This window comes from Neoarius graeffei, chromosome 9 (assembly GCF_027579695.1).
Source record: "Neoarius graeffei isolate fNeoGra1 chromosome 9, fNeoGra1.pri, whole genome shotgun sequence".
In the NCBI taxonomy this organism is placed as follows: Eukaryota; Metazoa; Chordata; class Actinopteri; order Siluriformes; family Ariidae; genus Neoarius; species Neoarius graeffei.
This window is the reverse complement of record NC_083577.1, coordinates 46,236,884-46,306,063: the sequence shown is the minus strand read 5'-3', so window position 1 is coordinate 46,306,063 and position 69,180 is coordinate 46,236,884. Positions and strand designations below refer to the sequence as shown.

The 69,180-nt window shown below is 42.2% G+C and overlaps 1 protein-coding gene across 3 annotated transcripts; it reads right to left on the bottom strand.

Moving 5' to 3' along the window:
- Positions 1–11,479: 11,479 nt before the first annotated feature.
- On the bottom strand, positions 11,480–42,296 carry rev1 (REV1 DNA directed polymerase). Of its 3 annotated transcripts, none has more exons than XM_060929631.1 (23): positions 42,036–42,296; positions 40,363–40,628; positions 36,697–36,763; positions 35,505–35,637; positions 22,344–22,512; positions 21,849–22,100; positions 19,352–20,052; positions 18,169–18,276; positions 17,918–18,034; positions 17,418–17,544; positions 17,185–17,313; positions 16,943–17,097; positions 16,711–16,830; positions 15,179–15,399; positions 14,826–14,998; positions 14,473–14,705; positions 14,183–14,358; positions 13,878–14,084; positions 13,662–13,752; positions 13,379–13,587; positions 13,027–13,177; positions 12,790–12,892; positions 11,480–12,678 (listed from the first exon to the last, which is right to left on the bottom strand). In XM_060929631.1, exons 2-23 carry the CDS (start codon positions 40,404–40,406, stop codon positions 12,567–12,569), a joined length of 3,798 nt encoding a protein of 1,265 aa, XP_060785614.1. In that variant the 5' UTR covers positions 40,407–40,628; positions 42,036–42,296; the 3' UTR covers positions 11,480–12,566. The 3 variants fall into 3 exon arrangements, with proteins under 3 accessions (XP_060785614.1, XP_060785615.1, XP_060785616.1); XM_060929632.1 differs by having other exon boundaries at positions 13,379–13,584; XM_060929633.1 differs by lacking the exon at positions 40,363–40,628.
- Positions 42,297–69,180: the final 26,884 nt, after the last annotated feature.

Here is a 69,180-nt window from a genome sequence, read left to right as displayed (position 1 = left end):
CAGTGCTCACACTAATATCTCACATCTCATTTTCTTTAATACACATTGGCTTTTTTATATTGAATTGTTATATTGATCTTGTTTTTGTTTGATATCGTTATAAATAGATATTGCCTGATGTTATTTGGGTTTTCTTGAAATTTATGTCAAATTTTTATTAATGTTTTGGAAATATTAATTTGTATGGAAATATTTTCAAATAAATGGCATGTTAGAATAATTTGTTTTCTTATGATTAAGCAGTACATTGTAATTAATTTAGGACTTGTTTAATTTTTTTATTATTATTATTAGATGATTGATTATATATAATTTGTAACTATAGCTACAGATTGGTATCAATTGATTTCTAAATAGTTAATCTGTGCAATATTTGTTTACTTTTTATTGCTTATCTGGCTGTGACGTCACAGCCGATCCAGATTGTGACAGACGCCATCTTGTCGGTCAAACGCCATATTTCCGCCTTCTACTTCTACCTTTTCTTCTGGAAAACCCTACTATATACAATTCTACTACAACGGCTGCGGCTACAAGCTCTCCTAACTGTGCACGTTTATGTTTTTTGTGTGTATTTTTGCGTGTTGTTCGTCAGTATCGGACTTCAATATCCACTACAACCGCATGGACTTACTGGACATTGGTTTCCAGCAGAAAATGACGGTTTGTAACGATTTCCATCGCATGCACAACATTCCGGACGAGATAGCGAGACCAGCGGGGTCTCCGTGGATTGTTATCGGAGGCAAAGCGAAGGAGGCGGTGCCGGGAGCGGAAGCAAAAGCGAGGCTGCAGAGCCGGCCTGTTGACTAAGCTCAGAAAACAGCCACTCAAACCTCCACTGCCAAGCCTCTACCTCTCCAACGCCAGATCCATGTAAACAAGACGGACGATTTGGAATTACAGCTGGAATTACCTTATTCTATTCTATAATCGGCTGGTCAGTGCTATACTCAATACTTAAGTGACTTACCCGTCCAATGAGGATTCTTGTTTACAAGATGCCACATCTGAGTCGTTGACAAATCCTGAATTTCTGTAACGATAACTGTCCAGAGATTTATAAGCACGCAGTGCTTCACCACTGAACAGCGAGGGAAAGTTAATGAGGTAATTATACACGCCGGGTATTCCGCTGGCAGTTCAAAATCCGGTCGTGAAAACTCCGTCCGGTAAGCCATAAGCAGGAGTCGGCAACCCAAAATGTTCAAAGAGCCATATTGGCCCAAGAAAACAAAAACCATACCTGTCTGGAGCCGCAAAAAATTAAAAGCCTTAAGCCTAATATGAAGGCAACATAGGCTGTCAGTATATTAGCTATATAAGCCTACTATTAAAATGACTAAGTAGGCTACAAATACAAAATGAGCATTCATGATTAAATGTTTATTTTCCCTGCAGCGCATCCTGGAGAGAATGACGCACCACGTGACTACGCTGCTGTAGCCTACGATATTTGGTGCTTCAAGTTTAACTTCCATTACAATATTAATGTTTTATGTTTTGTTGCATTGATTAAATTATAGAAATACAAGAAATAGAAATACAGATTTTCGGTGTCTTTTTTATTTTATTTTGAGGATTCGAGAAAAAAACACAATGGGATGTGCATAATAGGCCTCCTGTAATTTCAGACCTTAGTATGGAAATGAAATGCAGTCCTCTTCAAACCTCAATACAACTCCTCTCTTTCCCCCTTATCTGGGCAACAGAGTGCAATAACACGCAGCCTGCTGTTAAAACGCAGCCTGCAATTATAAAAATAAAACAGCAGCCTTTTGAAAAGGGAAGTAGACTATATAAAATGAAAATAAGCCAGTTTAATTTCAATTTCTGTGCATTATCCTATTTTCTTTAGTTTTCCGAAAATGCCAAGTTAAGTAGCCTAAGTCAGTGCAAATGAGTATATAAAACAATCCTTTTTAATTCTCCCGCTTACGTGGCGTCAGACACAAATACATAGGCTACAATCACAAACAAGTAATAAAACAGCCTGCAATTAAAAGGCAGCGTGCTTAAAAAATACAACACAGTAGAACAGCGAAATTAATAAAATTAAAATAAGACAGTTAAAGTTCGATTTCTGTGCATTATCCTCTTCTCTTTCGTTTACTGCAAATGCCAAGTAGCCTAAGTCAGTGCAAGGAATTTAGCATGTTTTAGCTGGAACTGTTGCTCCAAATTGCTCTTCTTGTTATTTGACAACTTCTCATTGCAAATCAAACATGCAGGCAATCCTTCAGCATTGGCAATGAAAGCAAACGTTTCTGTCCATTCTTCCTTAAATCCTCTGTTCTCATCAGCAGTCTCTCTTTTTGCCTTTTGGATCCATTGCCCATCACACACAACCGTTTGTTTACAACAGCCACTCGCCTGTCACTGTGTGTCGCAGGGCTATGACGCAATTCTGCTATTTGACGGAATTCTGAAATTCGGTATTTTAAATATACTACATACATTTTTACAGCATAAGAATGTTTGCGTCAGGTTTTCCCCCTAAGAAACCATATTAAAAAAAATTCAATCATTCTTTTTCCATTTTCACACATTTTTGAAAAAGCTCCAGGGAGCCACTAGGGGAGTGCTAAAGAGCCGCATGCGGCTCTGGAGCCGCGGGTTGCCGACCCCCGGCCATAAGGGTCACAAATCTGTAGATTGTTTATTTTAGACATATATCTAGTTATCTGTTCATTAGAAAAATGAGCCGTGTAGTCCGTCGGTTGAAATTGATCCATTCTGTACACAAGTGCAGCAGTATTCAGCAGTGTTTTTTTACTGACAAGATGGCGGCTGTGTACTTTCCAGTCACGTGACTGCAAGATCTCTGAGGGTTTTGGGTTTTTTTTTCCTTTTTTGGATAGGACAGTGTAGAGAGACAGGAAATGAGCGGGAGAGAGAGACGGGGAGGGGTCGGGAAATGACCTCGGGTCGGAATCGAACCCGAGTCCCCGGATTTATGGTACGGCGCCTTAGCCATCTGAGCCACGACACCCCCGATCTCTGAGGGTTCACATCCCTCTGGGTAACAGGAAATGACGTTACTTTTGTGGACTCTGACCCACATGCTGTCTCCATCTCTGTGGAAACCAGAATTGTTCTGTCATGTTGTAATGTACACTTTGTTTTCTTCTCTTTTATGCATGTACTGTCTATATATTTTCTATTTGGTCGAATAAATAATAATAATATCTGCAGTAATCTTGCTGAATGTATCCATGATAAAAATGTATTGAATACTGTACATTATGATTAAAACACAAACACCCCCACAAAAATCAACCATTCACACAGTGACTGACACACACACACACACACACACACACAAATAACATGTCCAGTTTGATGAATAACATGTCTAGTTTGTGTTTTCCCTTAGATGAATAACATGTCCAGTTTTGTATCGGTACCCATCCGATGTGCGTGGTAATATGGCGGCCAAACAGCTTCACTCTGACAAGGCAATGAGCTATCCAGATATTTTACGTAGAGATCAGTGGTTCTCACATATAAGGGTGGTTGGTGCTTGAACAGTTAAGATAAAATAATAAAATAAAAAAACAAAAGTAGGTATATAAATAGAATAAAAATAAGAAGGATCTAAAATATACAAATTTGAAAAGTGGACATATTTAGAGGGTATGTGCATGGGTTGTTTTGAAGTCGAAGCTGTATAGTATGTCCCGGAATGTGCAAAACTAGGACACAGGATGAAGTTGAAGAAGAGTCATGACATGAATATGTGAGAATAGGAGAATATGTGCAATGGGTTAAATAAATAGCCAAGCTGTACAGTGTGTGCTGGAACATGCAATAAAAGTTCACAGAATGACTATGAAATGTGCAAAATCGCAGTTCAGAGAGGAACTGCATTAGTGTCACAGATCGTCAGTGTGACAGAGTTAGCGGGGTCTCCAACCTTATTGATGTGGCCAGCTGTAGTGGGGAAAAAGCTGGCCTTATGGTGTGAGGTTTTGGTTCTAATGGACCGCAACTTCCTATTAGAGGGGAGTGATTCAAAAAGTTTGTGTCTGGGGTGAGAGGGGTCAGCCACAATCCTTTCTGCTCTCCTCAGGGTCCTGGACTCATACAGGTCCTGAAGAGATGGAAGGTTGCAGTCAGTCATCCTCTTGGCAGAGAGAATGATGCACTGCAGTCTGCCCTTGTTCCTGGCAGTGGTGACAGCATAAAAGGCGGTGATGGAGGAGGTGAGGATGGACTCGATGATGGCCGTGTAAAAGTGCACCATCATTGTCTTTGGCAGATTGAATTTCTTCAGCTGCTGCAGGAAGAACATTCTCTGCTGTGCTTTCTTGGTAAGAAAGCAGATATTCGTTTCCCACTTGAGGTCCTGAGTGACTGTAGTGCCCAGTGTCCGGAAGCGGAAATACTCCACAGAGGTTACTGGGGAGTCAAACAGGGTGATGGGGAAGGGTGTGGCAGGGCTCCTCCTGAAGTCTACAATCATCTCCACTGTCTTTAGAGCATTAAGCTCCAAGTTGTTCTGCCTGCACCAGGACACCAGATGGCCAGTCTCCCACCTGTAGGCAGACTCATCATCAGAGATGAGTCCAATGAGGGTGATGTTGTCTGCAAACTTTAGGAGCTTGACAGACTGATGAGTGGAGGTGCAGCTGTTGGTGTATGGGGAGAAGAGTAGAGGAGAAAGGACACAGCCCTGGGGGGGGGATCTGGTGATGATGGTTTGGGAGTTAGAAACATGTTTCCCCAGCTTCACATACTGCTTCCTCTCAGACAGAAAGTCACTGATCCACCTGCAGGTGAAGTCAGGCACATTCAGCTGGGAGAGCTTGTCCTGCAGAAGAGCCGGAATGATGGTGTTGAAGGCAGAACTGAAATCCACAAACAGGATCCTAGCATAGGTTCCTGGGGAGTCCAGGTGCTGGAGGATGAAATGAAGAGCCATGTTGACAGCATCATCTGCAGATCTGTTGGGCCTGTAGGCGAACTGCACGGGGTCCAGGGGTGGGTCAGTGATGGCTTTAAGATGGTAAAGCACAAGGCGCTCAAAGGATTTCATACAGGTAACAGCAGAAGTCAGGGTGATGGGTCTGTAGTCATTTAATCCTGTGATCCTTGGCTTTTTGGGGATGGGGATAATGGTGGAGGCTTTGAAGCAGACTGGCACATGGCATGTCTTCAGTGAGGTGTTGAAGATGATCGTGAACACTGGAGACAGTAGATCAGCACAGTGCTTCAGGGTAAATGGTGAGACAGAATCGGGACCTGCTGCTTTGTGGGGTTTTAGCTTCTTAAAGAGCTTGTTGACGTCCCTCTCCAGAATGGAAGGAGTTGAGGCTGTGGTGGTGGGGGGTGGACCTCCAGGGTGAGCGGTTGTAGAGAGGCCCCGACAGCAGTAGAGGTGGGGGTGGTGGGCAAGAGCTGGAGAGTGGAGTCACTGGGGATGATATAAGAACAGTCCCATTGTCTTTCAAAGCGACAGTAGAACTCATTCAATTGGTTGGCCAGGTGCAAGTCATGAACCGAGTGGGCTGAAGGTTTGTAGTTAGTGATCTGTCTGAGCCCTATCCAGACAGACATACAGTGGTGCTTGAAAGTTTGTGAACCCTTTAGAATGTTCTATATTTCTGCATAAATATGACCTAAAACATCATCAGATTTTCACACAAGTCCTAAAAGTAGATAAAGAGAACCTAGTTAAACAAATGAGACACAAATATTATACTTGGTCATTTATTTATTGAGGAAAATGATCCAATATTACATATCTGTGAGTGGCAAAAGTATGTGAACCTCTAGGATTAGCAGTTAATTTGATGGTGAAATTAGAGTCAGGTGTTTTCAATCAATGGGATGACAATCAGGTGTGAGTGGGCACTCTTTTTTTTTAAGAACAGGGATCTATCAAAGTCTGATCTTCACAACATATGTTTGTGGGTGTATCATGGCACGAACAAAGGAGATTTCTGAGGACCTCAGAAAAAGCATTGTTGATGCTCATCAGGCTGGAAAAGGCTACAAAACCATCTGTAAAGAGTTTGGACTCCACCAATCCACAGTCAGACAAATTGTTTACAAATGGAGGAAATTCAAGACCACTGTTAGCCTCCCCAGGAGTGGTCGACCAACAAAGATCACTCCAAGAGCAAGGCGTGTAATAGTCGATGAGGTCACAAAGGACCCCAGGGTAACTTCTAAGCAACTGAAGGCCTCGCTCACATTGGCTAATGTTAATGTTCATGAGTCCACCATCAGGAGAACACTGAACAACAATGGTGTGCATGGCAGGGTTGCAAGGAGAAAGCCACTGCTCTCCAAAAAGAACATTGCTGCTCGTCTGCAGTTTGCTAAAGATCACGTGGACAAGCCAGAAGGCTATTGGAAAAATGTTTTGTGGATGGAAGAGACCAAATAGAACTTTTTTGGCTTAAATGAGCAGCGTTATGTTTGGAGAAAGGACAACACTGCATTCCAGCATAAGAACCTTATCCCATCTGTGAAACATGGTAGTGGTAGTACCATGGTTTGGGCCTGTTTTGCTGCATCTGGGTAAGGACGACTTGCGGGAACAATTAATTCTGAATTATACCAGCGAATTCTAAAGGAAAATGTCAGGACATCTGTCCACGAACTGAATCTCAAGAGAAGGTGGGTCATGCAGCAAGACAACAACCCTAAGCACACTAGTCGTTCTACCAAAGAATGGCTAAAGAAGAATAAAGTTAATGTTTTAGAATGACCAAGTCAATGTCCTGACCTTAATCCAATCAAAATGTTGTGGAAGGACCTGAAGCAAGCAGTTCATGTGAGGAAACCCACCAACATCCCAGAGTTGAAGCTGTACTGTACGGAGGAATGGGCTAAAATTCCTCCAAGCCGTTGTGCAGGACTGACCAACAGTTACCGGAAACGTTTAGTTGCCGTTATTGCTGCACAAGGGGGTCACACCAGATACTGAAAGCAAAGGTTCACATACTTTTGACATTCACAGATATGCAATATTGGATCATTTGCTTCAATAAATAAATGAGCAAGTATAATATTTTTGTCTCATTTGTTTAACTGGGTTCTCTTTGTCTACTTTTAGGACTTGTGTGAAAATCTGATGATGTTTTAGGTCATATTTATGCAGAAACATAGAAAATTCTAAAGGGTTCACAAACTTTCAAGCACCACTGTAGAGTTGTTGGCTGAGAACTGGCATTGGAGTTTCTCAGAGTAGTCATTTAGCTTATCTCACCGCCTTGCTAAACCCGTCCCTGTCCCCACTTCTGACCACTTCCTTTTGCAACCTTAGTTGTCTGAGCCTATTTGTGAACTAGGGTTTGTCATTATTGTAACTCACCCTGGTTCATGATGGAACACAGCAGAAAGGGAGCTACGGGTGCGCATCATCAGATGGCGCATGATGTGGATGTTTTGCCAGGTTAGAATTAAAAATAGACAAGCCAACTACATCTAAAATAGCACTAGCTTGGTAACAAACGCTGACAGTGGAAATATCTTTTCAGTGCTCAGTTACATCTGGCAATAAATATCAGCATTACCAGTGTTTTATGGTGTCTTCTTCTACTGAATCCTCTTTAGCCTGCAGCCACAGCATCTTCCTGTTACAGTATTTGGAAAAAGTTGCAGGCTAGATAGAATTCTATAAAAGAGAGGCTCTGAAAGTGTTGATGGAAACGATACCCCACCATTATCAAAAAGCTATGTGCCTGCTATGCATTGCAAAGCAAGGCATATTATAATTGCTTGGGCTTATTATTCTTTTCCTTATTCCTCTTCTGCCAAAATTCCAGTGTGTAACTTGTCCTGCAGCTTTGAGAAAAAAAAAACCATCACAATTATACAACCCCTATTCCAAAAAAGTTGGGACAAAGTACAAATTGTAAATAAAAACGGAATGCAATAATTTACAAATCTCAAAAACTGATATTGTATTCACAATAGAACATAGACAACATATCAAATGTCGAAAGTGAGACATTTTGAAATTTCATGCCAAATATTGGCTCATTTGAAATTTCATGACAGCAACACATCTCAAAAAAGTTGGGACAGGGGCAATAAGAGGCTGGACAAGTTAAAGGTACAAAAAAGGAACAGCTGGAGGACCAAATTGCAACTCATTAGGTCAATTGGCAATAGGTCATTAACATGACTGGGTATAAAAAGAGCATCTTGGAGTGGCAGCGGCTCTCAGAAGTAAAGACGAGAAGAGGATCACCAATCCCCCTAATTCTGCGCCGACAAATAGTGGAGCAATATCAAAAAGGAGTTTGACAGTGTAAAATTGCAAAGAGTTTGAACATATCATCATCTACAGTGCATAATATCATCAAAAGATTCAGAGAATCTGAAAGAATCTCTGTGCGTAAGGGTCAAGGCCGGAAAACCATACCGGGTGCCCGTGGTCTTCGGGCCCTTAGACGGCACTGCATCACATACAGGCATGCTTCTGTATTGGAAATCACAAAATGGGCTCAGGAATATTTCCAGAGAACATTATCTGTGAACACAATTCACCATGCCATCCGCCGTTGCCAGCTAAAACTCTATAGTTCAAAGAAGAAGCCATATCTAAACATGATCCAGAAGCGCAGACGTCTTCTCTGGGCCAAGGCTCATTTAAAATGGACTGTGGCAAAGTGGAAAACTGTTCTGTGGTCAGACGAATCAAAATTTGAAGTTCTTTATGGAAATCAGGGATGCCGTGTCATTCAGACTAAAGAGGAGAAGGATGACCCAAGTTATTATCAGCGCTCAGTTCAGAAGCCTGCATCTCTGATGGTATGGGGTTGCATTAGTGTGTGTGGCATGGGCAGCTTACACATCTGGAAAGACACCATCAATGCTGAAAGGTATATCCAGGTTCGAGAGCAACATATGCTCCCATCCAGACGACGTCTCTTTCAGGGAAGACCTTGCATTTTCCAACATGACAAGGCCAAACCACATACTGCATCAATTACAGCATCATGGCTGCGTAGAAGAAGGGTCCGGGTACTGAACTGGCCAGCCTGCAGTCCAGATCTTTCACCCATAGAAAACATTTGGCGCGTCATAAAACGGAAGATACAACAGAAAAGACCTAAGACAGTTGAGCAACTAGAATCCTACATTAGACAAGAATGGGTTAACATTCCTATCCCTAAACTTGAGCAACTTGTCTCCTCAGTCCCCAGACGTTTACAGACTGTTGTAAAGAGAAAAGGGGATGTCTCACAGTGGTAAACATGACCTTGTCCCAACTTTTTTGAGATGTGTTGTTGTCATGAAATTTAAAATCACCTAATTTTTCTCTTTAAATGATACATTTTCTCAGTTTAAACATTTGATATGTCATCTATGTTCTATTCTGAATAAAATATGGAATTTTGTAACTTCCGCATCATTGCATTCCGTTTTTATTTACAATTTGTACTTTGTCCCAACTTTTTTGGAATCGGGGTTGTACATCAAAACGTGCAGTTCGATCAGGAATGGTGTGCTATTTCTTTTCCCAGTGTTTCAAGTAACCATGGCAACGAAAATGGCAAAAAAAAAAAAACTACAAAGAAAATTTTCCCCATAGGAATGAAGGGGGAGTCATCATCAAAATTTATCAAACCCACCCGTTTGGAGCCATACCTCAACATAGAGGCATGGAAGAAACTTTTAAACGGGTCACAAGACTTGAGACTTTTTTGGGTTAACTCAATGTTTTCATAGCTATGACTTTTTTTTTGGACCATTTAAACAATGTGACTCATCTCATCTCATTATCTGTAGCCGCTTTATCCTTCTACAGGGTCGTAGGCAAGCTGGAGCCTATCCCAGCTGACTACGGGCGAAAGGCGGGGTACACCCTGGACAAGTCACCAGGTCATCACAGGGCTGACACATAGACACACCATTCACACTCACATTCACACCTACGGTCAATTTAGAGTCACCAGTTAACCTAACCTGCATGTCTTTGGACTGTGGGGGAAACCAGAGCACCCGGAGGAAACCCACGCGGACACGGGGAGAACATGCAAACTCCACACAGAAAGGCCCTCGCCGGCCACGGGGCTCGAACCCGGACTTTCTTGCTGTGAGGCGACAGCGCTAACCACTACACCACCGTGCCGCCCAACAATGTGACTATGGAGTGGAATGTTCAGAGTTAGAGTGAGTGACAATCACTCTCACTAACTGCAGTTCCTGAAAATTGTGGAAAAAACGTGTCATACAACCTCTCGCAATTCCCACAGTTTCCAACCTACATGGACAATCTCATCTCATTATCTCTAGCCGCTTTATCCTGTTCCACAGGGTCGCAGGCAAGCTGGAGCCTATCCCAGCTGACTACGGGCGAAAGGCGGGGTACACCCTGGACAAGTCGCCAGGTCATCACAGGGCTGACACATAGACACAGACAACCATTCACACTCACATTCACACCTACAGTCAATTTAGAGTCACCAGTTAACCTAACCTGCATGTCTTTGGACTGTGGGGGAAACCGGAGCACCCGGAGGAAACCCACGCGGACACGGGGAGAACATGCAAACTCCGCACAGAAAGGCCCTCGCCGGCCACGGGGCTCGAACCCGGACCTTCTTGCTGTGAGGCGACAGCGCTAACCACTACACCACCGTGCCGCCTACATGGACAATTTCCATATCAAACTGTAGACAAATTTGTTGTCTACCCCTGGCGTTGCTCTCATTGTCAGCTGACTCACAGTTTTTCTTCAAATCACCCGGAAGGGCAGAGAATGGTGAATAAAACACCCATTAATTGTCGTGCTAAACTCAGCTCTGAAGTTTTTGTCAAAAACAGAGATGACGGCAGTTTCAGAACCGTGACAGCTCCCACAATGTAAACTGTAGGTACACAAAAAGACATCACTGTCCTCACAGAAGCCTTGCAACGCTTCTCATAATGAAATTTTTTTTAATATGACGTACTTTCCGCGTGACACCACCATATTCAGTGGTAAGTTTTGCCTTGTAAACTTATCTACCCGGGGATTAGAGAGCTTTGTGTTTGTATTTCCCTGCTCCCACTGTGAACCCCAGTCACCATAGCAACAAATTTCTCAGCAAGTCTAACTGATTCTGGTTGCTAGGCAGAAATGGACAAAAGCTGTGACTAAGAAGCAGGCCCATCTCAAATTCCTGTAGAAATTTTGAATTATATTTACTGTTGAGGCCTTATAGTTGTTATCCGGTTTGACTGGTGACTTGAATGGAGTTAATTTAATCCAAACCCCAGCAACTCAAAAACAAGTAGTCCTGTAAATCATGTCAAGGTGGACCTAACGTGTTCAGTCGTCAAAAAGCTCAGGAACAGAAAAAAAACTATCATTCTAATAAATCAAATATTATGCTACACATTTAAATAATGAGCTTAATATGAGAGTTGCATGTTCATAAAATAAAATCAGCTAAATACGACACACACACCCTTTCACTTACAGTCCAAAAGTTATTTAAGAATCAATCATCAACTGTCAAACAACTTGCATGAATTAATAAGAGCAGATATTCAAGTTTATTAACAAATTTAAAAAAAAAACAAAACCCATACAAATGGTGTCACAGCTTCAGGTCTTCAGGCACAGGTCAGTCATTTGAGACAGATTTTGCTGACCAAATAGATTTCCAGGCCTTCCCTTATGTATACTCGTGGCAGAATAAAATACAACAGGTGCACTATGAGCACATTATTAACTCTCATCATATTACTGGGTCATAATTCTTTTTAAAACATCCAAATTTGCTTGGTTACAAAGTTTTCTGGAGATGATAAAAGTTTGTATAAGCTACCCAAAACTGTATGGTCTATGGGCTTATCATACAGATAGATGATGAAATGGTCTGAAAATCTGAAAAGGACTTTGGCAAATGATTTGTGACAATTATATTACTCTTCATTTCTCTCTTACACAAGACAAAATGTTGTAAACATTATATACACACACACACACACAAATAAAAGAATATTTAAGAAATTGTCATCTACATACATGTAGTTATGTACATAATATACTTACAAATTCTGGCACTTGAGAGTTACAAAATGCTAGCTTTATCAAACCTTAGGCTTGACCTATTTTAGAGGAAAAATCTTGTCACCCCTTACATTGCTACCATGTTTGCCATATATTCTGCTTTTAGTATAGCACTCATTGAGAAATAGATTATAGCAGCCAGGGCAAAACATTCAGACAGTTCCTCTGAAGTGGCATATTGACATCAAGATAGTTTTTGAAGATCATTATGACCAGGCTAAAATGTGGTGCCTTGTGGTACTCAGACATACGTTTCAAACTGCTGCTGATACAATATCCTTGTCATACAACTGCGTGTCTTGTTGCTACAAAAATAATCTGTTGCTGTAACAATACAAATTTCTGTTGAAAATGTAGTTGTTTAAGCCCAACTACACACTTTCTTCGTGTCCTTGGAGAAAGGCTTGAAGAGTGCAGTCATACAAACAGGGAGATACAAGGAAGCAGCCACCAGTGTTGAATCTTGCCACTATAATCTCCTGGCGAGAGGGCAGGTTCAAGCTGTCACAGTGTCAAGAAGCGGGAACACAGCTCATAAATGCTTCTATGTGATTTTCAGGGTGCTACCATAAGTCTGTTGCACAACCACCTGCACGTTATCCAGTATGAAGTCAAAAGCCATGCTCCACACAGACTCCACTGACTGCTGCATCAACCTGACAAAACAGCAAGCAAGGGGGGGGTCCATATATTTAGCGAAAAGGTTAAGCGAAATTCCATTTCTCAAAAACAGTGGTTTATCAGAAGCCAAAGAAAATGAGTTTTACCTCTTCATGTATTTGATGACCAGGTCAAGTTTCTCCAGGTCTTTATCCTCTACTAGCTCTGTGCAATACTTCACCACCTGCAGAATGTCCTCTTCCATAGGCTCTACAGAGTTAAACCATCCATGTTATCAGCAATATCCCAATACAGATGATTAAACATTGGTCTGATTATCAGCAGGAAACTTGAACCATGTATGCTACAGCCAGGAAATTGAGAGACATAATCCATTACTTTACCTGAAATGGTAGTAACCCACTCCTGCAGCAGGGCTCTGATGTCACAGAGTTCAAAAGCTCCAGCTAGGGTGGGGACAGGGCGAGGAGTGCATTTGGACAGTACTTCAGGGGCTTGATGGCTCAGAGGAGATGAAGCTGGTCCTTTTTCAATCTAATTTCAGACAGACATTCAGATTAATGAGATGAAAACAGCTGGAACTCATACATTGTATACTTGCATGAATGCATAATCACACTGGGCGTAGGTGGGTGTTTAAGTCCAGTCAAAAATGTGTTTACTACAAATTACTTTGGTTGGATTACAACATTACAGTGAGAAAGTGTAAAATTGATGCATCAAGCGTAGATCTACCTTGAAGCCAGAGAGGGCTTCTCCGCCTTTTAGTAAGACTGGGATGGTTTTGGAGGGGCTGGATTTTGCAGGACTGTTTCCTGGGATGAGTCTCTTTAATGGACTAGCACCTTTCTTGGCAGGACTGGCATTTTTCCTCTTGTAGCGCCGCTTTGTCCTGCCGACTGCAGTCCGTTTCAGGTGAAGAAGCGGGTTCCTCTGTTCCACTACTAATAAAATTTGAGTAATGAGTCGGAGGTCACCTAAACTTGTATCATACATTCTCTTTGCTAACTCACAATACCTTGAGCCTGAGTATTTTCTTTGCGTCTGTAAGCAGAGCGTAGCTCCTCCTGTAATTCCCTGGGTAATGCTGCAAAAACATCTGGATCAACCTGTTGATGCAAAAGGTCAAAAATAAAAACTACTGCATACAAAACCAGTCAGTCATGCAATATTATTCCACCATGTGCTTCTGATTTAAACATGAAATCCTAACAAGTCTAAGCTAAAAAGGTACCTGGGAGAAGTCAGGAAGTTCCAGTATGATGCCTGTGCTGCCTGTTTGCCCAGGCTGGTCAGGGAGGTGGAGCAGCACAGAGGGTGCTACAGTCAAGGTTTGTGTAGCTGGGTGAAATGAGGTATCTGGTACCTGCTTGTGGTTCCATGCTTGCTCTACTTGTTCTCGCAACTCTGCTGGTAAAGCATCCAACACAGAGCGATCCACCTGAAGAAAGCAAGAGAGACTAAATGAGAGTTCCTGTGGAAGTGGGCGAATTGCGGCCAACGACGTAAGGAGCCACAACGAGAATATGATGTTCTAACCTGAGAGGGAGATGGCACTTCTATGCTGAGGTTGAGGTCTGCTCGAGAATGGCTGGGTGAGTGTGTGGTAGAAGGTCCTGCTTTACTTGTCCCAGGCATCGAATCTGAAAAAGTACATGAGGTTGTGGCAGGAGAAGAAATCTCCTTTTGATTGGAAGACATTCTAGACAAACCATCTGAAAAGAAGGAAAAAAAAAAGAAGAAGAGGCCGCTGATCATCTAAGGTCAGGCTTTAAAGACTTTAAATAAATTAAAGACATACATCCAAGGCATGCACATAGCACCCAGACCTGCTTTTTGAATATCTCTGCTATGGTTGACCGTGGGCCGTCTACTTGTGAACAAGTCTCGGATACTGCGAGAGCGACATATGGCAGCATCCGAGTGCGAGCTCTCTAGCAGGTGCACCTGTAGTCCCACTCCTCTCATGTCAATAACAGCAAGCTTCATGGCACGGAAGAGCTTAATGACCTCAGCTGCTATGAGCTGCCCGCAGTCTGTAGGATGAGGTAGCAACACAGACCTGCAGAGGCAAAGCAATAATACTCACAGACAACACCCTAAAACAAATGAACAACAGAGAGAAAAAAACCCACAATGTATAACATATATTCATAAAATTAGAAAGTTTATTTTAGGCCACCTTGCCAGGTTGTCACAGATGCCATGGCCTCCATACTTGGCAGGCTCCACAGGAGCACCTGCTTTACGCATCATAATTTTCAGGGTAACACGGCGACCTCTAAGTCCTGCTCCCTGCAATCTCTTCTGTACCTCCATAGACAGATTAGTCAGAAAAGTTTCTGCCTCCTCGACCTACAACGAATCAATATAAAGCAGAGAATTACTACATGTTCTGAGTTGTCTACACAATGAGCATTGAGATATCCAAAAGAAAGTCTAGGGATAGAATTAAACATCTAGGCTATATGATGTACAGTCAGTGAAAATTATGAGAGAATTTTAAATGTGGATTGACTGCATGTCTGAGCTCACGTTTGTAAAGCGGATGTTGTAGTTCATCTCAGCAGACACAGACTTCCTTTCCTTCTCGCTGCATACAGGCCGGTCATCCAGCCCTCTGCAGAAGCGGAAGAGAGTCTGTCCTGTCCGTGGGCCAAACTCCTTTTGCAAACGCACTATGGACAGCTGCTGCAGATCCCCACAAGATATCACACCAAGAGAGGCTAGCTTACTGCTCATAGAGCGTCCCACTCCTACACACACACACACACACACACACACACACACACACACTTCCATGACGATACTATATAATAGAGATAATGGCTGCATTCGAAATGGGGAAAATGTATCAGAAGAGTGTCTAACATGACAGTGAGGCATCAAGGACCGTTTGAAACTGATCAAACTCATTTCCTGTACAAGATTAGCCTGGCTAACGCGACTTCAAAGCTCTCCGAGCATTTGGTCTGGCCAAGCTATTAAGCCAAACCGTTTCCCAGAGCCCGTGGTTGACCCGCCTCCCCGAAATGCCTCAGTTTGCTACTGGTCGAAGCCAGAAAAGGCTGTGACGAAGCTTAAACCAATCACATCACTCTTTCCTCTGACGTATGTGACGCGACGGGGCTAACTGGTAGATTAAACTCTTACCGAAGCCGGTCGGGAGCAAGGCGAAAGCGTCCTTCCTTTCAATAAATACCTCCAGGGCTGCTCTTTGCTCCGTTTTCAATGAGAACTTCCCGTTGAATGCTTTCAATACAGCATCTACCGCTGTGTTAAAGGCTTGCCGCTGCTCCATGTTCGTGATGTGAATGAAGCGCTTCCGGCATAGATTCTGTAAACAATCTATGGCTTCCGGTCGCAGTTCTACTACGTCACTGCCTTGAACACGCCTCTACCCAGGGCCGTTGGAGATGCTCAAAGTTGATTGGTTCCCGATTTTTCGGGAGCTTGGAAATGCTGTAGGTAGCCTGCCTGGCCAGACTAAGCTCGGAACAGGCCCTCGTGTTGCGTCACGCTTAGGATGGGCGGGCCCAGGCTAGTACAAGATGCCTTCAAACTGTCCCCAACTGACGGCATCATTGATATATCCATAATGTCTATTACCCATAAATCTGTGCCGCAGCTCCCTCAAGCAACAGGAGAAAAGGCTTCACAGAAAAGCAAATTTCATATACAAATGTAATTTTGGGGGCTTCCCCCCACTTGGATTTTTTTTTGAAAAGTTGCCAAGAAATAAACCTTGTACCATTTTATAATCCTGTGACTTTAACCAAAAAAATTTGTTTGATATGACTTGTGAGGTACATGCTAGCCAACTAGCTAATGTTTGCTAGCTTGCTTGAAATGAAGTTTAATTCTGGCGTGCTGATGTCACACATTACCATAAATGCGATCATAAACGGTCGTTCAAAACGAACGAACGTTCTTAGAAGATGCTTTCAGTTGAAAATCATTTCTAATGGACATCTGTCCATTATAGCAGTGTGATAAGACAGCAACCTCTGATTTCAAATGCACCTAATACGTGTTTAAAGAGACTTCATATGCCACAGTACAGTTACCAGGCAGGCTAGTGACAGGCTGGTCTCTGATAAAGTCGTCCACTTCCTCTGGTCTGAGAAAATACTGGCCATTTGGTTTTGCTTTCCGGGTTGCCATCCTAGCCAAGAGGATGTTGGAGCCTGATGACAGACATGAAGCATCATTTGAATTATGATGATTAATAAGGCATTAAAAATAAAGCAAACACTGACTAATGTCTTAATTCTCATTAGTTAAACACAACTTGCTTACCCATGCCAATGGAGGCACAACAGCCAGTCCTCTCCCTCACATCAGCACGGATGGCAGTGGCCAGCTCATCAGGGGTGATCCCCAGCTCTGCCAGGAGGGATGTGGCATCCAGTAAGGCCTCGTCACAACTTAGAGCCTCAATGTTATATGTATAACTACAAAAACAGAGTGAGCATTTATTACAGAGAACTGTAGAACTGCAGGTTGATACTGTCAGCATGTGAGAGATTAGTGCTGTATACCTGGCCAGAGTTTTATACATTGCCAGTGCCACCTCTTTGTATGCATGGAAATCATAGGGAACCGACTGCAGCTCAGGACACAGCTGCTTCGCCTGACCGAAAAACATGCCATTCCTCACACCAGCCTGCCTGTAAAGACACATATCCATCTTTATGTACATGCAGTAAGAAAGAGTTTTGCAGTTGTATTCCTTATGGAGCCTGGTGACTGACAAATGAATATTTTAGAGCACCTGGCCTCATAGCTACAGGAAGCAATCTCTGCCATAGAGAGAACAGCATGGTCATGCTCCACTCCATTACTGCCAGTCTCCTCCGTCTCTGGAGAAGGGGTCAGCTCGATGTCATCACCTGTCCTTCCTAAGAGATCAGACAGCAAAACAAATCATGAACACATGCTACAAAAGGGGGGAGGGGGACCACCCATATCAAGTCTTCATTTCAACATTAAGTCCCATCTCCTCTTTAGTACCAAGTACCAGCCTCTCCCCTTTATTTCTGAGCCCATAATAACAATTAGCTGGTTTTTATCTAAATCAGACATACTTCCAAAAGCAACAAAAGGATCCATGCAAGCTGAATCAGCTAACCAAAGTGCTCCTTATATTAAGATGTTAAAGCTGTAATCTACTGTACCTAGCTCTGAAGGGAAAACAAACATTCACAGACAGACACAAAGTAGATGCCCAAATTTCCCCCTTTGGATGGTCCATGTTGAACTTGCACAAATCACCTGTTCTGTGCTGAGTTTGCTTCCTCCGATAGTACTGGAACTCTATTTGAGGGTTCGCACCAGGACGCTGAGCAACAAGCCCCCGCCCACGATTACTTGTCACAGCCACTGGCTTCCCTGGATTGAGAAGAGTACATATGAAACATGCACTGAATGCAAAAAGGAATGGTTTGATCAGCAGTTCCACCACAATTTACTACATGCGCAGGATAATGTACTCTTCCGTATCTGCTGCTCTGCATGATAGTCACCTCTAAGTTCAGGTCGATGTCTAATCCCCACTGATGCAAAGAAGCAGTCCATGTCCACATGCAGAATACAAGACTGACATACCTGAGGAGCAGGCATAAATGAGGTACCTAGGAAGAAAATAAAATAAATTTACTCAGACAGGCCAAATATACACAGCCAGATAAGTGCCTGCTCCTTACAGTCCCATCACAAACAGCAAACAAGAGTCTATAAGAGTACAGCAAAGAATCACAATCACACATGCAAGACCATCAAGGCATGAGAATTTGGGGTGTAAATCTCTAGCTTCTACACAACAAAATTTTGATTCCGAAGCCAATATTTCACAAAACCACCGAACCTGCCTTGATGTGTTTTAGTAGCTTCTGATCAAGAGGTGACCAATTTTGTTCAGAATCTGGGGTAGGCCAGCAATGCCATGTTCTTCTGCGCATGATAGTTACGTATAATAACGTTCCGAATATGCTAGATGTGCCAGCAGAGGTAGCAATGTAAAAGTATTGTCTGTGCAGCATGTGAGACATTGAGATCGTGTTGCATGACTCGGGGTAGTCCAGAGAGAAGGAGCTGTGAAATCCAACCTAGATTTTGAGCTGTAGCCAGACACAAAACTGAGGAGAACCACTGGATTAAGAACAGGTAGACAGAAATGCATGTTAATCGGTATTCGGGAACAGTTTAATCACAGACTGTGAAACTGGAACACCATAACAAACGTAGTCTGAGTAGTTGTTAAAGTGAGAAGGATAAGAGAAACAAGACGAGCACCACAAACATCCACAAGCTCATGAAAAAATAAAATGTATAAGGCAGCTGGGCCATAGAAGGTTCACGCTGCATGCTGCACGTTCACGTGAAGAACCGGACCCTGGGCCATTAAACTTCAACTTTTCTCGGTAGTCGTCCATTTTATCTCCCTAGACCCGTTCTGATTGGCTGGCGCGGCGGTGACCTTGGGGTCGTGCATGCATTGACTGGAATTTCCATCTTCACGCCTAGAAAAAAGTGTGCATGTTCATTTCTCGCTTCACGCGTGAAGTGTGCAGCGTGCAACGTGAACGCCGTTCTATGGCCCAGAGCAAGTCATGCTACGTTTGTCCACTTTTCTTTACACGTGTGTAGCGTGTAGCGTGCAGCATGCAGCGTGAACCTTCTATGGCCCAGCTGCCTAAGGAACATTACCTGCACAGTGGTCCGTTCTAAGCTTCTTCAGCCTCTCTTTTCCAGAGAACACGGCACCCCCAGCAGACCGTTGCCTGCTCTGCAGGGTGTTTACATACTCTGAGAACTCGTTCCGCCATGTAGATATATGATGGAGCCGTGAGCGAGAAAAGAACTCCGAGATAATCCCAGGCTCTGGGCCTTGTGCTGACTGTTTGCCTGTTAGCGCGACAGTAGATGCAACATGGTGGCTCCCGTTCAGTCTGACTCTGCTCATCCGATCCAGGCCAAGTGACCTTTCTGAATCTACTTGCTTTTCCTGAATAGCTGCAATTGCTGCTGAGGGTGGCTCTGAAAGCATGGAAGAATCAGAGATTTGCTCATGATGAGTGGCCCTTGATGGGCTGGGTGGTAGTGAGGTGCTGCCTATGGGTGCTACATCTGATGCAAGACCACCAGAAATAGTGCTGCTAGACATCCCCATTTCTTCAGTTTTTGGTTGAGGGCACCTGAACTCTGTTCCTTGGCATGTAGATTTTGAACAAGATACATTGTCTTGATGTTTTAAGGCACCATTCATAGGATATACATAACCATTTTTTTGCAGACGGTCTTTTGATCCTTTTAGAAAAGTAACCGCAGAACTGTTACAAGTGTGACCCTCATGGACCCCATTAAGTTTGGGACCTTCCTCCTTAGAGAAATTAATATGGGAGCCATTCCTGTAGCAAAACAAAAAGAGGTCAGGCAAGGATGAAATATTGCACAACCAAGGCCCAATCCCAATCCCCTCCTCCCTTAGCTCTACCACTTGGCCCTACCCCTCTGTTTTGTACGCTCCCACATAGGGTCGAGTGTCCTGTTTCTTTTGGCTATTGAGGGGTAGTGGTCATTTAGCCCTCTAAATGGAGCATTTTCAGATGGAGACTTAAAACGTAAAAATGGTAGAAGGAAATTCCCAGAATGCTTTGCAAATTGAGGCAGTGTAATTTGGAATATGGCTACCGGTGCAGGAAAAGAAGCCCATAAATGGAGCATATCTTTGCAAATAATCATGCAAAAAAAATTAAATCTGTTGGAATATATTAAGTTTAAAGGCTGAGAGAAATGCATTTTTTTGGCGCTAAAACAGAATAGCAGTTAAATTTGGCGAGGTTTATTGAGTCCCTGGACAGAGGCAACTATTCTCTAAACCGCACGGTAGCGGATATATTCGCAGACAAAAGCAGAGTAAATTTAGCCCTTTTAGAACTGCCCACCAAGCAACCGGAAGTAGCAGGCGGGAGCCGCGTGATGTCATGGGTGTGTCTCAGCCATGAACAACACGAGCGACTAAAGCGAGCAGAAATTTAGTGAGGGAGAAACTTCAAGTTTTAGTAGTTTTTGTCAGTTCAAGTTGATGACAATGTACTGACAGAAGAAGTGGCCAGTGATAGGGAAGAAGAGAGAGGTATCAAACCATACCGATTCGAGCCAGAATTGTCCGATGAGAGCGGGGTCAGTGACAGTGATGAACCCGAGGACGATCATGAAGACCAACTTGCAAATATAAAATGGTAAGCTTTCTAAAACGCTCTTAGAATTAGAATAGACTTTTAAAAAAAAGACTAAGATTATATGCTATCCTAGTACAGCTACAGCTGACAGTCTTCAGGTAAACTTTTCCGTGGCCGTGCATAGTCTATCGCCGGCAGTCAACCACCCAGTAAAGGGGGGGGGGGGGGGGGGGGGGCTGGGGCTGGAAGTTGAAGATGCATTCCTCAAGTTAGCAGTATTACAGTATGTTGGAAACAAAATGCTTTGCATTTCATTGTAACAAAAAAAAGTCTTGATTAATTAGTGATTACCTTTATCTTTCAGGAAAAGGAACAGGGCCACTCCCTCGATGGCATTTGTGTTGCTGCACCCAACAGCAATACATCGCTTTCCGGGTGCTTTCCCTTTTTTTCCCCCCCTCCCCCTTCTTCTCCATAACAGTCGTAGATTGTAGTTTAACAATTTGTCTCCCTTTCTACATTGTGTTGTCGCAAGTTTCCGTCAAAATTAACGTAATCTAGCAGAAAGTCGGACAGAAGCGACACTGTGTGGACATAAGTGGAAAAGCCGCAGGTAAAACCACTCACACTCCTGACATCATGTGAAAGCCAGCTAATAATGGCGACGCTGGTACCAGGATTCCCTTGGCGGGAAATTTAAACAAGACAAATTTTGAAATGTTCCCGACATTTACAACGTGGGTTTCAATGATGAGTTTTCATTGTCGGGACTTGTACTATTATTATCCAAGGGGGAAAAGGGTACATTTCTCTAGGCCTTTAATGTAGATCCAAAGGAATATTCAATTGGACTGTTATGGGGGTGGGGGGTGTTTACTGGGTTTGGGCCCAAGACATGACAGCCTCTCAAAACATGCACAATACAGTACCAGTCAACAGTTTCGACATGCTGACTCAAAGTAATGAGTGTGTTCAGACTTTTGACTGGTTCTGTACATAATACATACAAAGCTTCTACTTACAGTTTGTTTACCATCTGCCGAGTCATTTTCTCAGTAGGCGTGGATGGTGCCGACTGTGTGACTGTGAGAGCTGGGTTTGTGAAATTATGATGGTTGCGCGGTTGTGGAAGGTTCAGATTGAACTGGGATGGCCCTTGACCGGACCCGGCTTGCTCCTGTACTTGCCGAGGTTGCACACTGGTAAAGTTTAGACCCTTCTGCTTTGCATATAGCTGATATTGCAGATATGAGAGCTGCTGCCCTGCCTTTATGCTAAAAGTGAAACAGTATGACAAACAAAAGGCTTTAGTGTGTATACACACACACACTAAACAGCAGGGCTCAAACACAAATATTGTCAGTGTACTACAACAACAGCATTTAAACACACACACACAAAAAGCACATCACTTACTAAATCGACACAGACAAATAAAATGCCTGTGCCCCCCCACATGCGCGCACACTTGCCTAGTTAAGAAGTTTAAAAAAAAAAACAAACTCAGACACACACACCTGTCAGTGATCCACTCTGGCCGCACTACTTTCTCCCCCCTCAGTTCCTGTATTTTAACATTAGGCAGGTTGGTGGCAATGATGTGAGTAGTTTTGGTACGTGAGTAATACACATGATACTGTCCTCCATGTAGCATCATTAGTCTGCGCAATTCATCTGCACTGGGCTCTGCACAAAAGAGAAATCCCAACGTTTCACATGGAAGTATGCAAAGTCTTATATGTCAAGTGTCAAAATAATTACCATATTAACCAAAAAATTCCCAGATCTTTCATGAAAATATTAAAATCAAATCATGTTTTGCCTTTGCAATTACAACTGCATAAATTCTCTGGCCTACTGTTCTGCAGGTTTTTAATGAAACTGACTGTCACCTGTTCCAGATTTCTTCTAGAACTTGCTAGTGTTTCTACAGGTAAAGTTCCAGACAGCCTTGATGATGTTTTAAGAGGAAACATTGGTTATTTAATATGGTTCACTGATTAAAAAAAAAAAACAAAACCAAACATTTTTCCCCTAAATATTATGCTGCAGAGAGATTGTGTTTTTGTTAATCAGATTTTGTTCCTTATCTACTTGTCCATGAATGCAGAATGCACAAAATTGGGGGTGGGGGGGGTGGGGGGGGGGGGGTGTATATATATCAATCACACACTATTATTTTATATATATATATATATATATATATATATATATATATATATATATATATATCTCAATCAGGTGGTTTCAATCAATGGGATGACAATCAGGTGTGAGTGGGCACCCTGTTTCATTTAAAGAACAGGGATCTATCAAAGTCTGATCTTCACAACACATGTTTGTGGAAGTGTATCATGGCACGAACAAAGGAGATTTCTGAGGACATCAGAAAAAGTGTTGTTGATGCTCATCAGGCTGGAAAAGGTTACAAAACCATCTCTAAAGAGTTTGGACTCCACCAATCCACAGTCAGACAGATTGTGTACAAATGGAGGAAATTCAAGACCATTGTTATCCTCCCCAGGAGTGGTCGACCAACAAAGATCACTCCAAGAGCAAGGTGTGTAATAGTTGGCGAGGTCACAAAGGACCCCAGGGTATCTTCTAAGCAATTGAAGGCCTCTCTCACACTGGCTAATGTTAATGTTCATGAGTCCACCATCAAGAGAACACTGAACAAAAATGGTGTGCATGGCAGGGTTGCAAGGAGAAAGCCACTGCTCTCCAAAAAGAACATTGCTGCTCGTCTGCAGTTTGCTAAAGACCACGTGGACAAGCCAGAAGGCTATTGGAAAAATGTTTTGTGGACAGATGAGTCCAAAATCGAATTTTTGGTTTAAATGAGAAGCATATATTTGGAGAAAGGAAAACACTGCATTCCAGCATAAGAACCTTATCCCATCTGTGAAACATGGTGGTGGTAGTATCATGGTTTGGGCCTGTTTTGCTGCATCTGGGCCAGGACGGCTTGCTATCACTGATGGAACAATGAATTCTGAATTATACCAGCAAATTCTAAAGGAAAATATCAGGACATCTGTCCATGAACTGAATCTCAAGAGAAAGTGGGTCATGCAGCAAGACAACGACCCTAAGCACACAAGTCGTTCTACCAAAGAATGGTTAAAGAAGAATAATGTTTTGGAATGCCCAAGTCAAAGTCCTGACCTTAATCCAATCGAAATGTTGTGGAAGGACCTGAAGCGAGCAGTTCATGTGAGGAAACCCACCAACATCCCAGAGTTGAAGCTGTTCTGTATGGAGGAATGGGCTAAAATTCCTCCATACCGGTGTTCAGAACTGATCAACAGTTACTGGAAGCATTTAGTTGCATTTATTGCTGCACAAGGGGGTCACACCAGATACTGAAAGCAAAGGTTCACATACTTTTGCCACTCACAGATATGGATTATTGGATCATTTTCCTTAATAAATAAATGACCAAGTATAATATTTTTGTCTCATTTGTTTAACTGGGTTCTCTTTATGTACTTTTAGGACTTGTGTGAAAATCTGATGATGTTTTAGGTCATATTTATGCAGAAATATAGAAAATTCTAGAGGGTTCACAAACTTTCAAGCACCACTGTGTGTGTGTGTGTGTGTGTGTGTGTGTGTGTGTGTGTATATATATATATATATATATATATAAATAAATTATATAAAATATATACTTATTTTACACACACAATATATACACACACACACAGTGTGTGTGTGTGTGTGTGTGTGTATATATATATATATTTTTTGTGTGTGTGTATTTTATACACACACACACACACACTAATATATTAGTGTGTGTGTGTGTGTATATATAAAATACACACAAAAAAAAAAAAAAAAAAAAAAAAAGATATATATATATATACACACACACACACACTGTGTGTGTGTAAAATAAGTATATATTTTATATAATTTATATATATATATATATATATAATTTATATAAAATATATACTTATTTTACACACACACACACACAGTGTGTGTGTGTGTGTGTGTGTGTATATATATATATATATATATATATATATATATATATATATATATATATATATATATAATTATATAAATTATATAAAATATATACTTATTTTACACACACACACACACACACACAGTGTGTGTGTGTGTGTATATATATATATATATATATTTTTTTTTTTTTGTGTGTGTGTGTATTTTATATATACACACACACTAATATATATATATATATTTTGTGTGTGTGTGTGTGTGTGTGTGTGTGTGTTAGTTATACAGTGGGGCAAAAAAGTATTTAGTCAGCCACCAATTGTGCAAGTTCTCCCACTTAAAAAGATGAGAGAGGCCTATAATTTTCATCATAGGTACACTTCAACTATGAGAGACAGAATGGGGGGAAAGAATCCAGGAAATCACATTGTAGGATTTTTAATGAATTAATTGGTAAATTCCTCGGTAAAATAAGTATTTGGTCACCTACAAACAAGCAAGATTTCTGGCTCTCACAGACCTGTAACAACTTCTTTAAGAGGCTCCTCTGTCCTCCACTCGTTACCTGTATTAATGGCACCTGTTTGAACTCGTTATCAGTATAAAAGACACCTGTCCACAACCTCAAACAGTCACACTCCAAACTCCACTATGGCCAAGACCAAAGAGCTGTCAAAGGACACCAGAAACAAAATTGTAGACCTGCACCAGGCTGGGAAGACTGAATCTGCAATAGGTAAGCAGCTTGGTGTGAAGAAATCAACTGTGGGAGCAATTATTAGAAAATGGAAGACATACAAGTCCATGCAAGATCTCACCCCGTGGGGTCAAAATGATCACAAGAACGGTGAGCAAAAATCCCAGAACCGCACGGGGGGACCTAGTGAATGACCTGCAGAGAGCTGGGACCAAAGTAACAAAGGCTACCATCAGTAACACACTACGCTGCCAGGGACTCAAATCCTGCAGTGCCAGACGTGTCCCCCTGCTTAAGCCAGTACATGTCCAGGCCTGTCTGAAGTTTGCTAGAGAGCATTTGGATGATCCAGAAGAGGATTGGGAGAATGTCATATGAAACCAAAATAGAACTTTTTGGTAAAAACTCAACTTGTCGTGTTTGGAGGAGAAAGAATGCTGAGTTGCATCCAAAGAACACCATACCTACTGTGAAGCATGGGGGTGGAAACATCATGCTTTGGGGCTGTTTTTCTGCAAAGGCACCAGGACGACTGATCCATGTGAAGGAAAGAATGAATGGGGCCATGTATCGTGAGATTTTGAGTGAAAACCTCCTTCCATCAGCAAGGGCACTGAAGATGAAACGTGGCTGGGTCTTTCAGCATGACAATGATCCCAAACACACCGCCGGGGCAACAAAGGAGTGGCTTCGTAAGAAGCATTTCAAGGTCCTGGAGTGGCCTAGCCAGTTTCCAGATCTCAACCCCATAGAAAATCTTTGGAAGGAGTTGAAGTCCGTGTTGCCCAGCGACAGCCCCAAAACATCACTGCTCTAGAGGAGATCTGCATGGAGGAATGGGCCAAAATACCAGCAACAGTGTGTGAAAAACTTGTGAAGACTTACAGAAAACGTTTGACCTCTGTCATTGCCAACAAAGGGTATATAACAAAGTATCGAGATGAACTTTTGTTATTGACCAAATACTTATTTTCCACCATAATTTGCAAATAAATTCTTTAAAAATCAGACAATGTGATTTTCTGGATTTTTTTTTCTCATTTTGTCGCTCATAGTTGAGGTATACCTATGATGAAAATTACAGGCCTCTCTCATCTTAAGTGGGAGAACTTGCACAGTTGGTGACTGACTAAATACTTTTTTGCCCCACTGTATATACACACACACACACACACGTGTGTGTGTGTGTGTGTGTGTGTGGTATATATATCACGGGCGATTGCTCTAAGACAACGAGGGAGGCTCAGCCTCCTCTAAAAATGACAAACATCATCGTGTAGGATGATTTGCGCTAGGCTTATGTTATAGCCGACCTTATAACATTGCTATTTCAGATCCAGAATCATAGAAATATATGTGCTCAACCCAACTACAGTGCAAAATCATTCCGTTATAACTTTCCCCAGTTCGCCTAATGTGCGCGTGAGTTTTCCCCCTCGTGACAACGTGATGCAGCCCAGCCTCAGTGGACTTCAATGGCATTTGGGAGCTATGCACTTTTCAATCTCAAAATGCAAGACGGTTATTGGACAAATACTGCGAAAATGCCCACCTACGGACTCCCAGCCTCAGTGGGAGGGACATGGCAGTTTCCGCCAGGAGAATGGCGATTGGTGAAAGCGGCCGGATATTTTCTTTGATTGACAGCTCGTTTCAAATATAGACAGGCAGCAGTGAATTTCAGTTCAGTCCCATGCGGATTCGCAAGTGCTGTGGTGTATTGTAAAAGATCAGCTTACATTTCGATTTCATTCATTACATACGGTTTCTACCAGCTTTTTTAGTTTGTATATATTTTCATTGTAAATAAAGTGTAAATATAGTGTTGTCAAGTTTGCTATCTTAGTTCCAGAAATTTCATTTGAGTGACTGAACTTGAACTTGAGGGGGCTAGTCAGCTAGCAAGAAAGCTGCGCACGGATGCCAAGCATTGTTGATTTAATTTTGGCGAAGCCATTTGCCAGTCATCCTTTCAAGGGAAAAATCAAAATTAAAGAGCAGGGTAGACCAACGCCTCAAACTGACTTGGTGAAAAAGGTAGGGAATAATACTCGTTCCTTTCAGCTCTCCTGGTACGAGAAAGTGAATTGGCTAACAGCAAGTGACCCACATCAACAACAGTAAATAGGCTACTTTAGTAATATGTCATGGATGGACCAAAAATATAGAATCTATTTAAAATGTTTATGCTGAGTATATTATATTGGAATATATATTTCTCTGGATATGAATTAAACACAGCTACAATTTGGAAAACATTTTTAAACAAAAACACAGCCGAGAACATTTCACACTACAGACCTGGATTAAAAGTGAAGGGTTATCAAAATTGTCAATAAAACATCTCAGTCAAAATAAGTAAAATATAGGGAAAGTGTCATTGAATGAAATGTGTGGCACCCAGCTCTATGTTTGGCTCCCCAAGGTCAGTGCTTGTGCCTATTCCAGAACACTCTGCTGTTACTGCTGAGGTTCCTGACAAAGAGCTGCTTTCAATAATGATCAATTTTTAAACAACATGCCACAATTTTAAAATATAAAATGTTAAAATATACCCCCCCCCCAACATGTATATTGGACAGTAGGCTAATGGGCCAAAAGAACCTGTTATTTCACAGTTTGTGACCCTGCCAACAATCAGCCAGATCAGAGGCAAGAGTATGGGCAAAATTGATGTGTTATTTCTTTTAAAATTTGGAAATATCGTAACCGACCAGCCTGCCCTGTTTGAAAGACTACCAGCCGCCACTGATACACACACACACACACACACACACACACACACACAAATATTTGGACAGAGACAACATTTTTCTAATTTTGGTTCTGTACATTACCACAATGAATTTTGAACAAAACAATTCAGATGCAGTTGAAGTTCTTGGTAATAATACTTGGTTGGAAACCCTTTGTTAGCAATGACTGCCTGAAGTCTTAAACTCATGGACATCACCAGACGCTGCGTTTCCTCCTTTTTAATGCTCTGCCAGGCCTTTACTGCAGCGGTTTTCAGTTGCTGTTTGTTTGTGGGCCTTTCTGTCTGAAGTTTAGTCTTTAACAAGTGAAATGCATGATCAATTGGGTTGAGATCAGGTGACTGACTTGGCCATTCAGGAATATTCCACTTCTTTGCTTTTATAACCTCCTGGGTTGCTTTGGCTTTATGTTTTGGGTCATTGTCCATCTGTATTATGAAACACCGACCAATCAGTTTGGCTGCATTTGAGCACACAGTATGTCTCTGAATACCTCAGAATTCATCCAGCTGCTTCTGTCCTGTGTCACATCAATATACACTAGTGACCCAGTGCCACTGGCAGCCATGCATGCCCAAGCCATCACAATGCCTCTGCCATGTTTTACAGATGATGTGGTATGCTTTGGATCACGAGCTGTACCACGCCTTCACCATACTTTTTTTCTTTCCATCATTCTGGTAGAGGTTGATCTTGGTTTTATCTGTCCAAAGAATGTTCTTGCAGAACTGTGCTGGGTTTTTTTTAGATGTTTTTTAGCAAAGTCCAATCTAGCCTTTTTGTTCTTGAGGCTTATAAGTGGCTTGCACCGTGCAGTGAACCCTCTGTATTTACTTTCATGCAGTCTTCTCTTTATGGTAGATTTGGATACGCCTACCTCCTGGAAAGTGTTGTTCACTTGATTGGCTGTTGTGAAGGGGTTTCTCTTCACCATGGAAATTATTCTGCGATCATCCACCACTGTTGTCTTCTGTGGGTGTCCAGGTCTTTTTGCATTGATGAGTTCACCAGTGCTTTCTTTCTTTCTCAGGATGTACCAAACTGTAGATTTTGCCACTCCTAATATTGTAGCAATTTCTCGGATGGGTTTTTTCTGTTTTCGCAGCTTAAGGATGGCTTGTTTCACCTGCATGGAGAGCTCCTTTGACCGCATGTTTTCTTCACAGCAAAATCTTCCAAATGCAAGCACCACACCTCAAATCAACTCCAGGCCTTTTATCTGCTTAATTGAGAATTACATAACGAAGGAATTTCCCACACCTGCCCATGAAATAGCCTTTGAGTCAACTGCCTTTGAGTCCCTTTAAAAACAGGGTGGCACATGTTAAGGAGCTGAAACTCCTAAACCCTTCATCCAATTTTAATGTGGATACCCTCAAATGAAAGCTGAAAGTCTGGTCTTTATGTCCATTATATAACTATAACTTGAATATGTTTCAGTAAACAGGTTAAAAAAAAAAAAAGAAGTGTGTCAGTGTCCAAATATATATGGACCTAACCGTATATACATAAATACTACACACACACACAATAATATATGTGTGCGCGCGCGTATTTATTTTATATATATATATATATATATATATATCCTTCTCACCCCCGGTGGGGAGGTGGTATCCATGTCATCCTCAAGCTCGGGTCCTCTACCAGAGGCCTGGGAGTTTGAGGGTTCTGCGCAGTATCTTCGATGTTCCTAGGACTCTGCGCTCTTCTGGACTGAGGCTTCAGATGTTGTTCCTGGGATTTGCTGGAGCCACTCTCCCAGTTTGGGGGTTACTGCCCCAAGTGCCCCCACTACCACGGGGACCACGCAACCCTTGACCTTCCACATCCGTTCCAGCTGCTCTTTCAACCCTTGATACTTCTCAAGTTTCTCATGTTCCTTCTTCCTGATGTTGGCGTCAGCTGGGATCGCGACATCTATCACCACCACCCTCTTCTGCTCTTTGTCCACCACCACTATGTCCGGTTGGTTAGCCAGGATCTGTTTGTCAGTCTGGAAGCTGAAGTCCCACAGAACCTTGGCCCTGTTGTTCTCAGCCACCTTCTGTGGTATGGCCCATTGGGACTTGGGTACTTCTATTCCATACTGGTTGCAGATGTTCCTGTATACTATCCCAGCCACTTGGTTGTGCCTCTCCATGTACGCTGATCCAGCTAGCATCTTACACCCTGCTACTATGTGCTGGACTGTTTCAGGGGCTTCTTTGCACAGTCTGCATCTTGGGTCTGATCTACTCTGGTAGATCCTGGCCTCTATGGCTCTTGTGCTTATGGCCTGTTCTTGTGCTGCCATGATAAGTGCCTCTGTGCTGTCTGTCAGTCCTGCATTATCCAGCCACTGGTAGGATTTCTTGATATCAGCCACTTCATCAGGGTTCTGCTGCCTGAGACATTCACTTAGCAGTTCATCCTTTAGGGCCATCTTTCTGATGTATTCTCGGATTTTCGATGTTTCATCCTGGACCGTGGTCTTGACGCTCACTAGCCCTCGGCCTCCCTCTTTCCGCTTAGCGTATAGTCTCAGGGTGCTGGACTTGGGGTATCTGATGACTGGTAGTGCGTACATGTTGATGGCTTGGACCTTGTTCTTACCATTCAGCTGACTTTTCAGGACCTGCCTTACTCTCTGGAGGTATTTAGCTGTGGTTGACTTCCTTGTGGCCTCTTCATGGTTTCCATTAGCCTGTGGGATGCCAAGGTACTTGTAGCTGTCTTGGATATCACCTATGTTGCCCTCTGGTAGGTCAATCCCCTCAGTCCGGATCATCTTGCCTCTCTTTGAGACCATCCGGCCACACTTGTCCAATCCGAATGTCCAATCTTGTCCAATCAGGCTGATATTGGACCCTTACTGGATGATGTTTTTGCCCCGACCGGGATTCGAACCCCGATCTCCTGCGTCGTAGTCAGTGAGCATTACCACTGTACTATCCAGCTGATCTATATATAGCGCATATACCAAGGAGATGCGCTATCACCACTGCTGTTCTGCATAGGCCTGAACCCCCGCAGTCGGATCATCACGAAGAGCGGCTACGGGTACCGATTCCGTAGTGGGGCAACAATCAGCCACCTGCTCTACATGGATGACATCAAGCTGTATGCCAGGAACGAGCGAGAAATAGACTCGCTGATCCACACCACCCGGATCTACAGCGAGGACATAGGGATGTCATTCGGATTGGACAAGTGTGGCCGGATGGTCTCAAAGAGAGGCAAGATGATCCGGACTGAGGGGATTGACCTACCAGAGGGCAACATAGGTGATATCCAAGACAGCTACATGTACCTTGGCATCAACACAGGCTAATGGAAACCATGAAGAGGCCACAAGGAAGTCAACCACAGCCAAATACCTCCAGAGAGTAAGGCAGGTCCTGAAAAGTCAGCTGAATGGTAAGAACAAGGTCCGAGCCATCAACATGTACGCACTACCAGTCATCAGATACCCCGCTGGTATCATAAACTGGCCAAAGGAGGAGATAGAAGCCACAGATATCAAGACTAGAAAGCTCCTCACCATGCATGGAGGGTTCCACCCCAAGTCCAGCACCCTGAGACTATACACTAAGCGGAAAGAGGGAGGCCGAGGGCTAGTGAGCATCAAGACCACGGTCCAGGATGAAACATCGAAAATCCGAGAATACATCAGAAAGATGGCCCCAAAGGATGAACTGCTAAGTGAATGTCTCAGGCAGCAGAACCCTGATGAGAGTGCAGAGGAGGAGGAGGAACAGACAACCTGGAGAGACAAACCCCTACATGGCATGTACCACCGTCAGATAGAGGAAGTGGCTGATATCAAGAAATCCTACCAGTGGCTGGATAATGCAGGACTGACAGACAGCACAGAGGCACTAATCATGGCAGCACAAGAACAGGCCATAAGCACAAGAGCCATAGAGGCCAGGATCTACCAGAGCAGATCAGACCCAAGATGCAGACTGTGCAAAGAAGCCCTTGAAACAGTCCAGCACATAGTAGCAGGGTGTAAGATGCTAGCTGGATCAGCATACATGGAGAGGCACAACCAAGTGGCTGGGATAATATACAGGAACATCTGCAACCAGTATGGAATAGAAGTACCCAAGTCCCAATGGGCCATACCACAGAAGGTGGCTGAGAACAACAGGGCCAAGGTTCTGTGGGACTTCAGCTTCCAGACTGACAAACAGATCCTGGCTAACCAACCGGACATAGTGGTGGTGGACAAAGAGCAGAAGAGGGTGGTGGTGATAGATGTGGCGATCCCAGCTGACGCCAACATCAGGAAGAAGGAACATGAGAAACTTGAGAAGTATCAAGGGTTGAAAGAGCAGCTGGAACGGATGTGGAAGGTCAAGGGTTGCGTGGTTCCTGTGGTAGTGGGGGCACTTGGGGCAGTAACCCCCAAACTGGGAGAGTGGCTCCAGCAAATCCCAGGAACAACATCTGAAGCCTCAGTCCAGAAGAGCGCAGTCCTAGGAACATCGAAGATACTGCGCAGAACCCTCAAACTCCCAGGCCTCTGGTAGAGGACCCGAGCTTGAGGATGACATGGATACCACCCCCCCGCCGGGGGTGAGAAGATGATTTTTTATATATATATATATATATATATATATATATATATATATATATATATATATATATATATAAAAATCACATACATACACACCTATATTATGCGGCTCTCGTAGTTCCACTCTGCGACAACACTAGTGAAGGACGCAAGCACGGAAGTGGGCAGCCTGCTTGCTCGTGAGCAAAGGCCAGCAACCTCAGCTCATGAAACCTGAAACCCGCTACGAACTCTACACAAAGACAATGACAACTTCCACGTTGCATGCTTGGGCAGCCATCCGGCATTTATGATGAGCCTCGGGCAAATCTACCTGGAACCCCTGTCTCTGACACACCTAGATGTGCACGTACGTAACATCATATCTCAGGTCAAACTTGCATCTTGGAATGTGCGCACACTATCAGACGCTTCTACGTCATGCCGTCAGGCCCCAGAGCGAAGATCAGCTCTTGTTGCAACTGAGCTAGAGCGACTAAACATCGACATTGCCTGCCTGAGCGAGTGCCGCATCCCGGGAGAAGGAGAGTTTACCGATGGCAACTACTCATTTTACCACTCTGATTGTAGTTGTGAACAGCCAAAAATGGAAGGAGTTGCTATTGTTATGAAGACAAAGTTGTGTCCCTCTATTATCAGCTGGTCTGGTGTCAACTCGAGGATGATGACCATGCGAGTTAAACTTGGAAGACACTGCAACGCCACCATTATAAGTGTCTATGCCCCCACCTTCAAGAGGCCCATGGAAGAGAAGATCCTCTTTTACGATTAACTGTCAACCCTGCTGTCAAAAGTCCCCAAAGGTGATAGATTATTTCTGCTGGGTGATTTCAATGCCACAGTAGGATCTGACACAGCGACATGGCCAAACACCATCGGCCCGCACGGTCTTGGAGATGCTAACTCACAGGGCCACATGCTTCTCGAGATGTGTACCAGGTTTGGACTTACCATCACTAACCCCTTGTTTGCCCATCCCAACATCCACAAGGGCACCTGGAAGCACCCCCGATCCAACAGTTGGCATATGATCAACTTCATCATTGTCAGCCAACACTTCAAGAGCGATGTTATTGACTCTCGTGTGCGGCGCAGTGCTGATTGTTGGACGGACCACAGGTTGGTCTGTGCACGTCTCAAACTCAAATTCCACATCTCAAGACAAGCTAGAAGAAATGCAGGTCCGAAGAGACTGAACACCAATGCTCTAAAATGACCTGGACACCAGACAAAAGCTCCAAGAGAAGTTTGCCAATGATCTTACCAACATCAATCACTCAGACCTTGATGAGCACTGGGATATACTAAAGAACACCATTTACAACACATCCAAGGAAACTTTAGGCATCCAGAAAAGGAGGCATCGCGACTGGTTCGATGAAAATGACCACACCACCAAGACACTACTTGAGGAGAACCGCCAAGCTTTCAAAGCATACCTCAGTGAAAACAGCCCACAGTCTAAACACAGATACCAACTAGCTAGGAACAAGTGCCAGAAAGATCTGCGCAACATGAAAAACAAATGGTGGCTTGACCAAGCCAAAGTTATTGAATCCTGTACTGAGCGTCATGACTCCAAAGGGTTTTTCAAGGCAATCAAATTAGTCACGCAGAGAATAACATCTGGCCTTAGCCCCATCAATGACAACTTGGGCAACCGCCTCACGGAGAAGAGTGACATTCTCAGCCGATGGCAGGAGCACTTCAGCAATCTTCTGAACCAGCAAAGCACTGCTGACCCTGCTGCTCTTGACAACATTCCACAAGAGAAAGTGATCATCAGTCTGGAAGAAGTCCCCATGATAGAAGAACTCAAAGGCCCTCAAGCAGCTGGCCCCAGCCAAAGCCCCAGGACCTGATTCCATCCCCAGTGATGTCCTCAAGGCTGGTGGAGAACCCCTACTCCGAGAGCTGCACTCACTCCTAACTACCATCTGGGAAGAGGAAAGGGTCCCTCAGAACTTTAAAAGATGGAGACATTGTTACCCTCTACAAAAAGGAGTGTCGCTTCACATGTAATAACTATCGAGGTATCACCTTACTGGCTATGGTAGGCAAGCTTTACGCTAGAGTCATACTAAACAGAATCCGGCCCTTGGTCAAACGACATCTACCTGAAGCTCAGTGTAGCTTTAGAGGCGACAGATCCACGAATGACATGATATTTGCCTTACGCCAACTCATGGAGAAGAGCAGGGAACAACACCGTGAGCTCCATATAATATTCCTGGACCTGGTGAAAGCCTTCGACACCGTCAACAGACCGCTCACGTGGAGCCTGCTGTTAAAAATTGGGATCCCAGCCGAGGTAGTTAACATCATCCGCTGCTTCCATGATTGGACCGAGGACCCTGGAGGATCTGGAAAGACTGTGTATTGAGGGTCGTTCTCAGATTCCTTCCTCTGTATCCTCCAATCTCATCATGTATTATAGGAGAAGACTCTGTGCTGTGTATGTTGCCAAAGTGGGGTTGCACAATGTACCCAATGCAGGAGTGACATTACTGGTAATAAACAAAATTTTGCCCCCCCCCAAAAAAAAAAAAATTCCTCCAATTCAAGCTTATATTCCTCTCACTTTTTTCAGTTTCAGATGTGACATTTTTTAATAATTCTTTACCCATCTTTACAAAATGTGCCAACTAGACTCCAGAAAGCAAGCAGTGTTTTGTCTGACCTGTGTATCCATTAACATAGATAGCCACTCCACTGAAGATGCTGGAACAGATCCCCTGTTTTTCCTTCTCCCTGGGAGCATCCCTCATAAACTGCTCCTCCAGCTTAGTGACTTTCACAGCCATGTAGCCCCCCTGAATACACACACACACACACAAAATGAACATTATCAACCAATACAAAAGCACTTGCTAATTCACATTAACCAAGACGCCTTCACATTTAAAGAGAGAAACCTTTGAGTTCCAGCTCCTGAAATGATCTGGCTGAATCAGACAGAAATGCACACAATGAGCAAACTGGGCAGTGTCTGGCTGACGAACGTCTGATTATGCCTCACACATTCAACGTGCTTGTAAGCGCAAGCCCGCTGGCACGGCGGCTCCATGTTGCCATGGTAACGGCAAGAACTCAGGGATTCGGGAGTCGAGTCTGAACCGATAAACAGACAAAAGAGGGAAAGCCCAATACAGACAGGCAACCTCTGCCTGTAGCACCATGCCAAAGCCTGTCAATTCATGTGAACATTTTCAATCAAGTCATCATTTATGGACATCGAACATCAAAGGACATCCGCAGTCTCAAAATGAACCTCGAACATATTTGCGAAATACATGGTTAAAATACATGAAACCCACCTCCTACTTGCAGCCCATTTTTTTCTTGATTTTTAAAAGTATTCTGTAATATTTGCTACATTTTAAATGCAGATCATTTGGTTTTGCACCAACATGGAGATTTCATCCTGCATTATGTTTCAAATAGGTAATGATTCTGAATGTATTTGGCACAGACAATGGCAATGAAACCTGAAGAGATGACAGCAAAGAAAGAAATCTTGTTATTGCTCCAGGCACTGGTACCCAACCTGCCTTCATGCTGGTTTTAAGCCATGAAATCAAATTTATACACGTACAAAAGTTGAAATGGAACTGAAAACACATACCGAAGTGAACTGAATCAAATCAAACTAAGTGGGACAGGAAAATTCAGCGTGCATTTTTGCTGTGCAGTCTGCAGAATGTTTTTCTACTTTAATTGATGTGCCAAAAAATGGATTTTAGGAGCCTAAGTCATTTTTCTAAGAAATATGTTTAGTGCTGCAGTCTAGTTTAAACATGGCAATCAATGTGCAATATATCCACAATGAGCAACATGTCCTTTCAGACAGACAATCTGAAGTGTAGTCTTACCCTTCCTCCCCAACCATCTTCTTCACTGGCTTTCTTCCTCCATCCATCACGACTCATACTGAGGAATCTGACAGGGAAAGGAGGGGGAAGAAAAAAAAACAAAAAAATAACAGTGGGTGTTAGGAAGTGGTCTTGAAGCAACATTAACTCTAAGAACCCAAAGAACATGACTTGTGTGTGTACCTGTGCAGTCACACACACACACACACACACACACACAATTCTTCATTTGCACATGACGTCATAGCCAACTATGCATGATGCTTTGAACCGGAAGTAGGCCATGTCGGAGGATATACACAAACTCATGCAGCGCACGTTTAATGTAGAAGATATCCTTGAGAGGTTGTTATGCTCCTTTCGTTTCTTCACTATGCCAACTCTTTGTGCTGTAATTGGATGCGGGGACAACTTTATTTGAGACAAGGGGACTTATAAGTTCTTTAGAATTCCAGCAATTATAAATAATCAAGGAGAAATAAACAAGAGTTGTCTACAGAGCATAGACATCAATGGCTGTCCAACATAAACTGAGCTAATCTAAGCGATGAGAAAGCAAAAACCACACAAGTCTGCAGTGAACATTTTATCAACAGTAAGTGCTACAACCTAGTTATTAATGAAAGATCGCAATATATAAGAAATATTGGATCGTTTAATAGCCTGGTAGTGCAGAAACTCGCCGCTGTCAAACGTGACAAAGCCATCATCAGAGTGCGTGATCCGACAATCAAAGGCTTCTACGATTATTTCATTTTAAAAAGAGCTGTATATAAATTTTGATGCTGCTGCTTTTATTTTGCTTTTGCTTTCTATTAGGGAAACCAGCTGAGCTCTACAATTTTACAGATCCAGACTGGGGTCCAACAAAATCAAAGATGGTATTAAAGTGGTAGCTTGAAATGCTAGGCTTACAGAGCACAGAAAGAAATGCAAAGTTATTGAAGAATCTTCCCAAATGATCACAGAGTCAAACAAGATTCACGTCAATCCCCCATCTCAAATACTGCAGCCTCCTCGCCCAGTGAGTGCCTTTTCATAACTAAATATGTTCTATAGTGTGTTAGATACCAATCTTTTGAAGCAGTCAAAGTGATTGTTTTTAAAATAGATTTGAGAAATGACTACAAGATCCTAAATGTAACTCCTCTTTACTTTCCAGTCTGTACTCTTACCACCGTGTGTGCGCGCATGTGTGTGTATATCCATCCATCCATCCATCCATCCATCCATCTATCCTCCAACATGGCGGTGGTCAATGACACAAGCAGTTTTGGTCACATGGTTGCAAACGAAGAATACAGAATAATACCTTTTATTATAGCATATTGTCTTGGACAAGTTACTGCTGAGACTGAATGACTCAAGCATATCAATAGCAGACGTGCTCAATTAATGGCAGTTTTTCCTACTCATCCTAAAGGCAGGAATAAAATGTAGGATTAAATAAATAAATAAAATTTACTGCGCACCATTTAAATTGTGATTATTTGTGCTCCTGAATGTTAAAACAAATATTCCTTTGAAGTTCAAGCTTAATGAAATAATTCAATTTTATATCTTACTGAAATTTCTGCTTCTCACAGCTGATTTAAAGCTCATAGGCAACGGTTTTAAATTTTATGCACATTTGAAACTTTATATGTTAAAAAACCCTCTGTAATTTTCTTCTGGTCCCAAGAAGTATTTTAATTATTACTTATTAACAATAAGTTAGCGCGGATCGCGGCAAATTTCTGTTCGGCTATTTTCGTGATCAGTCGGCGCATGACGTCATTTAAGCCAAATAAACCGCTTGAGTTGAGTCCACTTCCGTTTACTTACATTGCCGTTCAGCTTGAGTGCAGACGTGAGTTCAGGAATTTCCAAAGAAAAACCATGCCTTATTGTTGTGCAGTGAACTGTAACAACGGGACCGGTTCTGGAAGAAGTTTTTACCTTTTTCCGAGAGAGGAGAAGAGGTGGAACAAGAGGATTGGCTTTTTCCGAAAGTGGAGAAGAGGTGGAGCGAGAGGGTTGGCTTTTTCCGAAAAAGGAGAAGAGGCGGAGCAAGTGGATTGTGCGCGTGAAGCCAGAGGGTTGTTTTTTCTGGAAGAGGAGACGAGGCAGAGAGAGTGGATTGTGCGCGTGAAACAAAATCAAATGGTCAAAGAAGAAATGGACCAGCAATGCTCAAACAAAAAGGAGAAGATTGGAGGTAAACATTTTTACTTTTGCTTGCAACTGACAAGTCAAGAATCCTGAGGGATCCTGTACAAATCATTGTGGAAATGAGACAAAGGGATATTTCCTCACTTAGAGTAGGCTATAAATAGCATAATGCCGCGGATGGCAGGCTAACGTGGCCTACCGGCGCACTGTCAAGTAATCATTACCTATATCCATTAGGGAGGGCGGTTTAATTATTCTTCAAAAGGGCTCTTATTTAGTATTATGTCAAAAGTAGGAATTTATCATAACTACCAGGATAAATACTTTGGGCGCGAGTCTTGTTGAGGTACAGGGTCACCGCGATCAGAGTCGGCCGAGTCGCTGTCCGATTCCGAGGCTGCACGGTCAAACCAGTGAGCCATATTCACTGATTGCTTCGCAACAGCCATAGCTGTTTGCTAGGTGTATGGTTTCACCTCTCGATATTCAATTTGGAGAGTTCCTATTTCAAAATCACCATCACTTTCAGACATTTTACACAACCTCTCACGACTAAAGTCCATACATGTGTGCTTGGTTCACAAGTAAACACAGAGCTGCTCCCGGTCTGTTTGGCTTAAATGACGTCACGATGACTGCCCCCTGGCGGTGAAAGTGCGCATAAGTGAGATGTAAACAAACCTTCGGAAATTGGGCAAAACAGTATATTTTAACCGTTTTATTCAATTTTAGGGTGCAAATTAGACACTAGGAAAATTGAATTCGCTTTTTGGGTCGTTCTTCTAGACAATAAAGTTGATATTCTATGTTTCACCTCTGACCATTGACTATGACCTTTAAGGCTTTTACATTCACACAGAGAAGAATGAGCAGCATCTCATTTTTTCAATTTATTCTCTTATAAATGCCTCTACACTAAGATTGTCCCATCTGTTAGTTTGGTGAGGGGGCTGTTTAACCCACTGATCCCTGAAGCTCATTAACACAGACACCGGATGAGGTTATGCCAGAAAGGAAATCACGCTCTCTTTCTGTCCATTAATCCATATAGTTTGCTGAAACACTGCCCCCGACACCCTTAGAAACAAACACGTGCACACACTCATTTTCGAGAGAAAACCTCACCAACTATGCTGCACTTATAGAAGAGACACTATACCTCTCATGAGTATCACTTGTGAAAATACATCCCCTCTCTTCTCTAAGATAGTACATCCCACCATGACAAAGACTCTGCCTTTCCATCACTTTGCTCTCTCCCACCAGCACACTCATTGTGTTTTTGAAGGAGATAAAGCACTTAGGCAAGTGGAAACAATTTATGAAGTGCTGGTCAAAGATGGTCATCTATTAAGAGTTTCTGGCTGACAAATTTGCATTGCTAATAAACTGAATAAGGCATTAAAAGGCAAAGCTCAGACACACTCGACCTTAAAAGAGTGGTTTGTAATTTTGAGAGCTATAAGCTGCCTACAAGGCAAACGTGAATTGCAGTGAAATCCCTGATACTCTCACCTTTTCTCTACACCGACTCCAGTTCCTTTGTCGTTACCATGCATGTCTTGTGAGCCTTTTAGGGACGTGTAAACAGGACCGTAAAATAAAAAGTATCTAGCGTATGGCAATATTGTGGATTACAGTTGTTCTAATAATTCTTTGAACTTATAACTTGCCCACTCCTTTTCTACACCACTTATTCATTGTGAGTTGCAGGTGAGCTGGAGCCAGTCCCAGCTGACTTCCGGTGAACGGTAGGGGTTCAACCTGGACAGGTCGCCAGTCTATCACAGGGGTAACAGAGAGACAGACAGACAGACAGAGTCACTCACACTCACATAGTGTAACCAGTACGTCTTTGGAGTGTGAAAGGAAACTGGAGCACCTCAGAGGAAACCCACATAGGCACAGGGAGAACATGCAAACTCCACATAGAAAGGCCCTGGTTGAAACAGCGGCTTCAAAAACAGAACCCTACTGCATCACCCCAAACTTATAGAATTCTCATCTCATTATCTCTAGCCACTTTATCCTGTTCTACAGGGTCGCAAGCAAGCTGGAGCCTATCCCAGCTGATGACGGGCGAAAGGCGGGGTACACCCTGGACAAGTCGCCAGGTCATCACAGGGCTGACACACAGACAACCATTCACACTCACATTCACACCTACGGTCAATTTAGAGTCACCAGTTAACCTAACCTGCATGTCTTTGGACTGTGGGGGAAACCGGAGCACCCGGAGGAAACCCACGCGGACACGGGGAGAACATGCAAACTCCACACAGAAAGGCCCTCGCCGGCCCCGGGGCTCGAACCTAGGACCTTCTTGCTGTGAGGCGACAGCGCTAACCACTACACCACCGTACCACCCCTTATAGAATTCTTACAAACAAAATACAAATTAGCAAACTGAACCATGAAGCTTCCAGAATGTATAAATACAAAAAAGAGAGATATGTATAATAATGAAATTAGACCTGAGTGCTCTAAGTTTAATGCATTTAATGGGGTAAATAATGCAAAATAATCCTACAGCTCTCTGCACACCAACAGGCAAAGCTACATGTGGGAACTCATATTATATATATATAAAAAATTTGATCTACACTCCTCTGCTGCACACAAGCTGCTCCACACTGCCACAAACTCTCTGGGTCACTGAGGTCAATCAAGTTCACTCTCAAACAATATGTAACCTGGCCCCATGATTTAGGAGCACTTTTTACTACCAGACACAGCCGGACACGCATAAATAACAAACCACCATGGCTTAACACCTGATATGAGGTGGAGTGATAAAAGTCTCCCTGCAACACACCGCACACCTCAAACTCAAATCAGTTTCCGAATCTAAATAACGAAAATAAAGCAAACTATCAGGAAGTTGAGCTACCAGTTAACATCATAAAATAAGCCAACAGCACCGAGGCCGATTAGCTTAGCTCGGTCCGAATACTGTGACATTACAAACTAAGCTCCAATCAAGCACTGCAGTAAACACGACTTACAGGCATACAACAACAAAGAGAACAAAAAGCCCAGTTAAATCAACCTGGGCTAATGATTTGCTACCTAAAAACACTGACACATGCTGAGAAACCGAGTGGAAGTGTATTTTTGTGTGTGCTCCACAGTAGGCTAGCTGTTTTTGTCTTGCTTTGGAACCTTTGAAAGCGAAAATGACTGCTCACCTAAATCTCTCCCCTTTTTAAATAATGTTAATCTGTCCAAACCAAAGCGCAGTTGCTTCCAAAAGATCAGCAGCGTCGTCCACTGAATCTTTCCTACATGTGTTTCAGAAGATCACGAAAAGAACAGTCGTACAAACAGCGTCTTTCGAGATCACCGACATGCTCTCGTAGCTCCAGAACGATCCCGCTTCCCGTACCATGTCCTCTCCCCATTGCCAATAGCCCCGTCCACCGTTAGCTCCCTTCCCCGAGTCTGTCACCACCCGAGCTGCGGTTTTTTTTTACCCGCTGCACACTGCGCATGCGCAACATTTTCGCGCATGCGTCTCTCCCTCCCAGAGCTGTTTTTCACTGCTCATGCGTATTGGCAAGCTGGCGGTTCAAAAAGCGCCTTAGCGCTCCAACAAGTGCGCGCTAATGCAACATTACAGATATTAGGTAAAAGTGATGGTCTTTGTCAAGGATGTAGAGTTAAGGAAGATGTTGAGCATGTTTTATTTCATTGTAGTAAATACAGTTATCAAAGACAGAAATGGTTGGAGCTTGAAGCAGGTTCAGACATTCACAACATACTAAAGGAAGAAGGAATACAGCGAAATAGAATTAAAGCACTAATCATTTATCTTAATGATACAGGTCTAATGAAAAGAATATATATATATATATATATTGTAGCCTAGTAATCTGACATAGAGGCGGCACGGTGGTGTAGTGGTTAGCACTGTCGCCTCACAGCAAGAAGGTCCTGGGTTCGAGCCCCGGGGCCGGCGAGGGCCTTTCTGTGCGGAGTTTGCATGTTCTCCCCGTGTCCGCGTGGGTTTCCTCCGGGTGCTCCGGTTTCCCCCACAGTCCAAAGACATGCAGGTTAGGTTAACTGGTGACTCTAAATTGACCGTAGGTGTGAGTGTGAATGGTTGTCTATGTATCAGCCCTGTGATGACCTGGTGACTTGTCCAGGGTGTACCCTGCCTTTCGCCCGTAGTCAGCTGGGATAGGCTCTGTAGAAGGATAAAGCGGCTAGAGATAATGAGATGAATCTGACATAGAATCTGTCCAGTCCCTTCACACACTCCTGTACAGTAGGTGGCGGTATACACAGATTGTGATAATCTGCCATTAAAGAAGAAGAAGAAGCAAGTGCGCGCGCGTGTTATTCCAAATCCCTAGCGAGTATGAACAGTAGGAGCGCGCGAAGGAAATCACAGGTTATAACTTTTATTCAATTCAAATGTGTGTTTAAAAACCTACCTGTACCTGTCTTCTTCGCGCCCTAGGTGGCACATAAGGCTTCAGCAGTTTCTCTCCATTTCTTCTTGTCCGCAGCAGTCTCCCTCGCCTCATCCCATGATCTCCATCCAGCCTCAGCTCTTTCTTTCTCAACTGTCCGGCGCCATGTTGTTTTTGGCCTTCCTCTCTTCCTTTTTCCTTCTGGTGCCCAGGTCATAGCTACATTCATGAGATTGTTTCTGTCTTGCCGTAAGATGTGTCCAATCATCTTCCACCTCCTCCTCTTCACTTCGTTGCTTAGCGGCCTACAGTTTGCTTGCTTCAGGAGTTCCTCTGTGGATACATGTTCTTCCCAACGTACTTTCATTATTCTTCGAAGACATTTGTTGTTGAAAACGTCTATCATCTTACTATCTCCTTGATTCATTTTCCACGTTTCACAGCCATATACCAGGATTGGCACAACCAGCGTCTTATAGAGCCTAAGTTTAGTTTTCCTTGATATATTGGATCTCCAGATCTTTTTCAGTCTTATGAATGCCCCTCTCGCTTTCGACAAACGGTTCTTCAGGTCTTTCATGCCTCCACCATCTTTACATACTGTCGCTCCTAGGTAACTAAATTCTTCCACATCTTCAATCCTGTCTTGTGTTCCGATGGTAAAGTGTTCTTGGCTGCTCGGGTTAATTCTCATCATCTTTGTCTTCTGCACATTGATCTTCAATCCCACACGCCTAGCTTCTGCGTCTAACTTGTTTAATTTATATTGCATTTGTTGCTTGGTGGAAGAGAGCAATGCAATATCATCTGCGAAGTCTAGGTCATCCAGCTTTGATGTAAATTTCCATCTTATTCTGTTTTCGCCATTCCCGACTGTTCTCCTCATTACCCAGTCAAGTACTATCAAGAACAGGAACCCTGACATATTACAACCTTGCTTTACTCCTGTGGTGACTTCAAACCATTCGCCTGGTTCACCCTCTTCTTCAACTGCATATTGAAAGCCATCATAGAATAACTTTACCATCCTCACCAACTTCTCCGGTATTCCATATTTCTTCATGATTATCCACAAACTCTCTCTATGTACCGAATCAAAGGCCTTCTCAAAATCTACAAATCCGAGGTATAAAGTCGCCTGCCATTCATTCACTTGTTCCAGTATGTTTCGTAGAACAAACACCTGTTCTGTTGTTCCTCTTCCACTTCTATAACCGGCTTGTTCCATTCTCAGTCTTTTGTCTACTCCATTACGTAGCCTGTCGATAATGATCCGACTAAGTATTTTCCCTGCAACAGACAGAAGGGTTATACCCCTGGAGTTCTTGCATTCCTTCAGGTTTCCTTTCTTTGGTAATTTTATTATCAAGCCTTGCTTCCATCTGCTGGGTACTTTCTCATACTTCCAGATGTTCTTCAATAATTCATGTATTTTCTTTACAGAAAATTCTCCACCTGCCTTCAGTAACTCTGCCGTAATCAAGTCTCTCCCTGGTGCTTTTCCATTCTTCAGTCTTCCTATGGCTGATTTTACTTCTCCCATTGTTGGTTCATTTGTTTTTATCTCTTCTATGATATCAGTGAATTCAAAGCCGTTGTCTTCCTCGGTTATTGGGTTTGTTGGTGCTTCTCTATTAAGAACTTCTTGAAAGTGCTCTGTCCATCTAGCTTGTATATCCTCCTTGCTACTTAGAAGATTTCCCCCTTTATCTAGGACTGCGCTACTCCTTCTTGATCTCTCATTGCACAGGGTCTTAGTTAGTCTATACAGCGTTCTCATATGTTGGTTCCTTGCAGCGTTCTCTGCCTCTTCTGCAATGCCGTCCATCCATATCCTTTTGTCTTTCCGTATACTCTTCTTCTTCTCTACGTATTTCTTTCTGAGCGTGTTCCTAATAGCTTTTTATTGATCTCTTCCCTCTCTTCTACGAGCTTCCATGAATGGTCGCTTATCCATGTTTTTTTTCTTCTTCTCGGTTTTTCAAGCACGGTCTCAGCAGCTTCAGCATGTTATCATTAGCTCGTTCATGTCACAGATCTCGCATAATCTTTCGCCATTATTATTCTGTTGCCCCAAGCCATGTTTACCCATCACTCGTTCGTAGTTCTGGTTGTTATCACCAACCTTTGCATTCATGTCCCCAGTCACAACCAGCATATCATGTGTCTTGCATGAACTCAACACATCCTGCAACCTCGCATAGAACTCATCCTTTACCTGCTCTTCAGCATCCTCCGTAGGTGCGTACACATGTACTAGCATCAACTTAATGTGATTGGAGTAAAACCTTGCTTGGACAATCCTTTCGCTAATTGGTCTCCAGTCTATCAATGCTCTCCTTGCGCTCTTCGACATTAGTATGCCTACCCCTTGCTTATGAATATTGTCCTCTCTTCCTGAGTAGATTATTGTCTCTCCCTCTTGCAGCTGCAACTTCCCATGTCCAATCCAGTGTGTCTCACTTATGCCCATGATGTCAATCTCTCTCTTTGCCATCTCTCTTGTTGCCTGGGCAATATTACCGCTCTCATATAGTGTCCTTACATTCCAATTACCAATCTTGGTGATGCTCTTTGGGTGTAGAAGTGGCTCCATCAGTCTGGGGGCTTCCTGCTGGCTTTGACCTCCTTGCGTCATATGTTCTCTGTTATTTAAAAACAACACGTAATTAATATTTTGTGCCAAATTCGAATACAAACTCCATCCATCCATTATCTGTAGTCGCTTATCCTGTTCTACAGGGTCACAGGCAAGCTGAAGCCTATCCCAGCTGACTACGGGCGAAAGGCGGGGTACACCCTAGACAAGTCGCCAGGTCATCACAGGGCTGACACATAGACACAGACAACCATTCACATTCACACCTACAGTCAATTTAGAGCCACCAATTAGCCTAACCTGCATGTCTTTGGACTGTGGGGGAAACCGGAGCAAACCCATACAGACACGGGGAGAACATGCAAACTCCATACAGAAAGGCCCTGGCTGGCCGCTGGGCTTGAACCCAGGACCTTCTTGCTGTGAGGCGAAAGTGTTAACCACTACACCACCGTGCCGCCCAAATACAAACTCCATTTTGCTATTCTCATCTCATTATCTCTAGCCGCTTTTATCCTGTTCTACAGGGTTGCAGGCAAGCTGGAGCCTCATCTCATCTCATCTCATCTCATCTCATCTCATTATCTCTAGCCGCTTTATCCTTCTACAGGGTCGCAGGCAAGCTGGAGCCTATCCCAGCTAACTACAGGCGAAAGGCGGGGTACACCCTGGACAAGTCGCCAGGTCATCACAGGGCTGACACATAGACACAGACAACCATTCACACTCACATTCACACCTACAGTCAATTTAGAGTCACCAGTTAACAGTCTTTGGACTGTGGGGGAACCTGGAGGAAACCCACGGGGAGAACATGCAAACTCTGCACAGAAAGGCCTTCGCTGGCCACAGGGCTCGAACCCGGACCTTCTTGCTGTGAGGCGACAGCACTAACCACTACACCACCGTGCCGCCGCATTTTGCTATTATTTTTTTCTATATCACTGAGCACTTAGTAGTGATGGGACAATGAAGGTTTCTGAACCAATGAAGCTTAGAATCCAAAGGAGTCGAAAAAAGAGTCATTACTCGAAGCTTTGTTTAAATGCTAGTGGCCACGAATGAGACACAGTCTCAGTGTTTAAGTCTAGGCTGAAAACATATCTGTTTAGTCAAGCCTTGTGTTAATGGTGTTTATGAGGTAAAGGTGTAGATCTGGAGGGTCCTCAGACATAGTGTTTTGGTAAACTGGGATGTATGGATGCTGTCAGCCCCCCACTCGCTTGCTCACTCGAGTTTGTTGACGGTGTAATGGCTGGCTGCTTTATGTCCCAGGGCGCCCTCATGCCTGTGTTACCTTCTGGCTCTCCCTTTTTAGTTATGCTGTCATAGTTAGTTGCCAGAGTCCCTGCTTGTACTCAGTGCAATATGTACTGTTCCTACTTATTCAGGTGACACTGGGCATACCTAACAACCTGTTTTCTCTCTCTTTCTCCCCCCCCCCAAAAAAAATCTGTCCCTCTGAGTTACATGTCAATCCTGGGATCCTCTTCTGTCAATTCTGCTGACCTCTTCTGCTCCTCGGACCTGCCTGATCCATCCTGATGCCCTGTGTCTGGTTGGAGTCTCATCGCATCGCTCCTGTGGAGGACGGCCCCATATAGACAGTTGAAAGTCACACCTGGAGGACGCTCTGGACACTTACAGTAATGCTTTTATGGCTGAGGACTACAGTTGTCTTGCTAACTTTAGGACTGCAGTTGTCATGAACAGTTTTACACTCAAGTTTCCATCAATGAAGAGTTATAACATCAATGAAACTGACTTCATGTTAAAACTGTTAATGTTATAGTCATGCTGTCTGTTGTTGCCCAAATGAGGATGGGTTCCCTTTTGGGTCTGATTCCTCTCAAGGTTTCTTCCTCAGGTCGTCTGAGGGAGTTTTTCCTTGCCACCGTCGCCACAGGCTCGCTCATTGGGGATAGATTAGGGAAAAATTAGCTCATGTTTTAAGTCGTTCAAATTCTGTAAAGCTGCTTTGAGACAATGTTTATTGTTAAAAGCGCTATACAAATAAACTTTACTTGACCTAATGGTTAAAAATAATAATAGCAGAGGCCAAGATGCATGTTTTTGTTCCTGTTCACATTATATAGGGTTGGTCAAAATTATGTTAACACTAATGAGTTATTTTTCTCCTGCAGATAGACGTACACCATGGGTGACAGATTAAATGGTACTGTTACTCGCTGATTTTTGTGTGTTGAACATGATGACGAACAGGTTGAGCCCGTCCTGTAAATCATCTTGCACATATGATGTATGTTTTGTGAATAAATGGTTTCTACCATTTAAGTGTTAATATAATTTTGACTAACCCTGTCTGTTTTTATTTATATATATATATATATATATATATATATATATATATATATATATATATATATATATAAATAAAATCAGGGCTTTACATTAACTTTTTTGCTCACCGGCCACTGTGGCTAGTGGTTTTCCTGAGTCACTAACCATTCAGCCTTTTCACTAGCCACAATTTTGTTGCCAGGAAATCGCAGTTTTTTCTTCACCATGATATGTTAATGGTCGGAAGATCTAGATAATTATGAATGGCAGCGTATAATGTATCTCTACAGTAGCACTCAAGTATTCAGTGCTGTTAAGGTAGCTCCCTATATGAAAACATGCAACCAATTCAGACAAATATAAACAGAGTATTCTGTTTATTGAACTCAAATTCAAGCCCCTTACAATATGAAATATTGTATAATATGAAAAATAACATTCAGTACAACTGAACTGATTCTAATATTAAAAGTCCAATTCAAAATATTTATCATTGAAAAACATTTGATGTTTTGATATGCAAGTATTATGTGTATTATCAAGTATCTCATCTAATTCACCTCATTATCTCTAGCCGCTTTATCCTGTTCTACAGGGTCGCAGGAGCCTATCCCAGCTGACTATGGGCCAAAGGCGGGGTACACCCTGGACAAATCGCCAGGTCATCACAGGGCTGACACATAGACACAGACAACCATTCACACTCACGGTCAATTCAGAGTCACCAGTTAACCTAACCTGCATGTCTTTGGACTGTGGGGGAAACTGGAGCACCCGGAGGAAACCCACGCGGACACGGGGAGAACATGCAAACTTCGCACAGAAAGGCCCTCGCTGCCCACAGGGCTTGAACCCGGACCTTCTTGCTGTGAGGCGACAGCGCTAACCACTACACCACCGTGCCGCCCCATTATCAAGTATTATTATGTATATTATGTATTATCTATTAATAGTGTGTGTGTGTGTGTGTGTGTGTGAACATGTGTCGAGAGAGACATTAAATGTCCTCATTACATTCATCATCAGATGAGTCTGAATGGTCCATGAAAAATGGTCTTCGTGATCTGAGGCTTCCAGCAGGCCATAAGTTGATAGCTGGGGCGGGATCAACTTCTTTCCAATCACGTGAATGTTTCTAAACAGCAGCTTCATCCTCTCCAACTCAGCTGACTTCATGACAGCCAGGGACTGAAAGCAATGCTGTCCTGTAGTGAACCAGCCGTCTTCGCCTGTTTTGATGTTATAGTACCGATGTGTGCATTTGACTTTTCGTGGTCCTTTATAGTTTCGAGTTTAAAATTACTGGTGTCTGTCTTTGCCAGACTTTCTACAGTTTTCACAGTACAGGGTATTTTCGATTTTGCTATGAACTAGCCAATCTCGCCCGAACTTCCATTTGTCATTGAATTGTCTTATCTTCCTATTGGCGTCTTGTTCATCTCCATGGCCGAAGCCAGCTCTGAGGCCCCCGCAGTCCGGACCTTGGTCATTTTTAAGAACTGAAAATACATTTGTACGCTAAATATTCAACTGGATAAAAAAATAAAGAATAACATTAAAACGTCTTCGTAAAAAGTGCATTGTTAATTATGTTAAATGTTGATTCTGTCTTCTGTGTCTGTTTCGTGCAGCTCTGAGACCAAGAACACAAAAGCGAATGAGCGCGTGACTCGGGGGAGGAACACAGTGCAGGAGACACGGGGTTTCCATGGTAACCATCAGCGCACTTTCATCAAGCTGTTAAATTGACATTTTCGAAGCAGTGCAGTTGTAGCCTGCCTTGTTTGTGATTTTAAAAATAAATCATTCGATAAGCCAAAGCAATAGAGGGGAAAGTTTCAACTTATGTTTGTCTTGGATAACTTTGCCTAAAACATGGTGGTGTATACTGATTTTTTTTTCCCCCAATTTTTTTTTTTTTGTGTAGGTGTAACGGATGCCAGATTGTTAATGTATCTTAGTTCCACAGGCTACATGGTTAGGGTATCTTTTGTCCTCATTGCTTGGGCCAGATCAAACCATTAAACAAGCTTAAATTATTCTTACTCTTGCCACATACATGATTTTTTTTTTCAAAACTGATGATATTCAGTTCAAACACCATTAAAAGTAATTTCAGGAATAGATTTCTTGTGTGACGTGTAATTCACCCCTCTCATTTAAATATGGCGAACATTTTTCGGTGCGCGCTTTGCGCATCACGGACCTCTGTGATTTTTAAAATGCTCCTCCGGCCCTGCTCATCTCTGCCCCTTTTTCCCTGAGCAGCAGGGTTTGAAACTCCAGCTATATGCCGCCACATAGTGCGCTTGTCAGTCGTCAGCAACTTTATTGCTTCGTTCATTAACCGCAGGTGACCGTATCACTGATTTTATCTGAGACGTTAAAGTATGTTCTCAACAATTCTAACATGTCAGAATGTTTATGCAGGTGCTCATGGGAGTTGTAGGTGCGTAATATTACATTGCAATGCGTTTATTATATCAGATGCCTTCAGAGAAAACTACAATTAAAATATATTGCCATACCACAGAATAAATCACCCACCAAAGTGGCTAGTGGGACTAAAGTCATTACCCACCAAAGCCAAATTTTACCCGCATTTGGCGGGTGGGCGGGCGCTAATGTAAAGCCCTGAGATATATATATATATATATATATATATATATAATAATAATGGGCAGCGTAGTGGTTAGCACTGTCGCCTCACAGCAAGAAGGTCCTGGGTTCGAACCCAGTGGCTGGCGAGGGTCTTTCTGTGTGGAGTTTGCATGTTCTCCCTGTGTCTGTGTGGGTTTCCCCCACAGTCCAAAGACATGCAGGTTGGGCTAATTGGTGACTCTAAATTGACTGTAGGTGTGAATGGTTGTCTGTGTCTATGTGTCAGCCCTGTGATGACCTGGCGACTTGTCCAGGGTGTACCCCGCCTCTCGCCCATAGTCAGCTGGGATAGGCTCCAGCTTGCCTGCGACCCTGTAGAACAGGATAAGTGGCTACAGATTATATATACACAGTTAGGTCCATAAATATTTGGACAGAGACAACATTTTTCTCATTTTGGTTCTGTACATTACCACAATGAATTTTGAACAAAACAATTCAGATGCAGTTGAAGTTCAGACTTTCAGCTTTAATTCAGTGGGTTGAACGAAATGATTGCATAAAAATGTGAGGAACTAAAGCATTTTTTAAACACAGTCCCTTCATTTCAGGGGCTCAAAAGTAATTGGACAAATTAAATAATTGTAAATAAAATGTTCATTTCTAATACTTGGTTGAAAACCCTTTGTTGGTAATGACTGCCTGCAGTCTTGAACTCATGGACATCACCAGACGCTGTGTTTCCTCCTTTTTAATGCTCTGCCAGGCCTTTACTTCAGCGGTTTTCAGTTGCTGTTTGTTTGTGGGCCTTTCTGTCTGAAGTTTAGTCTTTAACAAGTGAAATGCATGCACACTTGGGTTGACATCAGGCTTGAGGACTTGGCCATTCAAGAATATTCCACTTCTTTGCTTTAATAAACTCTTGGGTTGCTTTGGCTTTATGTTTTGGGTCATTGTCCATCTGTATTATGAAACGCCGACCAATCAGTTTGGCTGCATTTGGCTGGATTTGAGCACACAGTATGTCTCTGAATACCTCAGAATTCATCCAGCTGCTTCTGTCCTGTGTCACATCATCAATAAACACTAGTGACCCAGTGCCACTGGCAGCCATGCATGCCCAAGCCATCACAATGCCTCTGCTGTGTTTTACTGATGATGTGGTATGCTTTGGATCATGAGCTGTACCATGCCTTCGCCATACTTTTTTCTTTCCATCATTCTGGTAGAGGTTGATCTTGGTTTCATCTGTCCAAAGAATGTTCTTGCAGAACTGTGCTGGCTTTTTTAGATGTTTTTTAGCAAAGTCCAATCTAGCCTTTTTATTCTTGAGGCTTATGAGTGGCTTGCACCGTGCAGTGAACCCTCTGTATTTACTTTCATGCAGTCTTCTCTTTATGGTAGATTTGGATATTGATATGCCTACCTCCTGGAGAGTGTTGTTCACTTGGTTGGCTGTTGTGAAGGGGTTTCTCTTCACCATGGAAATTATTCTGCGATCATCCACCACTGTTGTCGTCTGTGGGCGTCCAGGTCTTTTTGCATTGATGAGTTTACCAGTGCTTTCTTTCTTTCTCAGGATGTACCAAACTGTAGATTTTGCCACTCCTAATATTGTAGCAATTTCTCGGATGAGTTTTTTCTGTTTTCGCAGCTTAAGGATGGCTTGTTTCACCTGCATGGAGAGCTCCTTTGACTGCATGTTTTCTTCACAGCAAAATCTTCCAAATGCAAGCACCACACCTAAAATCAACTCCAGGCCTTTTATCTGCTTAATTGAGAATGACATAACGAAGGAATTGCCCACACCTGCCCATGAAATAGCCTTTGAGTCAATTGTCCAATTACTTTTGGTCCCTTTAAAAACAGGGTGGCACATGTTAAGGAGCTGAAACTCCTAAAGCCTTCATCCAATTTTACAACCCCGATTCCAAAAAAGTTGGGACAAAGTACAAATTGTAAATAAAAACGGAATGCAATAATTTACAAATCTCAAAAACTGATATTGTATTCACAATAGAACATAGACAACATATCAAATGTCGAAAGTGAGACACTTTGAAATTTCATGCCAAATATTGGCTCATTTGAAATTTCATGACAGCAACACATCTCAAAAAAGTTGGGACAGGGGCAATAAGAAGCTGGACAAGTTAAAGGTATAAAAAAGGAACAGCTGGAAGACCAAATTGCAACTCATTAGGTCAACTGGCAATAGGTCATTAACATGACTGGGTATAAAAAGAGCATCTTGGAGTGGCAGCGGCTCTCAGAAATAAAGATGAGAAGAGGATCACCAATCCCCCTAATTCTGCGCTGACAAATAGTGGAGCAATATCAGAAAGGAGTTCGACAGTGTAAGATTGCAAAGAGTTTGAACATATCATCATCTACAGTGCATAATATTATCAAAAGATTCAGAGAATCTGGAAGAATCTCTGTGCGTAAGGGTCAAGGCCGGAAAACCATACTGGGTGCCTGTGATCTTCAGGCCCTTAGACGGCACTGCATCACACACAGGCATGCTTCTGTATTGGAAGTCACAAAATGGGCTCAGGAATATTTCCAGAGAACATTATCTGTGAACACAATTCACCGTGCCATCCGCCGTTGCCAGCTAAAACTCTATAGTTCAAAGAAGAAGCCATATCTAAACATGATCCAGAAGCGCAGACGTTTTCTCTGGGCCAAGGCTCATTTAAAATGGACTGTGGCAAAGTGGAAAACTGTTCTGTGGTCAGACGAATCGAAATTTGAAGTTCTTTATGGAAATCAGGGATGCCATGTTATTCGGACTAAAGAGAAGGACGACCCAAGTTGTTATCAGCGCTCAGTTCAGAAGCTTGCATCTCTGATGGTATGGGGTTGCATTAGTGCATGTGGCATGGGCAGCTTACACATCTGGAAAGACACCATCAATGCTGAAAGGTATATCCAGGTTCTAGAGCAACATATGCTCCCATCCAGACGACGTCTCTTTCAGGGAAGACCTTGCATTTTCCAACATGATAATGCCAAACCACATACTGCATCAATTACAGCATCATGGCTGCGTAGAAGAAGGGTCCAAGTACTGAACTAGCCAGCCTGCAGTCCAGATCTTGCACCCATAGAAAACATTTGGCGCATCATAAAACGGAAGATACGACAAAAAAAGACCTAAGACAGTTGAGCAACTAGAATCCTACATTAGACAAGAATGAGTTAACATTCCTATCCCTAAACTTGAGCAACTTGTCTCCTCAGTCCCCAGACGTTTACAGACTGTTGTAAAGAGAAAAGGGGATGTCTCACAGTGGTAAACATGGCCTTGTCCCAACTTTTTTGAGATGTGTTGTTGTCATGAAATTTAAAATCACCTAATTTTTCTCTTTAAATGATACATTTTCTCAGTTTAAACATTTGATATGTCATCTATGTTCTATTCTGAATAAAATATGGAATTTTGAAACTTCCACATCATTGCATTCTGTTTTTATTTACAATTTGTACTTTGTCCCAACTTTTTTGGAATCAGGGTTGTAATTTGGATGCCCTCAAATGAAAGCTGAAAGTATGGACTTTATGTCCATGTCCATTATATAACTATAACTTGAATATGTTTCAGTAAACAGGTAAAAAAAACAAAATTTGTGTCAGTGTCCAAATATATATGGACCTAACTGTAAATATAAAACGATTTCTGTACAAAGTGTGTCATGTTAATTATTAACTGTGTATTTTAAAATATGTAAGAACAGAATATATTTTACTTATGTGACTGATGAATAAACATGCTTATGTGACAGTAGGACATGGGGAGTTTAAAGATTTTTATTTAAGAAAAGCATTTGTTCAGCAGTCTTGGGGTTCAATCTGTTCCTTTTCTGATTAACAGTCTCCCCTGCCTTTGAAAAATACGTTCACGTGGAACAGAGGAGGCTGCAATGCATAAAAACTGCAATGCTAATTGGTAAAGACTGGGATATATATACATGGGTGCAAGTTTTCCGGCATGTGCCGGAAGCTCCGTTTTTTTCGGTTCTGAAAAAGTCATTTTTCCAAATCGTGTAAATCCGTTGAGATTTTCCGGGGGGGCCCTCTCACTGTCTCACTCTCAGCGTATTACCGGGTTACCGTGGTACAGTCTCTGCACGAGACAAATCTTTTCATCTCGTCTTCGCCACAAACCTCATTCAATTTATACGCCGCTCACCGACGAGCGGTCCTGACTAGCCCGCTGTTTCACGGTGTTATACATGTGTGATTTCATGTTTCACGTACGTAGCACGTTGTTCGACTAAATCAACACAGCTATTCCCATGAGTCGCCGTTTCTTTTGGTGCAAGTTAGAACGGTGCTTTTGATTGGATGGCAGTTAACAGTGATCCAATGAAACTTCAGCTTTTATAATAAGCCTTATTTCGCTTCCCTCCCACTTCGATCGAAGTGCTTTGCTTCTGGTTGCTGATCAAAATATGTCAAAATAAAGTTTTTATCGGAAGGCTCCAATACAAAAGAATTAGAAAAGATGTCTAGAAATAAATGGAGATGGGAATGGTTAAGCGAGTGTGACAAAAACGGTGACAAATGGGGAATATGGCTGAGAAAACCGGACGTCCCGGGAGTTGCGTATTGTGACTGCTGTTCAAAGACTATCAAGTCCGGCTCCAGCGGGAAGAAGGGACTTAAAAGTCACGCCGATGAGACTAGTCACTTTTTTCTTATTTTTGTGCTATGTAGTAATAAGTGAATTCAAAACATTTATTGGTGATTTAAATTGTCATCTGATATTGTGTGATGTGCAAATGCAATGTGCTTTCTTCTAGAATTGAAATTATTCATCACAAGTATCTGCTTTTATAAACATGTTTCTTTTTACATTTGATTACCTTTCAATTATTAAATAAAAGTAAGGTAGGTCTTGAAATAAGTTTGTTAGCTTTTTTATCATCTTTTCTAATGTGGTTGTTAGGTTGAAAACTCATTTGTAGTCAGTAATGGATTATAAAATATAGATATTTTTGTATATGGAAAAAGCTGAATCTTGTTATTTGCTAAAAATCCAGGAGTTTCTGAGGACATCAAGACATGTGGCCCCTTATTTTAACTCAAGCTGTGTATATATTGTAAAAAAGGTATCACAGCAAAAGCATATTAAAAATGGTTGTTTCAACATTTAAGTTAGTACTTGCTAGATGTTTTGAAATATCAAGCCTTGTACTTGAAATATTATTTCAGATGAATTGATGAAATGTATTAACCATTTGATCAGAATATGCAAATCATATAACTATTAATATTATAAATGTTTGCATGAGATTGCATGAGAGACAACCATTTTAACTTGTAATTTTTTTTCGAGCCCTAAGGGAGGCTCACCCCCCTTTGTAACCCCTCCTGCATGGCTGCGCCATGCACGTCTGACCTTGTCAGACTTTTCAGGTTTTTGAAAATGTTATACTTGCACCCATGTGTGTGTGTGTATATATATATATATATATATATATATATATATATATATATATATATATAATATATATATATATATATATATATATATATATATATATATATATATATATATATATATATATATAATTTATTGAGTGAGTGATGCCCAGTACTGTAGCAGAGGCTCCAACTTGGGAAATTGCAAAGAGGGAGATTCTCCCTCTCTGCGAGTAGCTCGGAGGGAGACAATTTTGAGTGCCATAGGCGCGAAGGCGAGTTTTATTTTTATTTTTATTTATATATATATATATATATATATATATATATATATATATATATATATGAATGAATGAATGATTCACCATATTTCGTGTCAATTAAATTTTATTAATAGTAACAGATCTAGATAAATCCAGTGACTATAGACCAAACTTTAATATGCCTAAAGTCAATGTTAATGTCAATAATGACTATTATAAATTGCCAATGGTAGACCCTGATAATGTTCTTCTAATAATAATCTATTTCTAAGTTAGAAAAAGTCAGACAAGTCCATTAGAATCTAACGTCTGGTCTGGTGATCTAACCCTGTCAGATATAGGGTCGTCTTGCTGCCATCCAAAATAGTCCGCCATTCGTCCCTGGTGACCATCGCGACGGGCGATCCCAACTTTATCTTGGTGATTTTCTGATATCTTTTCTTCGTAGTTTGGCTTTCGCCATTTCCACCAACGGAACTTCGTTTCATTACCTCATTCAAGAGAACACAAAGTTAAAGACAAGCATGCGATAAATGCAGACGAAATGCAGACGCAAAAAACCAAAATGGTTGAGTGTCACGGGTTTTCTCATTCTCTCGCACGTATCATTAATAGCGCCATCTGCTTTATCAGTAACTGCTAAGACGTTGGGTGGCTCAAGTGTGTACCCCGCGGCGTACCGAATTCCGCTCGATTCATATGCGCACTTGATCTGTGTGCGCATGCCTCCGGCATTCACTCCAATCCCCCCGTTACGCCGATCAGTGTACCAACCGGGAATCGGCATATACCGCGGGGTACACACTTGAGTCCACCCATACAATGTCAGACACATGAAAAGCGGAACGTTAACTATTAATTTTTGTCAACATAAACGTATCAAGTTATTTTTTTTTAAACTAATCATGTGTAGTAAGGACAGGCGGGAGATTTTTATGTTGTCAGCGGGAGGTCAGGAGGATTTTCTAAATGTTCCCTAAAGCGGGAGATCTCCCGCCCATGGTGGGAGAGTTGGAGCCTCTGCTGTAGTGGATCTTCAGATCAGATCTGGGGATATTTGGGTCACCAAGGTAGCGCTGAACCGCAACAGTAAAACTAAAGCACTCAATACTATGTGAAGGGAAACACCACATAATGGTTTGAAACAGTTTTACAGCTTCTAAATCACTGACGACACATCCGAGTTGGCTATTATCTATGTACGATGAGATTGAGTGGAGTAACTGTTTTATTATATCCACATTCACTGGATTTTGAGAAAGAGAGCATTTTTATTTTTATTTTTGCAAATTCGATAAATAAAAACTTTATACAAAATGGCCGACAAAATAATTTCCGCTTAGAATGTAAACAAACCGGTGAAATGACAGTAACAATTTGTGAAAAGTGCAATAATAATTCTTGAAAAATAAAACAAGATACGTTCTTACCATCAAATACTTTTATTTGATATTTTGTTGCTTTTTTTGTATTTTTGAGAGTTTTGTTTTCGAGTAGAGTTTTTATTTCGTCCTCCGTTGGTTCAGCAACATGCTCTGCCAATTTGTTTTTCTCTACTCATGGTATATGAGCTGATAACCTCATAGTAGAGTAGCCAATCAGAGCGTGTGAATGTGGATAGAATATATATATATATATATATATATATATATATATATATATATATATATATATATGTGTGTGTGTGTGTGTGTGTGTGTGTGTGTGTGTGTGTGGTCATTATATGGGCAAAAGTATGTTGACACCAGACCATCATACAGTGGCCATACACTTGCCGAACACTTTATTATCCTCTACTAATACTGGGTTGAGCTTACCTTTGCTCTCAAAACAGCTTCAATTCTTCGTGGCATGGATTCCTTAAGATGTTGGAAACATTCCTTTAAGATTTTGGTCCATCTTGACATGATTGCATCATGTAATTCCTGCAGATTTTTCAGGTGCACTTTCTTTCTGTGAATCTCATGTTCTAAGATGTTCCACTGGTTCTATCCGGTGACTTGGAAGATCACTGAAGAACACAACTCATTGTTATGTTCATGCAACCAGTTTAATATTACTTTTGCTTTGAGACATGGTGTATTATCATGATGGAAGTCATAATGAGACTTTATTTTCAGAAGGTTAATAACCAGTTTAGCTCACGCTAATCTTACACTGGGCCTTCTATCTATTCAGGCTTGGGACCAGCACTAAGTATGCACTGCCTTGTATTGAGGTATTTCACTCACGTGACCAAGTCATGTGATGCTGCCATTTTGGACGGCACGGCTCGAATCAGTTTGAATGCGAGGAAGGCGACAAATGAAAAACATAAAAGAAAAAGGAGCGAGATGCAGAAAACACCTTCACTATCCAGCGACGTAGGGCATTTACAGGGCGAGCAGAGGGAGAGGTATTTGCAAAAATTGAGGTTAGCAGGCTAACGACGTTTACCTGCTTCCACCAGGATTGTTCACTGACGTACGGAAGTACACGAAGCCCTCGTCTTTACCTGACTTCGGCCCACATGATCTGTATACCTGTGTCGTTAAAAACCCATCGCTATACACAGGTATTGATCTGAAAGCGTATAAGAGTTTGGATGCCTACAAATATTTTGTGTCAGGCTGGGTAACATGCCTACATCAGCGGGTCATCCCTGGAGCCGGTGGTCGCCATCTTATTACAGCTAAGGTTTGTTCACATTTTCATTTACTTTCGGTCCTCAGGATAAACAAAATGTTATTAAATATCATTGAAATAACTTCTTAGTCTGTTGAGACATGGCCCGTTATAAATTTGCTGTTACCAGGCAATGACTAAGAACTGTATTATTAGGGTCGGTGTAGTTGTAGCAGTGTATTAGCAACTAGCTGTTAGCACTAGCTAATGTCAACAACATCGTAGCTGGTATGTTACTGTAGCAATGTTTACGTTCAGTCATTTGGATGACTGTTAAAACCTTTCAGTCTCAAGTTTTTCCTTTACTGGATTTCCTAGTTTACTGAGCTAGCGCGCTCGGCCAAGCCGGGAGCCATCGCGCGCTCTCCGGCCAAGCCGGGAGCCATCGCGCGCTCTCCGGCCAAGCCGGGAGCCATCGCGCGCTCTCCGGCCAAGCCGGGAGCCATCGCGCGCTCTCCGGCCAAGCCGGGAGCCATCGCGCGCTCTCCGGCCAAGCCGGTAGCCATCGCGCGCTAGCTCAGTAAACTAGTAAATCCAGTAAAGGAAAAACTTGAGACTGAAAGGTTTTAACAGTCATCCAAATGACTGAACGTAAATATTGCTACAGTAACATACTAGCTACTGTTGTTGACATTAGCTAGCTTGCCGTCCAAAATGGTGGACACCGGGACGTCACGTGACCCTGTGACGTCAGGTGAAATACCTCAATAACCCTAGTGGCTGGGTATTTTACCTAATCTGCATGCCTTTGAACTGTCGGGGAAACTGTTGCAACCGGAGGAAACCCACACAGACACGGGGAGAACATGCAAACTCCACACAGAAAGGCCCCTGTCAGTCATGAGGTTTGAACCCAGAACCTTCTTGCTGTGAGGCGACAGTGCTAACCACTACACCACTGTGCCACCCAAAGTAAGTAGCCATTAGAATATGGGTAAATTTTGGCCATAAAGGGATGAACATGGTCAGGGACGATTTGGGCCCTAAAAGTTATTAGAACATTAGTTTTTTTTTTCCCCAGTATTAAATTACTAACCTATAATCATTAATAGAATATACCGCGACTACTTCTGCTCATCTGAATGTTTACATTTAGCTCCTCTTTTAAAGCAACATTAGGTAGGATTTTTACCTTAAAAATATCAGCTTCAAAATCATTTTCATGGCACATTGACTTGTAATAGGGAGAATGGCTTGTCTTCCATTTTAAGTCTGAACCCAGTTTGCCAGTTGTAGTACTATGTAACTCTGGTGCAGCGTCCCTGAGACCTCTCACGAGAACTAAGTAACACTTTATGGCACCTTGAGAACTGTGCAACACTTTACGGTACCTCGGCCAGCAACACTTCCCATAAAAATAGGTAAATTGGTATTCTCAGCGCAGACATCATGACAGTTGAGATGAAGAGACCAACGAAGAAGCTATCAGAGGAATCCAGGAAGAGAAAAAGAGAGAGCATGACCGAACAAGACTGAAGAGTAAATCTTGGATTGGCTTTTATTCATTGGCGAGAGTTAAGAGAGACAAAAAGCTGCAAGACAGAGCTGAACTACTTTCTGTTGGACTAGTAAGTAATATTATATTAGCTGCCTTTCTATTTGTTGTGTTCTATTTGTAACATGCTAGCTTTTGATCATAAGTTGGTCCATTTCAGCAGTGGTTTAGCCACTAGCTACATCTTGAGGTGATGTTAGTAAACTTACCAGATAACACTCGGACATAGGTACTGGTAATAAGTGCTTTTATGTCAGTTGCTCTCTAGCTTTGTTGGGTAACTTACCACCCAAGTTTGCATCACTTTGTTTCGGGGCATCCAAGGTTCATAAATAGGGTGACCAGATTTCCCTAGTCCGAAACTGGGACACTTTTGCGCGCGACCATGCTCGTGCACGCACACCTTTTTTTTACGTAAACGTGACACTCAGAGAGGTGCTCTTATCATTTTGTTGAATCTCACATTTATCAACATCTCACATGAAATAAAACAAACAGGCATTTTGTTATCTAGTAGCATAGTGGTATACAGATCAGTTAAATTATGGTCAGACAACAGATTTTGTAATGGCTGAGAATAGGCCAGGCTATGTCCATAGGCCAAATTTAAACTGATTTATTTCACCTGTTTGTGAGAACACCAAGAAGAATGCAGATGCACATGTAGGCTATATCTCTAAAATTGTATGCACTATAGCATGAACTTTAAAAAGTAGATATGTGACCTCAACATAGCCTAGGTCAGAATCAACCTTACTAACCATTCCCCACAACTGAATGAATAAAGCAAGAAGATGTGTACAAAAGTGAACACTTTAATGGAAGGTGCAACAAGCTGTTCAACACAGCAATATGGCCAAACTGTCAGAATGGTATGTTAAACAGAAACAAAAAAGAGACAAGTGATTTGAGAATATATACAGAAGCCGCGAGAGGCCGTTCATATAATCCTTTTTTTTTATTCACCTTGTTATCCCGAAATAACGACATAATTAATTCAGGATCTTGAGAAAACAACACAACTAATTCGAGATCTCGAGAAAACAAAACCGTTTTTCCGAGATCTCGAGAAAACAAAACCGTTATTCCGAGATCTCGAGAAAACAAAACAATTATTTCATGATCTCGAGTAAACAGCTGAGAAATGGTTCATTCAGGTGTGCCAAGAGACTTGTGATATGCTGACTTTGGGGCTATTTCTCATTCTGTATAGACGCAACTTTGGTCATTAGAATGTCTGGAATAATCGATCACCTAATAAGGCAATATTTTGATCAGGGGTTGACACAGGGAGAGATTGCATTAAGTCTTTTAATAAGGGATAATTTCAAAATTAGTTCGCGGCACCTCCGCAGAAGACTGGCCCGGCTTCGTCTCTACCGACAAAGATACAGTGATCCAGCTGAGATCATGAAATAATTGTTTTGTTTTCTCGAGATCACGGAATAACGGTTTTGTTTTCTCGAGATCTCGAATTAGTTGTGTTGTTTTCTTGAGATCCTGAATTAATTATTTCGTTATCTTGGGATAACAAGGTGAATAAAAAAAGATTATATGAAGGGCCTCTCGCGGCTTCCGTAAATATACACTCAAACAAAATGGCAGTAAAGGAGGAGAGGGGCAACAGCCCGAGGAAAGCCCCCACAGGAGCGCACAGCATTTGCAACATAGGCTACCCAACTCAGTACAAGAACAAAACACTTAGTGTGTGCAGTAGGCTTCGTGCGCATTGTTCTGCACCTCTCGGAGGAAGGGGTAGGTGCCCTGTAAATCTTTGGAAAAGGTACATTTTCTTTTCGGCATAATTGCTGTGGCATTACTGCTGCTAGCTGCTAGACAAAGAACATTCGCGCCAGTTAAGGTTTATTTTATTGTTGCATGGCAACACGTTCTGTTGTCTGGAATAATGTGGCTAAATAAACACCCATGCCACAGGGCCAGGGGGCAGTAACCAGGAAAGTTTGCGATTCCTGTCAATTCATCAAAATAGTAAATGCAGACATTTCTCCGCTAATGATTCCCACGCTGCTCAGTCGCAAACGTCACGAGTGGCAAAAACTGGGACATATCTGTGTCCCGACAGACTTTTGTCGGGACTCGGGACACACAACCCCAAATCAGGACTGTCCCGGTAAAACCGGGACGTCTGGTCACCCTATTCATAAAGTTAATTTAATTGATTAGCCATTCTTTGTCCATCAGCATCCCCCAGGGTTAGATATGTCGGTGTTAGTATGATTATGATTACATTAGCTTAGCATGCTACTGCTCCAAGTTGCATGCAATATTTTGCAAACTTTGACTGCAGCATGGCAAAAAGAAAAAAAAAAGTCTGACCATGCATGTTTAGTTCAAGAGAAAAGTAGTGATCTGTCTCACAGCTAACAGGAAAAAAAAATGACAATTCAACAGCAGAGTGTACAGAGTGCCAATGTTATTTATGAAAGATTGTGACATAGGCTGTAACCTTATCACAGTGTTATCCCTGTCTCATAGAGATTTGTAGTTTTTCTAGTTGACAAAAGTCCCGTCTTAGGCTAGCATGCTAATAAATTAATTCATCTCGTGCAAAAAAGTATTTCTGACAATCTCACGTCAAATAAGCCTTGAAAGCTTGCAGCTTTGCAAACTGATCTCAGCTAGCTTTGAATAAATTACACTGCCCAGCGTACAACCCCAATTCCAAAAAAGTTGGGACGCTGTGTAAACTGTAAATAAAAACAGAATGCGATAATTTGCAAATCATGGAAACCCTATTTCACTGCAAATAGTACAAAGACAACATATCAGATGTTGAAACTAAGAAATTTTATTGTTTTTTGAAAAATATATGCTCATTTTGAATTTGATGTCAGCAACATGTTTCAAAAAGGTTGAGATAGGGGCATGTTTACCACTGTGTTGTATCACCTCTACTTTTAACAACACTGTAAACATTTGGGAACTGAAGAGACCAACTGCTGTAGTTTTGAAAGAGAAATGCTGTCCTATCCTTGCCTGATATACAATTTCAGTTCATCAACAGTTCGGGGTCTCCTTTCTTGTATTTTGCGCTTCATAATGCACCAAATCTTTTAAATGGGAGGCAGGTCTGGACTGCAGGCAGGCCAGTTTAGCACCCAGACTCTCTTACTATGGAACCATGCAGTTTTAGTATGTGCAGAAAGTGGTTTGGCATTGTCTTGTTGAAAGAAGGAGGGCCTTTCCTGAAAAAGATTTTGTCTGGATGGCAGCATATTGCTCTGAAACGTGTATATATCATTCAGCATTAATGATGCCTTCCCAGATGTACAAGCTACCAATGCCATGTGCACTATTGCACCTTCATATCATCACAGATGCTGGCTTTTGAACTGTGCACTGATAACAAGCCGGATGGTCCCTCTCCTCTTTAGCCTGGAGGACGTGGTGTCCATGATTTCTAAAAAGAATTTATACTTTTGATTCGTCAGACCTCGGGACAATTTTCCACTTCGCCTCAGTCCATCATAAAAGAGCTCAGGCCCAGAGAAGGTGGCGGTGTTTCTGGATATTGTTTATATCTGGTTTTAACTTGATTTGTGGATGCAGTAATGAACTGCTTTCACAGACGATCATTTTCTGAAGGGTTCCTGAGCCCATGCAGTGATTTCCACGACAGACATGTGTCTGCTTTTATTGCCGTGTCATCTGAAAGGCTGAAGATCACAGGCATCCAATGTCACTTTTCAGTCTTGTCTCTTGCATACAGAGATTTTTTCCAGATTCTCTGAATCTTTTAATGATATTATAGACCGTGGGTGATGTGATCCCCAAATTCTTTGCAATTTTACATTGAGGAACGTTATTCTTAAATTATTGCACTGTTTGCCCACATAGTCTTTCACAGAGCGGTGATCCCCTCCCCATCTTTACTTCTGAGAGACTCCGCCTCTCTGGGATGCTTTTTTTTTTTTTTTTATACCCAATCATGTTACTGACCTGTTGCCAATTAACCCAATATAGTTTTTTTTTTAAACATGACACAAGTTTTTCAGTCTTTTGTTGCCCCTGTCCCAACTTTTCTGAAATGTGTTGCTGACCTCAAATTCAAAATCAGCATATATTTTTCAAAAAACAATAACATTTCTCAGTTTCAACATTTGATATGTTGCCTTTGTACTATTTTCAATGAAATATGGGGTTTCCATAATTTGCAAATCTTCACATTCTGTTTTTATTTTTGTTACCCACTGTCCCAACTTTTTTGGAATTGGGGTTGTATATTCTGTGCAATATGTGCTGATATCATGTCAATTAGACATATGCTCCACATTCAGATGCTTAGCAAGCAATGTATATGGTCTGAAAATGCAAACATGGGGTTTCAGGAAAGCTTTCTGTTATTCTTTTTGTTGTTAGTGTTCATCTTCAGTGTCACAGTAAATAAAACTATGTGGTCAGATTTGTGAAAAATCCTGTAATATCCCTCTAACTTGTCAGTTGACATGGTTGTTTGGCTTCTGCCGTTCTGTAGCCTTCAGTTCGTCAATAAATGCACATGCAAGCTGTCCATGAGAGGGGCTCCATTTCCCATTTGCACTTTTAGAGTTGCTTATACATACACATATTGTTACATCTTTCTAGAGGCTAATGCATATTTATATTTAAGTTATATTTATTTTATTTATTTCTGTGCAGAGTTTGCATGTTCTCCCCGTGTCTGCGTGGGTTTCCTCTGGGTGCTCCGGTTTCCCCCACAGTCCAAAGACATGCAGGTTAGGTTAACTGATGACTCTAAATTGACCGTAGGTGTGAATGTGAGTGTGAATGGTTGTCTGTGTCAGTGTGTCAGCCCTGTGATGACCTGGCGACTTGTCCAGGGTGTACCCCGCCTTTTGCCCGTAGTCAACTGGGATAGGCTCCAGCTTGCCTGCGACCCTGTAGAACAGGATAAAGCGGCTAGAGATGATGAGGGCTAGTTTTTGCAGTGTAATGCACATTAACTGAATACATACATCCCCTGTAAAGTTGTGATGATAGTCAAATGCAGTACACATTAGTCTGATAATTGTTTACACGTGTTTCACACAGCTCAATCTTGTTGTTCTTTTTGGTAATTTATCTGTCTTTCAGTGGCAATGTTAATGAATGAAAAGTCAGCTTACCCTAGTAACATACAATACATACAAATGAAACTACATTCTGCATGGTCTTGTGATTCTAGCTATGTAGTTTTTTCATACAATCCCAAATCAGAAAAAGTTGGGACGGTATGCTGAAATTGAAATTAAAACTGAAAACAATGATTTGTAAATAATCTTTCACCTGTACTGCACTCAAAAGACAACAGTACATTATTTGATATTTTTCCTCATGAATTTTATTTATTTATTTATTTTCAAAATAAATAGTTATTTCAATTTGGTTCTTGCAACCCATTTAAAAAAAAGTTGAGAAGTTCAAGCATTTACCATTTTATAATGTTGCCATTCCTTCTCACAACACTTAAAAGATGTTTAGGGACTGAAGAAGACACCAAGTGATGAAATGTTTCAGGTGTTATTTTGTCCCCATTCTTTCTGCAAGCAGGTCTTAAGGTGTGCAGCAGTACAGGGTCATCATTGTCCTATTTTTCGATTCAAAATTCAACACACATTCTCTATTGGGAACAGAGCGGACAGTCACCCTCTTCTTCTGCAGTCATGCCTTTGTAATGTGTTCGGAATGTGTTTTTTCCATTGTTTTGGTGAAATATCCCTGGAAAGATGTCTTGAAGGCAGCATATGCTGCTCCAAAACCTCAATGTACTTTTCTGTATTAATGCTGCCATCACAGAAGTGTAAGTTACCTTTGCCAAGTTCACTGACACAACCCCATACCATGACAGACCCTGGCTTTTGGACTTGTTACTGGTAACAGTCTGGATGGTCCTTTTCATCTTTGGTCTGGAGCACACAGTGTCCATTTCTTACAAAAAAAGACCGGGAATACTGATTCACCTGACCACAATACATGTTTACATGGTGTGGTGGTCCATCCCATATGCCTCTGAGCACAGAGAAGTTGACGGTGCTTCCGGACACAGTAAAGTTTTTGTACCTTTTTGCACAGTAAAGTTTTAACTGCCATTTGTGAATGTAACTCCATATTGCAGTGCTTGACAAAGATTTGCCAAAATAATCCCAAGCCCATGTGGTTATATCAGCTATAAATGAAGGATGGTTCTTGACGCAGTACTGTCTGAGGGATCAGAGTGCACGGGTGTTCAGCTTAGGCTTGTGCCCTTGCCCTTTATGCACCAAAATTACTCCAGATTCCTTGAATCATTTAATGATATTATGCACAGTAGAGTGTAACATATCCAAATCCCTTCCTATCTTTCTTTGAAGAACATTGTTTTTAAACATTTCAAAAATTTTCTCACACATTTGTTGACAAACCGGAGATGCTCGGCCCATCTTTGCTCCTCAAAGAGTAGGCTTTTCCTGGATACTGTTTTTGTACCAAATCGCCTGTTGACATCACCTGTTTCAAATCACATCATTATTTAATTGTTTTACGTCATTACTAGCCCCAAATTGGCCCCCTCCTAACTTTTTTTGGAATGTGATACAGGCATTAAAACACAGGAATGGATGTATATTAACAAATGAAATGAAGTTGACCAGATAAAACATGAAATATCTTGGCTTCATGCTGTCTGCAATGAAATACACATCAAAGTAAATTTAGAAATCATTGCTTTCTTTTTTTAATTTGCATTTTCCATACCATTCCAACTTTTTCTGATTTGGGGTTGTAATTTCACATAGGAACTAAAGTTGTGAGTAGGGATCTGAAGAAATTTTGGACCACACATGACATAGGATTGGTCCAAGGAATTATTTGGATTTGTCACTTTACCATGTCATGCCTATGTCTAAAATTCTCCATCTCAATTGAAATGTTGCGTCTTCCACCACAACAATTAACCATTTGCCACCTGGACATGATGCCTACTCCTTTGGTTAAAACACATATACCTTCATTATGCCCTCTCATAACCTCTCATAGTTCTGGCTCTGTTTCCACCAAAGTGATACTGGCTGTAATTACACCAATTCTTAAAATGCCTGGTCTTGACCCTGAGGAGCTCAGTAACTACAGAACAACTTCCTAACCTGCCCTTTCTTGGAACGAATGTACTATAGCAACTAATCTTAAAGATCAATTAGCCACAAATGACCTGTTCAAGGTATTACAGTTACCCCTTTTCCACCAAATCAGTTCCAGGGCTGGTTCGGGGCCAGTGCTGGTTCACAACTCGTTCAACTTGCAAGCCAGCTGAGAAACAGTTTGCTTTTCCATAGCTTGCGGTGCTAAGGGAAGCCACATCATTACGTCGCTGTATACGTCAGTTACGTCGCTGTATACGTCAGTTACGTCGCTACGTTTGCATAAACCTTGGCGCGAATATCGAAGCAAAAACAACACGGAAGAAGCAGCAGCAACAACAACAATAATAATAATGGATGACTTCGCGTTTGTACAACTGCTGCTTCTCGGCGCTTAAAAATGGCGATCTTTCACGGTCTTATTGTTGTTGGTCTTAACAACTCCGCGCCCCCCCGACATAAGCGGTTCTTTCCTCTGGCCCAGCAGAGAGTTGGTGCTAGCCTGGAACCGGTTTGTCTGGCCCCAGAGCCAGTTCTTTGTCAGTGGAAACAGAAAACCCGGTTCCAAACTAAGCACTGGCCCTGAACCAGCCCTGGAACTGCTTTGGTGGAAAAGGGGCAAGTGTAGGTTTAAGCCAAACCACAGTAGTGAATGTGCCATCATCATGGTTACCAATGACTAGCTGGTTAATTGAGACCAGGGGTTGCTGAATATACTTTTTTTTTCTGGGCCTCACTGCTGCTTTCAGTACAGTGTGTCATAACATGCACAGACTTGAACAACAACAACAACAACAAAATCAGCTCACCTTACTAGTACTGTCCTCTACTTGTTTAGATCAAATCTCTCTGACAGACAACAATTGTCTGATGGACCTAAAGACTTGGATGAGTTCTAACTTTCTGAGGCATAACAGTAACAAATCTGAGGTCATATTGATTGCATCCCCATCTACGTACACTGAAGAAAATGAGGCACTACTCATTATCAACATCAGACGTTTTATTTTTTATTTTCTAATCTAACTCAGCTTATATATGAAGCCTTGGATCCACACACCCATATCAACTACACAATAAAAAAATTTCTAAGACAGCTTTCTTTTACCTTAGGAACATTGCCAGGCTTTGTCCCTTCCTTTCTCCCCTTCAGCAGAGATGCTTGTGCATGCTTTTGTTACTTTAGACTCAATTCTACAGACTCCCAGTGCAGGGTCTTAACAAGTTACAGTGTGTGTAAAACTCTGCTGCTAGGGTTATCACCCACACAAGACCACGGGAACAGATCACACCCATACTCCAAAAGTTGCATTGGCTCCCAGTTCCATTCTCTAGGCTATACATGATACGTCTTCTTATCTTTAACTCTCTACATGGTCTCAGCCCCAATTACTTCTCTAGCCTCCTTCACTCATACACACCTGCACACACGCTTATGCCGCTTTTCCAC

What these genes read in the sequence shown, in the direction of transcription:
- rev1 (XM_060929631.1), bottom strand. Translation starts at nt 40,406, where the DNA reads ATGCATGGTAACGACAAAGGAACTGGAGTCGGTGTAGAGAAAAG. An exon ending in ACATCGACCTGAACTTAGAG is followed by an intron (nt 18,035 to 18,168) that starts GTGACTATCATG and finishes TTCTCAATCCAG; the next exon opens with GGAAGCCAGTGGCTGTGACA. An exon ending in GTCATCAAATACATGAAGAG is followed by an intron (nt 12,679 to 12,789) that starts GTAAAACTCATT and finishes CTGTTTTGTCAG; the next exon opens with GTTGATGCAGCAGTCAGTGG.